A 72,089-nucleotide genomic window follows, 5' to 3' on the forward strand; every position below is an offset into this window, starting at 1 on the left:
ATATGTCCATATCAGATTATCCAACGATGTGTTCTTGATCATGAGCAACATTCTATTCTCTCTTATTTCCATGATCATGTATGTGGTGGACACTTTGGATCTAAGAAGATTGTCGCAAAGGTTCTCCAATGCGGATTTTATTGGCCCACTCTTTTTAGAGATGTTTTTTATTTTTACAAGGCTTGTCCCGTCAGCAGTCTTTTGGCCTTATCAATAAGAGGAACATGATGTCTCTCAACCCTATTTTGGTAGTTGAGATTTTTTATGTATGGGGCATTGATTTCATGAGACCATTTCCTAATTCCTTTAGGAATTTGTATATACTTTTGGCCATTGATTATGTTTCTAAATGGATAGAGGACATACCTTGTAAATCTAATGACCACAAAGTGGTGGTCCAGTTTCTCAAAGAGAACATTTTTTTCCACTTTAGTGCACCACGTCCAATAATTAGTGATAGGGGTACTCATTTTTGTAATCGGCCTTTTGAGGCCTTAATGAAAAAGTATGGGATCACCCATAAGTTATCTACCCCTTATCACCCCCAAACTAGTGGTCAAGTGGAGGTGTCTAATAGGCATATCAAACAAATCTTAAAGAAAACTGTTAATTCCAACCGTAAGGATTGGTCCCTTAGGCTCATTGATGCCCTGTGGGCCCATCGAACTTCATTCAGACTGACCTTGGTCAGTCTCCATACCGTTTGGTGTATGGGAGAGCTTGTCACTTACCAGTTGAGTTGGAGCATAAGGCCTTTTGGACCATCAAGAAGCTCAACTTTGATTTGTCTAATGCGGGAATTCATCGTAGGCTCCAATTATCTGAGTTGGAGGAACTTAGGAAAGATGCCTATGAAAGTTCTAGGATTTACGAAGAAAAGACCAAAGCTTTCCATGATAAGCATATTCTGCGTAAATCTTTTACAATTGGTGATAAGGTCTTATTGTACAACTCTCGATTGCATCTTTTCCCTGGTAAACTTAGATCCCGATGGGATGACCTGTTTATTATCCATAATGTATATCCCCATGAGGCTGTGGAGATTTTGAATCCAAGAATAGGGGTAATTTCAAAATTAATGTCAGCGTTTGAAACCGTTCCTCGAGTTTCCTACTACTGGTAGTGAAGAGGTCATGGATCTCCATGAACCTCTTTACACTGATGATTAAATTTTAATCAGGTATGACCCCCTTGCATTGTCTTCGTTTTTAATTCTTGTCATGCATTGAGGACATTGAATGACTTAAGTGTTGAGGAGGAAAACCAGTTTTTGCTTTTTCCACTTTGTTTTATTTGTTTTTCATTTTGTTTTTTGAGCTTGCTAAAGAATGAAGTCCTACTTTGGCTTTTGGCTAATGATCATACCATTCGGTTGCTTGATGTATGAAAATAAAATTTTTGATTAAGGTACCCATTTTGAACGTATAAAAACCCTGTTGAGAAGAAAGTAACAAGCCTATGTCTTGAGATGGGACTTTCTTTTGAAAAATAAGAGACCCATGTTTTATGGTGTTGGGTCATATATAAGTCTATGGGTTCCTTGTACTTTTGATTTGGAATTGAGACCTTCTTTTTAATTTAGCATAAGTTAACATATGCACAATTTTAAATGAAATGTGAAATATAGTATAAAAAAGAATAAGAGTTGATTCCCTTGGAACTAGACAGGGCATTGTGCTTCAGGAAGCGTGGTGTCTTGATCAAAATTCCTAGGAAGGAAACTTCTGAAAGAACTCTAGCACCACTATTCTTTGTGGGCATATGCAAAAAGCGAAGCTTCATAGTAACTTGGGTGTCTGGTGTTTGCTCTACCATGTCATTCAGGCCAAAAGTAGTGGAGTAGAATAGAGTTTATTAAGCGAAAAAAAAAAGAGAAAAAAATATGCAAATGTCATTAATTCTAGGTAATATGTTTTAGTCAAAAACACTCCAGCACCTTAATCATTGGTTCCCTATTTCTTCACAAGTGGTTTTGCCTTAAGATAAGGACATTTTGGAAGAGACGAAGTGAGTTTCAAATTAAGAAATATGTTAGTGCTTGGAATTGATAAAGGGCAATAAAAGTTCAGAGTGGGGGTCCCTTGTAAGAAGAATTATCTTTGCTCCGGATCAGTATGGGCCTTACCTTTAGCCAAGGTTGGGATTTGTTTATTCTGAATTTTGAGTATATATTCATTGCAAACACTCACGAGACACAACTCGTCCACTAGGGGTGACCTAAGGGTTTAAAGGCTTGTTGCACATGCTAAGTGCAACCGTGATTCCTACGAAAGTGAGTTTAGTTTTTAGTTTTTATTATTTTTCTTTTTGTTTTGCTCGAGGACTAGCAAAGTCTAAGTGTGTGGGAATTCTGATGAGCACATTTATGTGTGAAATCTAGTGTAGTAAAACATGCATTTTACATATTTAGAATGGAGCTACCTTGGGTTTTACTCTCTTTTTACAGGTTTTATATTTTCAAGGCCTTAAGGACTATCGGGCTCTATATCTCTAATTTTATACATAAAGAGGTCCTATTTCTTTTCATGGTTACGAAGAGGATGAAATTCTGAGCAAGATGGAAGTGTTCAATTGTAAGTACACGTTCGTTTGGTCAACCGTACAAGTGATTATTCTTTTCGGGTCAGAAAAAGAATAATGGATCAGAACTTAACCGAGATGCAGAACCAGCCCATCTGCAGTTGTCCCAAGCGTATAAGGAATATTTCAAATGCCAACAAGGATCGATGGACCACATCCTTAAGTGATTGAAGATTCGTTTTTGATAACAACAACTGCCTAGCGTAGTTGGTGAGTTGTGGTATGCAAAATCCCTTCCTTATTAGGTCTCAAGTTTGAACCTCTTAGCCTCATTTTGTTGAGGTTTTTATTTAAGAAGATTTTCTCCTTCTTACTCATCACTCAAAGGAGGTTGGCCAAAGGGTTTCTTATGCAAGAGGAGATGGAAATAAGGAAACAAAGAGAAAAATAGAAAAAAAAAAGGGAGAAAAAATAGGAAAGGAAAAAAAAAGGAAAAAAATAATTTAAAAAAATCGTCCAAGATGCTTCCCATGTTTGAAGAAGAGAGAAAAAAAAAAAGGAAGGAAAAAGGAAGCAAAATCGTTTGAGATTCCCTACTTCCTACAATTCTCTATCTTCTCTCTCCGCCACCTCATCAACAAGATAAAAAAAACCTTTTTTCTAGAAGTTAAAATCTTTAGCTTCCCTCCCCCATTCTCTATATAATAGAATTAACACAAGGGGAGGAGGCACTTCATTCTTCTTCTAGGGTTTTTTCTTAGTTATTCTATCTCTTTCTCTAGCTCTAGTTCGAGGTTTATGCTTTAAACACTTTTGTAAGTTCTTCTTATTCAATTAATGCAAGCACTTTTGTTTTTTATTCAGTCTTTTATTTTTATTGTTTAAACAATTGAAGTTGTAATTTTCAAGTTCTAGTTCTAGGCTTAGTTCTAGGTGATAAGAACAAGCTATGAAGCATGTCTTTCAAGTTTAATTTTTTTCTTCAGATTTGTTTTCTCTAGTACTAAAAATTTCAGATTTTGTTTATTCCAAATCTGGTTTATAGTACTGGTAGTATCTCAAATCGATCAAGTTTTCAGTTCAAGGGTTGAAGTTCAAGTAAGTAGGCTCCCTCAGTAGTCTTCTCTCCCCCCTCTCATTCCCTCTTCTGACTACCCTTTCTTTCTTAATTTAGGATTTTAATTTCAGTCATTATATTATTGCTATCCCTTTCCCCTAAGGTTCATTGCTAGTGTATGTGTTGGCTTTGCCCTCCTAGCCATAGAATCATCATTTTATTATTTTTATTTTAATTGTCTCTCTTTCCCTAAAGCCAAGTAGAGTAACCCTTATAAGAGTGACTCTCTGGTCAAGTAGGGAAGCTCATATTATGATGCATCCCTCGGGCTAAGTAGAAAAACCTACTTGTGAGTCTCTCTCTAGTTTTATCCCCTTTATTTTATTTTATTTTTATTTTATCATTTTTTCCTTCATTGCTTTTTAATTACGTGGGGTGTTTATTTTTAATTATTTATTTATTTAATTTTAATTGCGTGGCTTGCATCTTTAAATTCTTAGATGACGAATGGTTAGGGTGTTATTTTAGATACATATATTTAGGACGATAATTAGAATTAGATCACAATCATTAATCGGTTCACTTTGCATTATTAAAAGAAGCAAAAAAATAAAGTGGTTGCTCTCTCTGTGTTCGACCCGTAGCTACACTGATCCGTTCACTTGTGATTACATTTAAAATCTCAAACAAAAATCAAAAGGGGGAGGAGAGGACAAAGGGCAGAGCTTCACTATTATGGAGTGAGATGGGGTTGTTTGGTGTGTCCAATTCAAGAGAGGGGGTATTTATAAATTTTTTCGACCAATGGGAAAGAGGGAACATCTTTATCCAATGGACAAAAGAAGGGTTCTTGCCTAAGGTGGGGGGATTGGGCTTCTATAAACTGCATAAAAGATGTCCTCGGACCAAAATGGGTGAGGAGGGCTATTGTCCAAAAGGTAAAAGAGGGGTTTTTGGGAGAGAGAAACCTTCGTAAAAAAAATGGGATTTTTTGGGCTCAAGTTGGTGAAAAGGGAACTTCTTGACCCACCAGGTCAAGGGAACACCAATCCCGGCCATTGACGATGGCACGTTGGACTAGGCCAAAGTGCCCGAGGCATGGTCAGTGTAGGAGAGTAGGCAATGTGGGTGATGTCATATGTGTGCGACGCATGGCGCACGGGTAATGGCATGTGGGTGTGCAACGCACGATGCGGCACCATGGCATGGGCAGCAAGCACAGGCATGCATGGGCAGTAAATGGGAAGGTTGGCCAGCAAACAGTGCACGCGTATGTGCAGGCTGGCCTGCTGGCTAGAGCGATCATGCGTGGGCTAGCCTGCTGGTTAGCACACAGGCAACAAGGCAGGGACGCAAGACAACTGGTGGGGGCACGGGCAGTGGGGTGCAGGGGGGCGGGCTTGTGCTCATGGGGGTGCGGGCCTATACAAACGGGGGCACAGGCCTATGCCCACAGAGGCGCAAGCCTGTAGGCAGGGGGTGGGCAAGGGTGCAGGCCTATGCCTGCGGGGCCGCAAGCCTGCAGGCAGGGCAGTGCATTGCTGGTGGGCAAGGTAGTGCATGGCTGTGGGGTGCGGGCTGGCTGGCTGGCATGGTGCATGGTGCATGGTGCATGGTGCAGGCAGCATGTGCTGTAGCCCATGGGCAGCAGTCATGCTCCACTACCATGGGCAGCAGCCATGCTCCGCAGCGAAGGGTTATGGCCATGGGCAGCAGGCATGGGCTACAACCATGGTCAGCGAGCACGTGCTGCAACCATGGGCAGCACGCACTAGTGCGGGCTGGCCAGCTGGCCAGTGCGCGCGATTATGGATTTTTTAGGTGACGATCACGAGAGATTCGTAGGTCTGATTTTGATGTACCATATATTGTTGGAATCGTATTCTCGAGCACTATCCATCCATATGGTCATCTTGACTAGATTCCTTCATATATAGAAAGTCAAAATTGAACCCTCTTTCCTCTCGCACGAGGGTTTCTAGGGTTTTAGGTAGGGGAATGTTTTTGGGTTATTTGGGTAGGTAAGGGATGATCTTTAGGGTATTTGGGGTAGGTGGGGGATTTTTTTCAGGTTTCTAGTGGGACCGTCCACGTGCACGGCATACATGTGGGAAAGTAAAATTTTTGGGAATGATCGTGGGAGATCTGTTGGTCTGATTTTGATGTGACATATATTGTCGGAATCATATTTCCGAGCATTAATCATATGTATGGTCATCTTGACGAGATTCTTTCATATATAAATAGTCAAAACTGGACCCTCTTCTCTCCCTCCTGGGGGTTTCCAGGGTTTCGGGTAGGGGAATGTTTCCATCAGCATCTCCATTGATCAGAAGCCAGAAGTCACATCCAAGATCCATATTTCATCATAGCCAGAGGAGGGTGACAACATTGGGTGTCTACACATACATGTTGATTAACCATGTATTATCAATGTAGAATAGTTAAGATGCACAGAATGCTAGATGGAATCCCAATGGGATCCTATCCCTTTCCTATAAGTTCAATCCATGTGTACAACATATTAATGGTTATGAATTCTTATTGTGGCCTAAGATTTTGGATCCTCATAAGAGATGAGATCTCATATTAGGATAGAGGAGATTGTTAGGGAAAAAAAATTATAATATTTATTTTCCTATTGTTAGGAAAAGAAATTTATATTATTTATTTTCCTAATAAATTTGATCTTATCTATTATGATAAGATTGGTTTTGGTTTAGTTGTTGGCTTTGAATAGGAAATCCATTACTTAGTTGGATGTTTCAAAAAATCTAACTAATAGGGGATTCTGATTTACCAAGAATACATGAGATTGGCTACCAAAAAATAACATGGAGAGAGATACTAGAGAATAGTTCTCATAGTTCTCTCCCATCTCCTTCTCTTTCTCTTCCTCTTTGAGTGATCGAGTATGATGATCAGGGTTTTCATAAAACCTTGACCATTGTGGAGGAGCTTGGATCTAAGTGAATGTAAAGTTGTACGTGTGAGAAGGACTCACTATGAAAGGGCTAAGATAATGTGGAGATTCTACACTTGTGGAGTTTCAGGTAATGATTGAAACCCTCATATTGATTATTTCTTGAATGGCCGACCCTACTGATCGGTTGATTTGAATCACTTCCGCGGATATCGTCCTTTATATCTTTGATCAGGAAAAGGTAACATAGTTTCCTTGTCTTTATCCCAGGTAATTTGGATAATGAATTCCTTGTGTTTGTGATAGTATGTGGATGCATACCATATATTGAGGAGTTTATTCTACTATTGCTCAACATGAGGGGCAAGTTGTTTTAATCAAAGTTTAAAATGGGGGTATTTAGCTACAAGTACAACCAGAATTCAATGATGGAAAGGTATAATATTAGTGTTGGCAAAGTGGGAAAATGTTGGATTTTCTGGGCTATACTAATGTAGGTGACCCCATTGGGCCCATAGTGGTTAAACCCACTTGAGGGGGATAGGCCCAGCCCACCTATTGTGGGAGTACGTTAGGGTTGGGGAGACAACTATTAATAATCTCTATGATTCTTGCAGTCGTCATAATGCGAGAACAAAACTTACTCCTAGAGCTATGGGAGAAATCCTTATGAGAATTAACAGAAGATCCTAGAGGAGTTTGTTCATGATTTTGTTCGTGGGACCAATCAAGCGCAAGGAACTTGAAATCTTGTGGAGGCTTCCCAAATCAAAGTATAGGTATGATTTCAGTCCCAAAATGGTTCCCTATTTCATATTCTTTGTCTATGACAACTCTATAATGATTATGTGTTTTCTGAGGGCTAAAAAGGAAAGATCATTAGGTCTATTTCCCCAAAATCAACAATATACCACATTGAACCGCCAAAAGTATGTGACACTTTAGCTGTCCAAAACATATGCGGTAAGGTTAAACCTAAATGGCACTCCATCTGGAATCACATTTTGATGAAAATCTTTAAGGAAGTTATTCTTTGTTAAAACAATAACATTATCTACATTCACAGGTATAACGTGTAAAGAATGGCCATACATAATTACATTGCGTCTCACATAAGTACATCTTAGTGAAAAGGACTTTCCATATAGGAACCTATTCTCATTTAACTGAACATCTGGTGAGAGACCATTCTTTCCTCTTTTCCCAAACGAAAGAATAATGAAAGAAACATGAATAGAAACAAAGGTAGACAATTAATAAATGCATTCCATAAGTGGGATCACCCTTGAACCCATGGTTCGAAGCCAATAGATGCTTAATCTAATAATGTTTAAAACAATCAAACCTTCATTTGTTTATGATAATTTATGCTTAAACATTGATTTGAAACGATACAAGCTTTCCAACTGGTAAGGAAGCTAATAATTTTATGATAACATTATAAAAAGCTTTCGCAGTGATTCACGCGCCTTCGTATATTTTTCTCATTTCAAATATAAGCTTTATGATCTGAAACGACTTCTGTACTTAGGAGATTGTTAGATTTTTTCAATAAATCAAACGAAGTGAAAGATTTTGGAGCTAGAACAACCTCCATCATTTCTCCAGAAGTTTGAAATACACTTTGTACCGGAACCACCTGCAAATAACAAACAAATGAAGGAGGAAACAATTAATTGGAATCATTTAATCAACACCAATTCATTTAAGGTTTTCATCTCAATGGCAATTGAGATGGGACAAATCATATATTTAAAATAGGTGGTCATCAAATAGCTGAATTTAGCAAAACTATAATGAAAATATTAAAAAGCTGCATGAAAAATAAAATCCCTCAATTAACCTGTGAAATGGTTCTATGTTGCAGCTCTCTTTTATTGGCATTTCGCTATAAAATCCATTCTCAAAAAAAGAATAAGAGTTACTTTACTTAAAGGGTAAAAGAACGCTCCAGACACCCGGGGGGATGAAAATGGTGGCCCCACCCCTGTTGTGCTGTTGCAGGGGCCATGCGACCAGGGAACGTTCTTCCTCCCTTAAAATAGATGACGTGTTTTTATTTCAGCTAAATAGTGTTCTTTAAGTAAAAAGACATTTTCTTCAGAGTAGTTTGAGAGGTTCTCTAGAGGTACAATTCATATGACTGAAAAGCATAGTCGCTCTTCCTGTGTAAAGATGGAACTATAAAGTAAAAAAAGTACTGTTTTGAGCTCCAAACAGATGGCCATGAAAGCAATAGAAGGATTATTACATCCATAGTCCATAGCATTTGGTGAAATTACAGCAAGGGCTCTCCCACTATAGAGAACTATGGTTGGGACATCTAATCTTTGTAAAAACTACTATCAGGATCTTTTTGTTAGATTAGCATTAGTCCAAATCATTGACATATGCTCCTGACTTCTCAATTCCTTGAATATGACCATTCTACCCAGATAAAAGAATCCTTCTCAATAATTATGTCCATTGGTTAGAGATAATAACCTATGGTGTTCATATGAACAAAGAGATTTACCAAGAATAAAATTAGTTAGGAAATTGCTTTGGGTGGACAAAATAGTCACACTCAAGAAATATAGAAGTCACGAGAACATGTCTCATCACTTGGACTAACTTCATTCTAACCAGGAACCCAATCATTGCATCACCAAACTTGAGAGACACTAGTAGTTGTTTTTGAAACACGAGGGATCTCAATTGTAGTTTTTCCAAACATTAGGGACTATAGGAGTAATTTACCCTTAATAAAGAAAAATAGCTCTTGTATCAAAAAATGCAAATGCTTAGCAATGAGAACTATGATTCCAGTTCCATATAGCTGGCCTAAAGAAATCAACAGGCAGGTGTAGTCCATAATGAAAATAGAATGAAAACTAGATTTTCCGAGCTGCCCACCTAAACCAGAACTTCATAAGAAGGTATCTTGAAAAATCAATAAAGATAGAATTGGGCCTCAAAAGAACAATTGATGTTTTACTACCAATCCAAAGTTTCATCTTGGACGTAGTACTCACACTGAAAATAATGATCAAGGGTTACTCTTATCAATCTCCATCTATTTCAGAAATAACTCTGAAACAAAACATTTTCCAAATACAAAAGTTCAGTGTCTTCCCTCAGCTTTCTAATAATTGGGCTTATCCGTTTCTTGTTTAAGTAAGACCATTGCTTCTTTTCTTCGCTTAGTAAGGCCTTCTCTTCGCTTCATTAGATTAGGGATTTTCTATGCTGCTCGCTTTGGACTGATCTGTGCCTCCCCAGCCATGAACTTCCATTGCTTCATGACGAGCAGGGCCGTGGATCTAATGTAGCATTGATTATTGGTGGAAGTGGTAGTAAAAGGCGATTATGACATCATAAAAATTTAACGGATGCTAAATCCTTAAATGTTTAAGAAGATAAGATCAAGTTTATGTTCTTAATTTATCCAGTTCAATCCTTCACTGGTAGATGAAAAAGCCCAAAAAGTTTCCGTCTGAAAACCTGAATGCACACTTCAAAGGATTCACCTTCATCTTATTTTTTCTCATCCATTTGAAGGTGCAAAATTTAGGATTGGGTTAAGGTACTACTGTATGCCTAATGTTGACTAATCCTAAACCAGAAAATCGAGCAAGAGACTAGTACTTAATAGGATAACAGAACAGAGAATATAGGAAATAGAACTAACAGAACAGAATATGAAACACCATCTGTAATCAAGAAAGTTCATATTTGACAAAGAATATGAGAACTTGAATAGAACAAAAGGGACTGAACTGATTAACCTCAAAATCAGATTGACAGCTCCCTAAGATGAGGGGTATCTTCCGGTGAGAGATCAGGGTATCTACCAGTGAGAGATCAGAAGAGTGGTGAACACAGACAATCCTAGTAAGAGAACAAAGAGACAGGTACCGGAAGAAATCTGAAAACTAAGTAAAGAATGGGTAGGCCAAGTTAATACATTTGTTCCCAATGTAAAAAAGCAAGAGTAGTGAAAAGTAAAGAATTAACAGATAATAGAAAACGAAATTTTATAGAAGAGCTTCTAGTTACTAGTTATTAATACTAGCACTCCTTGAAGAACATCAAGGACCCATGGAACACACTTCCATCAATAGAAAATGCACTTTCTCATTCCAAATAAAAACCATCCCTTGTAAATGACTTAGAAAGCATTTCATAGACATGAACTCCACAAGTCTTTGCTATGGACAATGGGCTAATCCTCTAAAAGGAACTAAGTGAGTCCCACTTAGCAAACATTTCTCTACTTGTCATATTCTGCATCGCACAATTGGGTTATGCATTTGAACACAAACAAAAATTGGATTGTTCACCCTCTAAAGCTACTACATAGAATTAAGGTATTTGTTTTTCTATCCCCCATATCTCAAAATATATATCTTTTAGTTATTATTCAAGAGTGATTATGCAACTATTGGATCTACTAATTTTTCTTTCCTTGATAAATCACCTATCACCAGTACAGCCACTTGCTGATGTTAGCTCATCTTCTATATGTCAGTGCAAATGTCTGCTTGCTGCTGCTCTCCCCCACCCCCTTCCAAATCAGTAGCTTAGTACTTACCAACATTTTCAATCTACTTGTTGTCTCTAGAAAATTAACCTTGTATATTTTCAGTGTTCATTGACACTTTCATAATTCTTCTGTATTCCAAGGTCTAAACAGTATGGAAAAGGAACATCTTGGTACACATGGATCTGGACCATACTCATTAAAGTACACATGGATTTTTAGATATTGCAGCTTTATATACCTTAAAAAGTTACTTTTAGCCCGGGTCTAGTCCATGGGCAATTTCATGCTCAAAATTCGATGAACAATGAAAAAGAATGCAGGTGGGTGGGGCGGTCTAGGGAGGAGTAGGGAAAAAAGACTGGTTAGCAGTAAGGGCTTGGTTCATTGATCCATAATCATACATGTCTGCCTTTTAAAGTAATTTTTTTTGTAGGTACTGAAGCGGAAATATAAAAGAATCACTCACCTTTAATGGCTCTTTGAAAGAATTCTCATCCATTAAATTATTGGATGTGAGCTCAGTTTTTGTTGACCCAAATAAATCTACGGAGTTCAGATCCAGTCCATCAACAGATATCTTAAGGTTCACTGTGTCTCCTCCAAAGTTGACAATCTGCAAAAACATTTCAACATGCCAGTAAGAATAGCTTATGTAACTCGGGTACAGGAAAAAAAATTGGTTTTCTTAACAGGGTGATGCAAATGAGGGAACAAGGTGATAAGATAACAAATTACAAAATGCAAATTCCAGAAAACCACTAAACAAGGAATTTTCTAACTGGAATTAAAGGAAAAGAGACTTGGATAACCTAATACCAGAAAAGGAAGAGAAGCTATAGAGAAATTGGAGAAAATCCCATCACAATCTTTATGATGAATCAGAAAACAATGCAATCAGTTTGAACCAATTGTCCCCAAAAAATGTTTATAAACACAGAAATATCAACTGTTTGGGGCATGTATATAAGTCTCATTTCATTCATTAGAAAAAGAAGCATGCCTCATTTTCAACAAAAACCAACAAGAAATACAGCTGTACGTCTTAAACTTGTATAATTATATATACGCTTTCGATATCCATCATATAAGGGTAACCCGTAGACCATATTCATATAAAAAACAAAGTCCATTGTGCTGGGAGAAAAGTATACGACACAAAATAAGTGGCATTAGAGAATGCAAGAAAAACGGTGCATTTGCAAAAATGCATTAATCACCAAATATGCTGGGAATAACAGGGAAAAATACAACAACAATTTATGTTGGAAAATTAAAAAATAATGTGGGGTAAAATGCAATCGCAATAAGAATACTAAAAGATATTTTCACATTGGTCCAAGTTTTAATACCTTTATCCTTATGTAATTGTTGTTATCATTCATGTTTTTCCAAGTAATCGCAGAGGCAATTAGTGAATTTGGGGAACTTGCTTCGAGGGTGGTGTTGAGAACGGTTGCACCACTTGATTCCGCGAAAAATTGTTGCATCCAGTAGCTAGGAGTTCCATATTGTCGTGATGAATCAAAGACAATTGCATCTGGGTTCCACCTTAATGATAAAAAATCATCAAATTATATCAGTGAAAAAAAGTAACTTTAAGTGTCACAGCAGATAATTGTCAGCAGAGGCCACTATAATGAATAAAAACTTGGATGAAAAACAGAGAATGCTTACCGTCGATCATTAGTGTTTACAAAAAGTGGTGCATAGCTTGCCATCTCAATGACATCACTGTATTAGAAAGGAAAATTGGAACTCTTAGCAATGTACAGAACACCCCAAAAAAACTAGGGAGTTTAAACCCCAAAAAAACTAGGGAGTTTAAAATAACACCCTTGATTTGCTTCTTATCAAAATATGAATCCAATAATCGATTTATCTGCCGATAGATGAGAGTAAACAAAACATGACCCCTAACCCTTTATCCATGTGTATTTTTCCATCATTCAAAGCACACCAAAAGCAATTACAGAAAATGGAAGGAAACCCAGCATACTGAATTGATTCCAAAGGAAACAGGGCACTGCAGTGATTCAAAACACTGAGACACATTATTAATATTACAGATTCCACATTTAATGGATGATCTGAACACCCAGTTAGCATGCTTCCCGGAAGTGTTTCATACGTCATTCTCCTGAAATTTTTCATTGTTGGTTGTGATCAAGCAATCCATATATTTTTCTCCCCTTTAAGATAGTTACGCAACTGGTGCAATATAATAAACGTTGAAATCAAAGAGGCCCAACTACTGAACATATGCACAAGAGCAGAAAAATTGTTGGCATAGTCGCATATATCACCTTATGATGCATTTGAAGAGGTTATTATTTGGTAGCATGCATAAATACTTACAAGCTAGAGCATTTACTCCATTCTTTATGGCGATGTATTCCAATGTCAAAATAAGGTAGTAACCAAGTGAAGCATTTACAAGAGTAGAGAACACAGGGGGAAAATGAGACGCCAAAACAATTTTCAGTTGGACATCTGTTTATGGCAGAATAAGCATTAGGTGTAAGATATTTTCCGCAACAGAATTCTTATGATGAAGCTGAAAATTGGCCCAGTTGAGAAATCTATCTACAAACTATATCAATATTTTTCTGGATAAGAAATTAATATATAAAAAAAAGACTAGCATCAAATGAAACCAATGAAAAAAATGAAGCAAATACTCATGCTTAACATATTGAGATGTGCACATAATTAATATTCATAAGAATGCTTCCAAAAGAGAGCTTCAGGGCCAAAAGTTTTATCTTTTCTTTCCCCATGGAAAATAAAGAACAAATTAGTCATAAATATTCATGATTCAAGCATTTACATGTATTCCCAGAATTATCTGTGGAAAGTTATAAAGATACCTGTTCCTTTCCAGCCCAATAAGGAATCCAGCTTCAGCGAGTGCCGCTATGAGGCTTCCAGTGCCAGCATCTTTTCCAGTAACAGCATATTCACTAACAAAAGCCTGAAATGTTTTCACTGGAAACATTAATCACAACCAACAGTGCAAGAATTCAACTTAAAATAGAGAGCAGTATAACACCTTCGGACCACTACGCGATGTATTATCAAATTGATGAGCCATAGAGAACATGTTGTTCGCAGATGTGTAAATCTAGGAAGAAAAAGAAGAGAGTTAGACAATGCTTCCTGCCAAATGGCCTAACGATAGTTATGATGCCAAGAAATGGCTGATTGACAAAATTTACAGCTATACTGTAAGTTTTATTTGTAATCTTACATGAAAATCATATAGATCAGCTGGATGATCCAATGGGCGAGAGGATCCATCACAGTTTGTAATCATCTTGATGTCTGGGTAGGCATTTCTTATGGCATGATAGAATTTGAGGTAATTTCCTGATGAGAAAACAGTTCACAAAATTCTTCAGGTTATTAAGGGGTTTTATATCAAACTCACTTGAAAAATAAAAGGAAAATATCATGATAAGGGGTGCCTTTATCATGCAAAAACTTCATGGGTGAATCATATCTATCAATAATGGGGATTAATGAATGATATACATGACCAAATATCAAGCATCTTTCTTTATCAAAATCAGAATGTATAAACCACTGCCAATGATAATATAGAGTATAAACATATTACCATTCAGTCACATCAAAGAAAATTTCTTCAAGCTATGGGTCACGTACAGGTTATTAAAATAGTTTCTAGACAGTGCCCTGTCCCCACCAAAAAAACAAAAGTTTTTGAACAGCTAACAAGTACATGTTTCGTGAGGAAGGAAGATTACTTGGAGAGAGAGAAAGAACCAAAAGTAACACAGAACAGAGGAGAGAAATGTTGAATGAAATTATACAATATCCATCATTGTTTCAACAAATGATAACTCTAAAATTCCATTAGGAACAATATATTAGTATGTGATAGCACAGTGAGTACCTTCCAAATAAAAATTCTTTGTATAAGTATCAATATCAACCAACAGAAACTAACTTTCAGGATTTATGATGAAGGAGCACAATGTAGACAAACCCCAAATCAGAAAATTCCAGCTAGAGATTAATACTAACAGGATCAGTTAACAGGGACAAACCAGAAAATTGGGTGAAAAGTGGTGCCACACGGTGAAGAATTTGACAGAAATCTGACCCCCAAACTTAAATCGAAAGATATCAGGGAAAATAGAAAAAATTCCACCCATTTCATTTCTCCTCCTTGTTTTTTCTTAGATCCACGTAGCTGACCCCATTTAGTTGGGATTGTCGTTGTTGTTTTATAATATTATGCAGGATTTGTCTAAGTTTACTGTCATACGATATCTGTTCTGTCCATTCTGTGCAACAGAACTTCAGACATGCATTCCTCTCTGACCAGTGGTCAGATGATCTTCAACCTTTTGTAAGTTGTCTCAGACCCTGCAGTAGTGGGAGCCTCATGCACTGGGTTGCTCTTCTTTTTTTTTTTTTTCTTACTCTTTCCCCTCTACATTCAATCCAATTTTGGTGTTCATCCATCAAGACACTTGTGAGTTCTATTTGTTTTTCTTTGAGTTTCTAATTCTGGATTTTTAGTTTCTATTTTCTGTCCTTGTGTGTTTCTCCCAATCAAACCATCACCGTGCTTTTTTTTAACCACATTGTCACCCCATTAAGGCCTCCTTTGTATATTAGTTTCATCTCCATTGGATGTAGGTTTTGTTAGTTCTAACTCCATTTAGTTTCTGCCCCTATTTCTCAGTTTTCTGGTTCACTGCTATTCTCGTTTCCCATAAGTTTTCTAGTGTTTGTTACTTCAGCCTAGCTTACCTCATCATGGTCTCTTCTTCTTTTCAGATTCCAATCTGTACTTAGGTTTCTACAAAGCTAAGCTCAATCCTTAAGCTGGTTTTCAACTGAATTTCCAGATCTGGATCTGGACACTAGTATGGATCTTGGATCTGGGCATAAGTGTGGATCTTGGACATGGTTTGGACCCAGATATGGATCTATATTTAAGATATGCTGCATCTCTTTAATCAAGGTAGGTCATAGATTGAATGGTTATTTCATCGTCAACAGGAATCAATGCTACAGGGGGCTCAGGCGCAGGTAAAGGTCCACATCCAGGACTGTACATTTGTGACTGAAATCTTAGGATAATGGTAACTGAGCTAATATTCATCCACTGACTTGGTAGGTTACATTGATGTTATAAAGAATTAGACAGAACCCAATGGTTGAAAAAAAAAAAAAAAGCGAATCAATAGTCTCAATTCTAAACGCACTTATTATGTATATCATAATTTTTTTCTTTCTTTTATAAAAGAAAAGTACTTAGCACCAAATGTATGAATGATAAGTTTGCAATATGACATTAAGATGCAGCTAATCAATGATCAACAATGTGTATTAGTGCAGTATGAGTCCATAGTTAACCTTGGAAATAATGAACAGATCCTAAACAAATGTCCCCCTTTACCCATACAAAAAAAAAAAAAAAAAAAAAAAAAAAAGAAGGTGTTTGCTACCATGTCACCCAGAAGCTCAAACTTGTAGGGAAGGGCAGCATAAATATATACATCAACACTCCCCTACACATGCAGGCCATCTTGGCACTGTGCATGTGACACATACATGTGCCCACACATGACACCGAGGGAAAAGAAGTGGGGGGGAAATTCTCTTTAGCACTTCCCAAGAATCGAATACTCGACCTCCCTGTTTTGATACCATGTTCAATACTGTTTCACCTAAAAGCTCAAACTTGTAGGGAAGGGCAGCGTAAATGTATACATCAACAAAAAGAAAACAAAAAAAGCAGTGCATGTATACCCATTCATGTCTACTACAAGTAAAATGGAGGGAGGTATCATAGTTGAGCACATCATAAATGATAAGAAAATAACAATGATTATCGATCCGAGTGGGGCGAGCTTGTGGCACAACGGTTGAGTTGCACTACTGCAACATGTTGGTCATAGGTTCAAACTTTGGAAGCAACCTCTCCTGCAAAGCAGGGGGTAAGGTTCGCAGGGGGGTAAGGCTGCATACATTTTCCCCCACATTGCAGTAGCAGGAGCCTCGTGCACTGGGTTGCTCTATGGATCATTAAAAAATAAAGATCATGCAGAAAAACCTCAAACACCAATTAAAACAACGGAAAAATATTTCCATCTAAATTGTCTTGAATAAATCCCTACCAAAACCGAGAAGTTTTACTCCTCACCTTTGTGTACTAAAATCAATGCTTTCTTTCAGGTAGAAAATTCTATGATAATTTAGTTTGTATTGAAGGCACTAGCCATGTTCTATCTTTGAATACTGCCTCAAACCTTCCAATCCAAAAACGAAACAAGAAATACAGTAGAAAAAAAAAATGCATACCTTTGTAATTCTTTTTCCAACAATCCTCATTCCCTATTGCAACATATCTCAAGTCAAATGGTTCTGGGTGTCCCATTGCTGCTCGAACAGATCCCCATTTCGAATCAGGATCACCTCTTGCGAACTCAATGCTATCAAGAACATCCTGCATCATTATTACATACTTAACTTTGTATATAGAAGCTTCAAGAATGAAAATATTTGATTTGTCATTATAAACTCTCTGGGAAGATGAATGAGCCTAACTATGTTATGACTGTTATCAATAAGTTATAGTAAACACTGTTTTTATAATGTTATCCTTTTTTTTTTTTTTTTTGACAATTATAAGTGCATTTGCTAGGTAAACTAGATTTACAATTGCTCCAAATCAATAAAAATTTTTTGCAATGTCCCTGCAGTAGGAAGACGCAATTGTCATTTGAAAGAATATGGGCCCACCCCAGAGGGGTGCTATCAAATTAAAAAATTTTGATATAATCCTCTTGTTGTACTTCTGTAGAAAGTTTAGGATTTTCTTCATGTACAGTAATTTCTTTAGTACAACCCCCGAAGGCCAATTCGACATGACATGACATGACATGTAAGGAAACGTGAGAAAGCACAAGTTCTTTTCACGATCAAATCTACCTTCATGTTCTTCCAACCATCGTCTACCCACTTTGATGATGTGCTTTGAAGATGGACATACATGACAGAAAACACTAACATATTAACAATAAGGACAGAAAAAAGTAATGAAGAAAACATCATAGCCTCCATCAGCAAACTCATCAGTTTCAGCACTCATATGCACCACAGCTTATGACACTATACTTTCCTAGCATTCATCATCCATATATAGCACAGCCAGACTCCCATCACGTAGTTGAAGACAAATATGAAAGACACGAGAAGACATGAATGACTAAAGTTTAAGACCTTTAGCTCTGGTTTGGCTCTGATACAAATATTGCAGTTCGGGGTTACAGAAAAAATCTAGAGCCAAAAAACTGCTACTGCCAAGGATCCATGTGGAATCGATAGAACTAATATAGGACGGTAGGACCATAATAGAAGAATGGAAAAGAAATTATATAACTCAAGAACAGAGAAGAGAAGTAGAAGAAGATATTAGAGAACATGAAGAACAGAGAAAAAAAAAAGAGTAGACGGAGCACCTAATCTCAGAGACAAACAGAACTAGGAGGAGGGAGATCAGATCTGGAATACCAATCCCATATGCACAGCTCAACAGCTCCATAACTCTAAAGAAAATCAAAATATCTTTATTCAAATCATGCTTAACTAATGGGGTGTATACACGTATAAGATTTAGAAATTCCCATCTAGACTCGAAAAAGGACTCTTGAACACTCTCTTATACTGACCTGAATTTTTTTCAGATCAAAATTCTTACAAAGCTATTATCCTAATCAAACTGAAACACCTAATTTTACTTCTAATATCGTGTAGTAACTGCAACCCCACTTTATGTGCTTATAAATTAGGAGTGTTACAATGAAACTCAGGAATATCAAAGGCCCAACCTATAATATGATCACCCAAAGCTTATTTTCAGCCCATGGAACTGCCAACTGCCCCTTGTAGGCCTTCTAGTCTTCCACCTAAGACTCCATACAGGATCATAGTCTAGTGCAAAATGCATCACCAAATCCTTGTTAAAGGCATTGTAATCAAGGGAAGTAATGCAGATTTTAAAAAGAGGAGAAAAGGTTAACATACTTCTCTCCATAGTTATCTTACAAACTATGTCAGTCTAGGTAATGGGGTCAATTTCAGCCTTTTCATTTGATTTGATTTGTTTTCCATTGTTCAGTCTTCATTAGTGGTACAGAGTCATCAGGAATTGAGTTTTTATGTTGTCCAGTTTGTTTTATATTCAAGGAGTCCTAGAGTGACTAGGAAAGCCACCATAGTTGGAGGCAGGATTGCTTGGTCCGATTTCAGTTTAGTATTTGGAATTCTTTAATGTCAATTTGATTAGGTTTGGGTCCTAGCTCATCTTAACATACAAGTGAGGTCAAGATGTTAATTATCAGTATTGGGCAGCGTATCGGATAGCTGGTTTCAAGAGACGTATTAGAGATGAATTTGAGAGATGGTAGATATTATGTGGTGCACATGGGCAGGGTTGGGCTGGGTTTTTTGAGAACCCAAACCCAACCCTGCATGGGCCCAGGCCCGGCCAGCCCTGCTAGGGCCTAAAAAAATCAACCAAACCTACTTTAATCCAATTTATAATATGGCGGGTAGCATATTATATATATATATATATATTATAATAATATGTACAGCAGAAGTCAGAATATATTTATTAAACATATTATATACATTATAAATCATGTTATTTAACCAGGGTTAGAGTCTGGGTTGGGTTGGGTTGGGTTGGGCTGGGCCAGGCCTAGGCCTCAACCCAAGCCCCGTTCGAGCTCAGGGCGGGTTTGGGCCGTCAGGGTCAAATGTGCACCGCTAGTACATATGCTTTGATACACATGGATATGCTTATGTTATATGCAAAACTAGAGTTTCAAGAATTGCACACCATAAATAGGCAATAAATAATGATATCCAACCAATGTTAGGGTGTCCATGCATGCTTCGCATCGTGTGAAGCACTATGCTGGCCCACTGACTGAAGGATAATTTCCTCCCTAGCTGCGTGGAACATGTAGTTGATTAGGAGGACTACCATGTCATATTTCTATCCTAAAGACATCTATGCAATTCAAATCTTCAATAAGCAAGCAAGAAGATTTGAAAAGGAAAAATCTATCATTGGCAAGTGCAATGCTTGTTTACACTCCTAGGTATTTTTTGAGTGTAGATGGGATCCACTTAGGTTTTGGCTAAAAATCAGAGTAGGAAGAAGTTTGTTTTCAAGAACTAGGATTTTTGGGTTTTTCCAGCCTGTGTATCGGTGTATCAGTCTGCATCGCTATTGTATCGGTACTGATTGATCTGTATCAGTACCATATTGGCCCGCAACAGTTTGATACGGTTCTCTGTATTGGTCTTGTATCGTAACAACCTAGCCAATCTCGATATGTATCAAACCATATCAACCAATCGTATTGACACTTGACACTATGTGTAAGGCCAGTAGGACTTTATCAAAAAACAAAAAAAGGTGTAAGGCCAGTAGGCCATCCATAAGATTTCATGAATAAGGAGGGAAGTTCAGTTCTCAACTCTATTCTGTGAGAGATTTGCAGTCAGACTAGAGTGGATTCTCAGGTTGCTTGGTGGATTCCAAGGGACTTCTTTGTCGGTGGGTTTCCTGTTCCCTCTCTCATTCTTCACTCTTCTATCGTCCAATTTATTTGTTGATTTCACCAGGTCAGTTCCTTGATTCTCAACAACCTGCAACACCCCTGTTGTTGACTCTATTTTCAGTGAAGTAATCCCAGGTTTTGGAATTGACCTGCCAAATAAGGAACTTCTTTCTATAAGATGTTGAAAGAGCATCTGAGAACATTTTTAATACTAGTCAGAAATTTAGAATTGCTTCAAATATAATATCTGGGTTTCCGTAGCCCATTCTCTTGAATTCTATTCTGAAATCATAATTTTGAGTGGCTAGAAATCAAGTTCTAAGAGCCTCCCTTGTTTTCTATTTCCATTAGGAATACACCTATACACCACTATTATGCTCTCAAATCTCTGAGATCTATTGTCTAAGAAGAGAGACTCATATATCGGTGAACCAATTTGGTTTTATGTCAGGCAAATCCATGACCGAAGCTATCTATTTATTGAGGAGGCTCATGGAAAGATATAGAGATACCAAGAAGGATTTCCACATAATCTTTATTGATCTGGAAAAAGCCTATAGCAGAGTTCCTAGAGATTTAATCCTATATGTCCTAGTGAATAGAGGGGTGTTGAATAAATATGCGGGTGTAATTAAAGATATGTATGAGGGTGTGGTGATTAGTATGAGATTTGTGGGAGGTCAAGGCAAAGAATTCCCAATTACAATTAGGTTACATCAGGGATCAGCCTTAAACCCTTATCTACTTGCACTTATTATGGATAAGCTAACCAAGAGCATTCAAGATGAGGTCCAATGGCGTATGCTCTTTGTCGATGATATCATCTTGGTGGACAAGACAAAAACAGGGATTAATGCTAAGTTAGAGCTTTGGAGATCAACCTTGGAAACAAGAAGCTCTAAGATTAGTAGAATGAAGACAAAGTATATGTTTTAGTCACTCTATGATGGATAATGACACAGAAGGAATTGAGAAAGAGAGATACCACAAAGCGACTCTTTTAAATATCTGGGATCAATTATAAATAAATAATAAAGAAGGTGAAATATAGGATGATGTTTCATAAAGAATTAAAGTAGGATAGATGAATTGGAGAGGTATGACTGGAGTACTGTGTGACCGATGTATCCCATTAAAACTTAAAAAGAAAGTTCCATTGGACTATTGTTTGACCAGATCTGATGTATGGGGCGAAATGCTGAGCTGTGAAGAAATGCATGGTTCAAGGTTTCGACTGATACCGACGAAATTTCTCATGTTTCCACGCTATCCTAGAACTCCGATATCAAATACCATGTGACTTTTAAAAGTCACTGATTTCGACCAGTATCGACCAAAATTCCCACATTTTGACCGAAATATGAGAATTTTTCTCAAAATATGGGAATTTTCCTCGAAATGTGGGAATTTTCGATTGAACCAAATGGGTCAACCTTTATATAACCTTCTTAAATGGGAAACGAAACCTTTTTATTTCAAAATTTTGACCCTTTCCCGGTATTTCTTCTCTATGAAGTGGGAAACTTGGGAAAACACTTAAGATTTTGCTATTGTGCTATCAAATCTTCATTCTCAGCTTGGATCTTGCACATTCATAGCAAATATACCTAAGGAAGGGAGCCTGGACCAAAAAGGTAAATCCCATCTCCCCAAACTTTGTGCGCCATCCTTCGAGAGCACCGGTTCATTTGGATATGGTGGTGGGTATGGACAGTAGGGTTCTTTAACTTCATTTGGACAGGAGGGTAGTTCAGGGGGTGGGTCATCTTTTGTTGACAATATCTTTGAATATCCATCTCATCCTTATATGCCACATTCACATCCTATCACTATGATCTATGACTGAGCCACTCCCTAGGCTAGGATACCTAGCTAATATTGATGATGCATCTTATAGATGGGCAATGACGAACTACCAAAATAATTAGGCCCAAAACATATCATGGGACTCGTATGTGGTGCATTTAGAGGAGCAGCTATGACATCTGCAGTGGTACGCAACTCGTGGACTGGAACCACTCAGACACTTTACTTGGAATTGAGTCACTACTTTTGAGTGTTGAGTAATTGAGTCACTACTATTGAGTGTTGATAGATAACTGTTGATGACGTAATTTTTTTATTTATTTTGGTTAATTTGGATTATGTCTTATGTTTTGATGTAGATTGTAGACTATATATAGTCATTATGTAGTATAATTTCATAATTTAAGTCAACAAGTCAGCGTAATGATTATCGAACCTTTGGTTCACCACACAAGTAAGACTTCGTGTTTCTTTTTTTTTCTTTTTTTCTTATTTTAGTGAAACTAATTATGTGAATGTGTTAGAAATATTTAAAATAGGATGTACACAAAAAATAAGACCAAAAAAACACTGTTTGGGGGTCAAAGCATAAGTTTCCACCATATAGGGAAAATTTCCCCGGTATCCTCGAAACCGTGAACCTTAGCTGGATGTGCAGAAAAACTACAAAGGATAAAGTAAGGAATGAAAGTATTTGAGCTAATTTGGGACTCTCCCCGATCAATGACAAGCTCCGAGAAATTTGCTTCAAGTGGCTTGGTCATGTTCAACAGAGGCCTAAGAACACCCCATTAAGGAAAAGTGAAATGATTCGGATTGAATGAGCTAAAAGAGCTAGTGGTAGGCCTAAAATGACCATAGGAGAAGTTGTGAGAAATGACATGCACAATTTGGGTCTTGTACTAAGTATGACCTCGGATAGAGCATATTGGAGAGCAAGGATCCATGTAGCCAATCCCATTTAGCTGAGATTCTCCTGACTTGTTAAGTTGTGCCTCATTCTTTTTTACTTTCATCCTTCATTTCTCACTGTTCATTTTTCATTTCTCATCTCATTGCTTATCCCTCTTTTCTCATTTTTCATCCTCCTTTTCTGTCTAAACCTCACTTTTCCTAATTTGTTTGTTAGGATCCATGTAGCTGACCCCATTAAGCTGGGATAAGGCTAAGTTTGTTATCTCTGAGATCAGTTACAGCAAGTAGCACCCATCTAAACAAGTAATTGACCTGAATCAGTAGGTAGCACCCATCTAAACAAGTAATTGACCTGAGATTCAGGTCAATCAGATCATCTCCATCGAGTTTTCAATTTTCTCCCCAAGTTCCTCAATTCTGAACTTCTCTGGCTTCTATTCTAGTTATTTTGTTCTGTTTAGTTTCATTGCATTGTACCTCTGTGTTAGAGATCCACCAGCAGGTTCCTTTCTTTGTAGTTCTAATTAGGCTTAAAGATATTATTTGCTATCAAGAAACCTACGACATATCCTTCAATATTTGAGTTTTTCCAACTTTGTCCCTCATACCCTAACCATCTTATGTGTTATTTTATAACAAAACAATATAAGGTAGGACAGCTGATATATGTCGATTTCTTGGTGCCTATGTCAAAACATAAATTTTAAATACACCATTGTCAAAAGTAACAAACAAGGAAAAATGACAATATATGAAGTGCAGTCCAGTATACATGATTTCCTTATAGAACTTGGTCGTTGGAAAGCATATTTTGTGGAGTTGATTAAGTACAAGCATATGAGGTGTCTGAAGATCCCAATCAACTGGAACATATATCTTTGATACTGTACTCTGTTCTATTGTCTCACATCACTTATAGAGAATACCAATTATTCTTGATATTATTAACGCATGAATGAATCATCTCTTTAACAATATCAGCATATTGATAGAAACCTATCACAGGAAAATCATTTTAATGAATGGCTATAAGTCAAAGTAAAAGACTTACCTGCACGAACGGTAAGATTGAGGGAGTATTGACCTGGTCATTATGACTAATTCCTGTAAATGACAAAAAGGAAATGCTGAATTTTCAAACAAGGCAGATAAGGGCAACATTAATTGTCTTAAAGCCTGTTGTCAAGTGATAGTACCATTATTAAAGACCCATATCGGCAATGCACCAAGGTCCTCTGTTAGCTGCAGAGAAGAAATAGTAATAATTACTCGAGCCGCTTATCAATTTATAAAAAACTCATTTGATGATAAATTCACCCAGAAGGAATTATGAGGGGAAAATCCCTTAAAGAAACCTACTTGAAGAAATTCATAGTATCCAAGTCCATCATCGGTCCAGTACATCCAAACATCACCAAAGTGTCCAGGCCTCTCCTCCCAGGGACCAATGGTTTCTCTCCACCTAAATGCATTTCTTAACCATTCACCTTCAACAAAACATCCACCTAATACAATATATAGGATCACAAAATTCTCTGCATTAATCCTTTTGAAACCCAGAAAACAAAACACTGCCAAATATTGGCTGTAAAACAAAAGATAAAGACTTCTGCAGAAGATTGCAAAATCCTTTTGCCTAGAAATCTATTTCCAATAGCCAGAAAAAGTTTCCTACAATCATAGTACAAAAATTGGGCCATTTTAAGATTAGTATGTTCTTGGACAATGACATTATAAATGGGAGAATTTCATAGATATTACAGGTTTTGTGAAGAAGCTGAAGAACCTATCAAGTTTCAGTCACCAATGTGAAGGAAAGGGAAATCCGCAATCCACATAAGGACTACCAACATTCAACAACAATGAATCTTCTGTAAGGAATGTTGCAAATGGGTTTTTTTGTGGGATGATGTCTAGAGATTTTAGCAGTGGCCAGTCGAAATGCAAAATGCTGCCAGACACAAGGTGTTCAGCTCAAGATATTTGAGCGTGATTATCACACTTGCGTTTCTAAAAATGGTCTCAAAAAGTAATAGGAGATCTAGGAAACTATAAATTTCAAATGGACAAATTTCAAGGAGATCACACTTTTGCAGCCACTTGTTCAGCTACACTCTTGCCCGCGTCTTTGAAGTTTAAATGAGAAAGACAGCTGGTTCCATGGTAATTCAGCCTTGGAATGCAGAACCAAAGAATTTAAATTCCTACATGGAATGGCAGAGATTCTGCAATAGGACATATTGTGGGCATGATAATAGGCAGCAAACCACTCTTGGACACTTGTTTCTGCACTTAGACCTATATTGTGGGCAAAAGCTCTTGGACCTGTGCTCCACGACAATACGCTCTGAGAAGCAAGGTCAAAATTTTGAATTTTTAAGACCATTTCGCCCCCTGCCAAAACCAAAATGTTTTGGCGAAATTTTTTGTCAAAATTTTGAACATTAAGAAGTCCTCTAAAAGTGAACCAATGGTATTCAGACTAAATCCCACAACCATTTCAAATGAAGAATCTTGAAAAGGGGGGGGGGGGGAACCATCATCTTGTTGACTTTTAGCACTTAAAATATTCTGTCATTATGCTCAGCAAGACATCCATTTGAGAGCATTGCTCTTCCCCAGTTCTGAGATGACTCAAAACAAAAGAACAAGGAACCATGGGTTACTATGTATGAGTTTTCCAGTTGTACTAGAAGGATGCAATGAAGCAACCTGAAACTCAGATCCATATGAATATTCACAAATAACATCTCTACTTGCATTTAGTCTTGGTATTTAGTCTCCTTAAAATCAATAAAGCAAGGTGTATCAATCATTCCCACAGAATCCAAGTTAGAAGTCCTCTCAACTGCTAGGAAGGATGTGGATTGTATTGAAAATGAATTAACAGCCATACCACTATAGAGTACAAAATTTCTGGCACTACTTACAACATCATCCAAGATTCAATGCTTGAAATATACACCAAGATAATGGCTACCTAGTTTGAAGATCCAACTATTTCACCAGTTCAGTTCCCCAAATTAAAAACTAACCCTCAGCCCTTCCCCACAATCACTAAAGAGTTCTACTGCCCTAGGTCTCCAACATCTTAGGCTGCTAACATCCAGCAGAGCTTAGGTTAAATGAAGGGTGTTGAGACATTATGAATGTTTTCGGTGGTTACTAACTTGTGTTTGTGTGATGGGAAAAGCCTTGGCCTAAGAGTCAGGCGGTATCCTCAAGTACAAGGATTTCCAAGAAGGCAAGCCCAAGAAAGTGGAAAGGATAAAGGTTGAAGCAATACAATTGCATATCAAGCTTTAAGAACCACTTCATGGAGATCAAGCACCTCAAAGTAAATAGGCCAAGGACATCTTAGAGAGCGTTCAACATTGGTGTTAAGACTTAAGAATAGTTTCAACTTGTAACTCATTTTACTTCCTAAGTTGTAATTGATTCTCACGTAGCTCTTAGATCTCAAGGACTTGGTCTTCCTTGCAAAAAATTAAAGAGGTCAAAAAGTAAGACAGATGAAGCTCCGGTCGACCGCCTTGAAGCAGGACAAAGTTTCCTGAGAAGGGAGTTCTTGGCATTTTAGCTTCTCTGATTGACTGGCCTTGAAAGGAGCTCTACCGGTTATTTTTCACTTCTCTCTCAACGATCATATTTATAACAATTATTTCTTTAAGGGGGTCGACGAATCCTTCAGTCAGTCATCCGGCTCTGCTTAAAAAAGACTCATTGGAACCTCCAACTGACCATTCCTTCTCTATTTAAGAGAGGTTTAGGGGAGTTTCATTATGTTTTTTGAACTTTACTTTTGAAGTTTGTGTTGTAAACAACACTCTTCATTGGAAGTGTTGCTGTGAGTTTGGGTTGTAAATAGTTTGCACATTTCTTCATTACATAATGCGAAGTAGATTGCACCACTGGGAAGAAATGTGGCATAGATGAAGGATTTAAACATATGGCCAAATGGCAATGGGTTGTAAATGTGAGAAATGAGAAAACTACTTGTGACTAGAATATAACAATTTGAGAGTGGGATCATAGAAAAGGAATCACAACAAAACCCAAATAGTTGTGACAAAGCTTTTGTAGAGTTAATTAATGCGAGAGACTGTCTATAAATGAATGGTCCACCTGAAGGAGGGTCTCTTCTATTGTATAATGACTTTCAATGACCTACAAGCATCATTTCTGTAGCGGAAGTGAAAGAATTTTAGGGTGCATGAATATAATGGGATGACATGTAGGAGATATTAAAAGGTAGAAGAACTAATAACTTAATTATCAAACAGTTCTCATTCATTTGGATTGAAGCTATGACGGTATTTTAGAATAAGACGAGATAATTATTGCATGGATAGCTATGAGTGCTAGCAGAACTCCAATTAAGTACACATCATAAAAAAAATGTTCTAATACAAGAAACCCAAATCATGAAATTACCAAGAAAGTACCTTTTGCTTAGACGATATAAACAGGTACCATTATTCATATATTTTTGTCGTCATTGTAACAACTAACGAAGAATTTTGTTGCCAATGCACATTAATTAGAAAATGACCTCATTTCAAACTGACAAAATAACAGATTTCAATGTAGTACCAGGAAATCTGATGAATCGAGGTTTTAGACTTGCAAGCATCTCAATAAGCTCTTTCCGGAAACCATGTCCCTGCAGCCAAAGAAAGGTTGAATGAAAAACAACATACAATAAATAGATTTCAGAAAAAGTGAAACATTAGGTCTTCCTGATTGAGAGATCATGAAAAAACTGAAAATTCTGTAAAGGACAGATATATTGAGAACTGAAACTGATAGCCATGTTACAGGAGGAACAATTCAGCATATACTTCATCTGCAAATATGTAGAAAAATGGGGAGCAGGGGGGGGCTTAAATCCAGTCATGCAACTGGAAGAAACATGAAATGGAAAATTTAGTTAGAACTCTGAGGAAAAAAATTGTGCAGCAAAGTCGCATTATCTATCTAAAATCCAATCAAGTAGTCGTATGTTTAGTCAGAATCCCATCTTGAATATTAAGGTATGCTAAAATAGAAGAATTGACTATCCCCTTGACCTAAAATTATCCAATCAACCATCTATGCCCCAAATCTTTTATATTTCCTGTTGAGTTCACTTCTTCCTTTCCAAATCATTTATATTTCAATACCTGGAAGAGTCAGATGAGTCTGAAATTTTAACCTTGGATAGATGATGATATGTATAACACATTCATCAAATATGGGCCCCAACCAAATGCCACATGCCGGTTAATAAGGGCATACAGAAGGTCAATGGTGCTGGCATTTTGGAACCCCAACTCCCATATAAAAATATTCCAACATAAGATTTAACACAGAATACCTATAATAAGGACATTTGTGACAACAACAGAAACAACAGGGATAACAAGTGAAAGTGTTTCCTTGTCAACATGTGGAGAGCTGATTGTGTCGTTAACCACTGGAGGGATGGAGCATCCTTTGGATTGTCGACAAGTCAAATTTAGTAGCTCATTACAACAGACAGCCCACCATGTATTGGAATCACTCCCCTGTATTTTCAGCTGTATAATTCCTAGCCAATTTCCAATCCCTTATTTTGACACATGGAAAAGACCATTATGGCTAAAATGTGATATATGAAGGGTGTAAAATCTATTTACAAAGTTTTGAGAAACCAAGTTGCCATCTGGTGAAAACATCTGTGGATAAGCAATTCCCAATTCACCAAACAAAGAAAATCAATTCAAGTAATAGAAATAGCAAAAATCATAGTAATAACATTAATAATAAGACTGATTGTTACAAGGCGGAGAAGGTAGACAACAATAGGATGCAAGGCGCGTATTAAATTTTTTTTATAGGCTCAAGGAGATATTTTCCCAACATTCTGGAATTTGAGGCAGGGTGACATTTTCTTCTTTCTTTTCATCCTGGTGAGTAATGTTTTGAGTAGGCTTCTCAATAGAGCTAGCAGAATATGTCTAGTGAGATGATGTAAGGTGTGGGTAAGAATTTAGTTGAGATATCACATATTCATTTAGTAGATGATATTTTCTTGCTTGCAGAAGAAGGTTTTCAAATCATAGGGATAATCTTGGGTGCTTCCAAGAAACCACAGGAATAAGTGTAATCCTATGTAAATTGCTGGTACAGGGATTAAAATTCTGATCAATAGGTGAACCTACAGGAAGCTATTCGTGGTTATAAGGATTCAACTTGTCCAAATAGTTATATAGGGCTTCTAAGTTCTACCTGGGGATCTCTATGATCATTATCATTTTGGTTGCCATTTAAGAGAAGTATTGCAAAACCTTGATAGAATATAAGAAGAATGACATCCCCCACCTTTTCTTCTCCTGTCCCTTCTCCTCTTGTTTAGAAATCTGTCCTTGCCAAGTGCTGGCCGGCTAGGAGATCCATCCTCCCTTTCCATAGGGAATGGAACTCGATAGATATGACCTTCTCTGGTACTACAATATGTGACCCCGTTGGTAAACTGGCTTTTTGCGCTACCATTAACCACCTCTGGATGGAACGTAACATTCGTAGATGGACCTCCAAATCTAAGTCCCTGGATAAGATTTGGAAAGCCATCTACTTTGATGTTACTTCCAAATCCTATAGCCTCTATGTTCATCCTGTCCCTAATTCCCTTAAGAACAGCCATATTGTAGCTTCTTGGAATCTACAGGTTGATATCAACCCCCCTACCATTTGATGGCCCTTTAATCCCCCCTCGGTTTTGTTCCCCCTTGGGCTTTGATGTATTTATTTGTTTCTATTTTTGCTTTCCCCTGGGTTTGCTTCCCCTTGTGTAGTTAAGCCTCCCCTCCCCCCCATGCCCCCTTCCTTTCCCTTGTATTTTCTTCTTCTCTTGGTGATGAATTATTTATTCATCCAAAAAAAATCCCCCAAATTGGCTTTTTGCAGCATCTATTGGCCTAATCTTACCCAAAGAAGCTTGGAGCAAGTGGATTTGTTGCTAAACAACAATATTTTCATAAACATTAACATTCCCCACCACTCCCCCTCAAGTTTGCATATAGATGAAACATATGTCCAATATGCAAATATAAACCCCAGATGCTAGTGTCATAGCACATCCGACATCCTCCTGGTCTCCTCGGGGCTCACTGATTCCTTTCCGTCAAGAACTTCATTTTGAGGTGAGGCATTGTAACAAATGCTCCGAGGCTGTTCAGCCTGACTTGATCAAGGATACCATTGTATACAGATGGAATATCAACTACCATCAACAATACTTGAAGGTAACACATTTTTCTCAAAAACCTTTTACAGAATAATTGATGTCTTGTATTGTACTAAGGTGAGTCATCCACTTGTATTGCACTATCCTACTATTGTTTACTCTAGTATATGTGACTCTTTCTAACAAACCATGTATAATGCCTAATTTATTAAAAAAAATCATAATTTGATGTCTTTTAATTCCTAATACTTATTTAAGTTGTTTTACTTAAATTACATGTGTTCGGAAGGACAATGTCATGGTTGCTCCCCGCTATCAGTAGGTTCATACTTTTAGAGTTTTTCATTCAGCTCAATCGACTGCAACTTCACACGAATGACCATGGACAACAAGATCTAAAAGTACTTCAAGCTAACCACTTAGCGTCTTAGGTTTTCACTTAAGTCTCACTGCTCAGATCCTTACATCAAGATTACAATACATTTTACATTTAAGCACAGTTAATCTTGATCTTCATGAGAGAATCCATCTTCAATGCTGATGTAAACTTTGAAGCTCTTCATGGAAGTTGCGGATGACTGTAGCTCTTAGACTTCAGTAACTCTTCATCTTCTTTAACATGTTTTGTTTCTCAATTCCAAGGAATGTCCTCACTGAATTGGTTGCTATTGCTCTTCACATGTCTCACACACATGTTTGAACACCCAAAACTAAGTATTGGTTGCTATTGTTCTTCACATGTCTCACACATATGTCAGAGCACCCAATCACATCAACAATGGTTTTCATATCCAAAACATATCTATCCAACTAATAAATCTCTTATGATTTAACATTGCCTCCATGAGTTGGAGTTCTCAATTCCTAAACCAATGAAGATGTGTCATGAAATCAAGCTGTCATTTATATTTCAAGTAATCCAAGCTTTCATGAGAGGACCAAGCATATTGAGATTGATTGTCCTTTTCGTAGTTATGGACAATCTTATTTCAACTCAACTCATTAACTTTGACAATCGATTTGGTGACATGTTTATAAAGACGCTGTTTCGACCTACATTTATTGGTGGTTGTTCCAAGCTGGGTATAGGAGATATAAATACTCCAGCTTGAGGGGGAATGTTAGAGGTGTATCTTAGTTGGAGTTCTATGAGTGTTCATGGACCTCCATACTGTGAGTTCCCTTCTAACAACTTAGTAGTTAGTTGTTTCTTGGCTTTTACTTTCCTATTGTAACTAGATTTACGGTAGATAGGTTTCATTTCCTGTTGCTATTGTAATCTCTAGTTTAAGAGGTTTATACCTATTATGTAACAACTTTAGAATTCTATAATTATGGCTTGCAGTAGATCTATTCAATCTATCGCACAGCTTTATCTTCTTCCTTACATCGTCTCTCAGTCTCTCCCATCCTCTTTTCTTTCTGGTCTGCAGTCTCTCAGGTTTTAATTTAGCTACAGACCCTACATACAAATTTATTCATAACAGATCTTACACATGAATTTATGAATAACATCTCTTGGTTTTCTTAAGTTTCTAATGTGGATTCAGGGCTTTGCTTGAGTGGATTCCAAGTGGATGCTCAGATGGACTGGCCTGTGTTATCACTTTTATATTTCTATCTCCTTTATCTGAGTATCACAAATTGTGGCACCCTTCTTTTCACTCTATTTTCTGGTTTTGTTATTCACATATCTCTCTAGTTGCTGCACTGTTTTGGCTTAAATCTGAAACATAAGTTTTTGCTATTCTGTTCTCTGAAGTCCTGTTACTGTGTTTGAAGAATTCTGGTCCTTGACTTTTCTAGTTCTGCTACCTATACTCCTAACATGGTTCAAAATTTCGACTGAAATGTTTTGGTTTTAACAGAAACCAAAACAAGATGATATGCGATTTAAAAATACTTCCAGATTTCAGTCGAATATAAAGTGTGTACCCAGTGCATGAGGCTCCTGCTACTGCGGGGTTTGGGGAACGCCAAAATGTACACAGCCTTACCCCAGCTTCCTGGAGAGGCTGTTTCCTGACTCGAACCCGCGACCACTAGGTCACAATGGAGCAACCTTACCGTTGTGCATATGGACCCTAATACTTTCTTAGTTCATAAAACTATGTATAGATTAAAAACCTAAAACAAGGGAAGAGAAATGGATGGCAGTCTAAAGATGGAATATTTGGAGGTGGCATCAAATTCTGCCACATGGTAGGATGGATGGTGCTGGAATATTGTGGACGGGTGACCCAAATCTCCTGCTCACATGTTAGATTTCAACCAAAATGGGGTTATCCAAATGGCCAAATAAAGTGTTGACAAATCCAAGACTACTGGAGTGTGCATGCCAATAGATGGACTGCTGAAAAATAAAAGGGAAGATAACTCTACATGGGAGGATATGCAATTGAATTCGGATCCCATATTTGAGAAGTGGCCAATCTAGACCGTTCAGAAGAACTTTTGTCAACAGACAGAGAGAAAAGAAAATTTGAAGTCAATATGACAAACAATCATAAAACTATTACAAAATCTCAGCAAGAATTTCATGATAAATTAAAATAAAATATAAACATCCTTCTACAAGAAAAGTCTACCAAGAAATCAAATTTGTCATATTTTTCTCAAGATAGCAGGCTGGCATTGCTATTCTTGAAACTATTAGAAGATACTTAAAAGGATTAGTGGCACTTTCATTCCGTACAAAAAAAAAAAAAAAAAAAAAACAAAAAAAAAAAAAAAAAAAAATCTTTCTGCAAAATTATCTAAACATTCGCTAACATAATGGCTTTTGAACTTAATAATGTAAATTATGGTGATACCTTGTAAGTGTCCAAAGGCATTGCTGACACTTGATCAAACCAGATCACTCCACTTTTTGATGTTGTCAACTGAAGTCTTGAATTAGGGTTTGTTCCTTCAGCTTCCAAAAGAACTTCCATCTTCGTCCAGTTTGAAACATCAGAAGCATCAGCTCTGCAAGAATCAGAGGATAAAAAAATCAGAATGACATCTGAAGCAAGCCTAGAAGATATTGTCGTTAATAGCCATCAGTTAGAGAATATAAGTGGAAAGGATGACACGCACAAATTGGGAAATGGTCCAAATTTTTACCCCGAAGGCCGAAGGGGGGTTGGTCCATTGGTGATTCATAGTGGGTAAAATGCCTCAAGAAGCGTCTTACCTGGGTTCGAATCCCCTTGGCACCACCTTGTTTCTTCCTTGGGGCTCCCACCCTCTTTGCAGTGGAAACAGCTTGTGGGGGCCCGAAGGGACTATTCCCACTCCAAATATGTGAGGACACCCTTCGTTATATATATATATATATATACATAAATGGAACTATCCAAAGCTGCAAAAGCTACTCACATAATGTTGGCAGTAGCCAGGATCTGTGATCCATTGGAGCTGGCCAATGAAACTGACATGTTAACTGAACCTGGTGATGTAATATAAAAAACTACCTTGTAGGTCTTCCCTTGTTCGATATTCTGCAAAACAAAAGGATGATGATCTAAAGACAGGAAAAGCAAGTATGATATTCGAAATTTACGGGCAAAGTTCTTAAAGCAATAATTGAACAGATGGGCAAGGAGGCCACACTGGTCACAACTGAACTGAACTCAACTAAACCTCTTCTTCCTACTAAATGGGGTCAGCTACATGAATTCCACTTTGACATACAACTAAAGTTTTAAACTGAACGCCACACTTGACACAAATTTCATCATCCATCTCATGTGATTCGCATTAGGATTCAAAAAGAATTGGAACAGATCAAATTCCATAATCAGATAGGTGAAACTCCTAAGATCACAATGAAGAAGGTGAAGAGAGAAAAATACTTTCTGAAATATTATGGTCATAATTACTGCCTTACCATGCCCCAGTATCCAGGGTTGTAAATTCCTACTCCGCTTGCTGGACAGGTTTTGGAGCCATTAATGTCACACAGTACCTCCATTCGAAGTGCCACCTCATTACGACTGAAACATGATGACCGGTCAGTTGACACAATTAGAGATGACTCATCGCCAATTACAGACCAAGGATCAATATTCGAGGGAGTGTTAGGGCCCCCAGCTTCAAAACCTGGAACCAAAATTGCAGCAATACCACAATGCTAAAGACTACGTTTACCATCAGATGAAGCTGACAAGAGATTATTCATTCTTGCTACATAACTGGCATAGAAACGCGACATGGATATGAAATAAGAAAGATGCCTCGATGTTTCTGTATAGCATTATTATAAGAACCATGGTTTAAAGTATCTCCGATACCGATACGATACCTTCCGATACGTATCTTAAATTTAGCCAACCACTATGGTGACCGATACCAATACCGATACTTTAATACTTGATCTTTAGCATATCTTAGCTTATCAGATACAATACCCTCCGATACGTATCTTAAATTTAGCCAACCGATACAGCGACCAATACCGATACTTTAATCCTTGATAAGAACTCCTAATATAATAGAAAAACATAAGGACCACCTCCAAGATCTTGCTAAAGAGAACATTATCCTTGTCCTTCTTAACCTTCTTTCCAGAAAAGGAATCAGCACATAGAAAAGAGAGAAATAAAATGCAGTTTTCCTATTGCTGTTTCCATGAGAATAAAATGGGAGGATATCTAGAATCCATTAGGGGTAATACTACATTCTACAAGACACTTAAAAATTTACATGTCCTTAATCTGCAGCTCACATGATACATGCAACCAGGTGCACACAATATTTGGTCCATAGAGAGATCTAATGCTGAGAATAGAACCAATATGATATCCAATGAATCTAAGGAATGGTGTTTTAGCATATTTATTTTGAGTGCTTAATGAAAAACAAATTTGGTTGGGTTTTTTTTTAATGGTGATAGTCACTATTATTAATCAGGTCAGACATCCGTTTATCATCTCAAATGCGACCTGATGATAGGTGGATTCGAAATCATACCTATAAATTCCACCATTGAAGCCATAATTGAAGGCTGAAATATCATATTGTACAGTAGAAAATTATTGTAGTCATCAATCATGCTAATTTTTTATTTAATTAACCAGCTAAAGTGCTGCTATTGACTAGCTTTAAATCATCAAATTGTTTCTCTTCTATGGTAATAGTTCAACAGTATTTAAAAATTACCTCTGTTGCTTACGAGCTCTGCCCATATCCCACCAGCCCCTGCATGATTGATCTCCTACAACAAAAATTAATAAATAAATAAAAATTTATATATATATATATATATATATTCATTCAGAATGTTCCCACTCATAAGCACCACAGGAAAACATATTTAGACCAAAACAGATGAGATAGATATGCCTTATATGTTTTTAGTTCTAGAATCACCAATACCGAATGAATGCCTGATTAGTTTACACCATGCAAATGAAAAATAAAAAAATCGAGACTCCCCTCCAACCACATTGAAGTGGCTTCATGAAAATCCAAAACCGTCCAACAACTTTGAGTCAATTGGAAGCAAGTGCACAAGCAGCGTTACAAGACAGTCTAATATGCAACTAGGAATAAAACTCAGACTAAAGATCAGCGACCAAAACACCTGGCCGGTGTAACTATGCTTAGAAGTAAGCAATGCCACATTCACCAATATTGACATCTTTTCTGATTCATCATGCAAGAAGCAAATTGTTGTGTGAAGGAATAAATTTCTTGGCATCGGCATATCGTGCAACACTATATGTAATTTAGTACTAGAAAACACAACACCAATAAAAACGATTGAAATATGTATTAAAAATGATTAAAAACCGGCGCCTTTTCGCCTTGGAGTCTCTCGTCCTGCTAGGCCTAGGCCATCCGTAAGACCAGCGCTCCTCCATCGTGGCTGCCTCTACACCAGCGGTGCTCCTTCGTGTTGGTGGCTGAGAAATGTTGTGCTGAGATGTTAGGTTAGGATTGTGGTTCTCTTTCTGGTTCGGACCGATTTTCTCTCCTCCTCAGGTTGGGCATCCAGGGCAGCCTGTTGAAGTTTGTTGAGGCCATGTGTGGCCTTGTTTGATGCCCTTTTGGGTTTGTAAATTCCCTTTGGGGGCTATATTTCCCCTCCCTCTTCCTTTAATGCATTTTTCGATTCACCCAAAAAAAAAATGAATAAAAACCATTTAATAGGGATTTTTATATTAAGCATGTTTAGATATGTTTGAAGAATTAGATTGGAAAAAAAGAAGACCCAAAGGTTTGGTTCTTACCAAAATGAGTTGAAATGACCAAAATCAGAGTCGAAATCTGGTATGCCTAAAGAGCCGACCCATATTTCATTTCAAGGCTTCTTGCAACCGAAATATTTCGTGGAATTTTGGTAATGGTCTTGATTGTAGAGCTACATTTTATGAATAATGTAGCAGCATGTGCAACGCATGTTTAATGTAAAACATTAAACAAGAATATTTCCACAAAAAATAAGAATTTTGGAAAGCAACAATGTCTGTCTTGATTGGAGAGCTACATTTTATGAATAATGTAGCAGCATGTGCAACGCATGTTTAATGTAAAACATTAAACAAGAATATTTCCCCTATTTCCACAAAAAATAAGAATTTTGGAAAGCAACAATGTCTGAATAGAAGAACATTAGGAGAGCAGTAGCAGCAGGTGCAATGCATAATATGTAAAACATTAAACTAGAAGATTTCCCCTATTTCCACCAAAAATAAGATCTTTGGAATGCAACAATGCCTGAATAGAAGAATATTATGAGAAATGGCGTTTAGCACTTTCCTGTTAAACTATCATAAAGTTGGGCGAGGGGGGGGGGATAATGGAGAAGTGCACAAACCACATAAAAATAGCAACAGGAAAATAAAAATCAGAGTTAAGGCTCTGTTTGCATTAATGAGAATCCAACCTACCAGGAAGAATACATGGTTTATGTTGAATCAGATTTGTGCAAACAGACAGCTGTGTTAACCACTTGATGTAATTCCCATTACAAAATATAAAAACAAACTCCTCCTAAAACAATAGGATCTGAGGTCTAATCAATACAGGGAATTGATTAGGACAGCAACCATTTCATTTGACAGAGCAATTCAAACACTATCTGGAATTGCCATAAATCAGCTATTTATTCAGACTCCCAAATCCAATTACATGGTAATAGAATTTTCTTATCTCAAGTACTCACCTCAAAGAATATGCCAAACAGCGTATCAGGAATTTTCCAACCCGAGGCCTCAGAAGCATTTACTATAAAGTGTGCTGTCTGATTAGTGCCTGTTCTGACATGAAAACTTTGGCACAAAGCAAATAGACCAAAGAGCATGAACAGAGCACTCAGACAAGCCTGGAATGAACCCATAGTTCCTCACTACATTCGATCTTCACACGCACAGGAGAATCTGAAATATAGAACCAAATTTGATTCATACCCAATCAATATAACAGAATAAAGGAAAATCTACTCACACAGAAATTTAAAAATCCAACAAAATCTCCTTAAACACCTACTATCACATTTTTAGAAACCTTATATGCATAACCTCATGACAAAATTACCTAAGCTGATTAAACAAAATTGCAAAACCAAGCTGCCATAATTTTAAGATTATACAGAATAGCAAAAAAGTAAGCAATAGAGAGTTTCAAGAAAGCTTTGATCAAACAATATCTTCAAAGACATTACCAATTCTCAATTCTGTTGACTGAGAACATAACTCAGAAAAGAATCTCAAATGACAGAAAAAAAAAACACTTAGAATTTCCACTCAATTAGACTGAAAATATATCGGGAAAAAAAAATTTTGAAGTCAATGAAATGTTTGAGAGACAAATTCCGTGAAGAAAATATAATCAGATAGCTCAATGCGTAGAAAAAATCCAAGTTAATGAAATGATTGTGAGACAAATTTCGTGAAGAAAACGTAGAGAGCTGAAGAAACATTTATTTACCTGAATTGAAGCACAAACGGCTATTTTTGTTCCCAGAACCCAAAGGGTTAAGACTTGAGAGTAGAGTACAGAAGTGCTGGAAGGAGAGTATGAGTATTGAAAGATATATATAATTGGTGGAAGGCTGAATCCGAAGTCGTATCTTTCTTACTTGCTTGAGTCGAAAAGTCTAATCTACGCAGACGACGACTGTACGCATGCCTTTGCTTCGCGTGGCAGTTCGGAAATAAACTATTTTTCTGTTGCGGTTGTGACTTTGTGTCAAGTGTGCGTACTGCACACTGGTTTCTCTTTTTTTTTTATTTTTTCTTTCCCTGTTTGTGATAGCAGTGGATAATGACAAATCAACAATGCAGTTTTCCGGAACCGGAGCGAGAACCGGAGGTAGCAGTTGGACTTCAATCGGTCCTGGTTGAACAAATTAATAATCTGAAGTGTTAGGATTATAATAAACCAATCCGGAATATATATATATATATATAGAGAGAGAGAGAGAGAGAGAGAGATGTAAAGGGGATCGATTATGATCGGGTCTAAATATTTCCTGATTTAAATTTTCGACTATCTATTTACATTCCTAGTACTCCAAAGAGTCACTATTACCATACAAGAATACAAACCCCACTAATTAGACAGACAAAGAGTCTGGATCAAGTCCTCGTACAAGAATGATTCTCATACGGTGTTTGATCCACACTTGGATTTTACTCAAATAAAAACCAATTAAAAGAAGAGAGAGATTAAGTGGAGTCCAAGTTTGAATCAAACACCGTACGAGAATGACTCTTATACGAGGACCTGATCCGAACTCCCAGACAGACCCACACAATGGGTCCAATAGACCCATTTATTTAAACTACAACTTTTACATATTATTATTACTAAGGGTGTCAATCGGTCCGGAACCAAGTTTTTTGTCCAATTTGGGTTTTGGTTCCAAGGAGTGTTAGTGTGATCCAAAACCGGATCAGGTCCCGCCTCAATTCTGAAAATCGTTTCTCGTACTGAACCTATCCAATTCTAGTACAGTTCCAGTTCCTATTCGGATTTTGTATTCGATTCTTATCTGGTTCCAGTAGCCAGTTTTAAATTAATTTTCACTATGCAAAAGACAAAATACAAATGCTCATTCAGTAAGTTGTTGGTCTTCCCCAACAAAAGTGGGTTTTAAACTTAGACCATAACTATAACTCTATTAATTATGGTAGGTTTCTATTTAAGTTACATCAAGTGTTTAGTTTTAAAAAAGAGGAAAAATTACATTAAGTTATTCAGTTCGGTTTTGGTTAGAACTACTGGTTCTTGACATTGATCTAGATCTGGACCAAACCAAATTAGAAACACTCATTTCAATTCCAAGATGTAACCATATTATAAGTGAACCATTAACTTTTGCAGATATTTACAAATTCTACCATTTGCTAGGGTTTGTTCTGCTATAGATACAAAGAGAGATACATGTTTAGATTGTGGTAGCAATCTTCATGCTACCCCACTCATCAATTTATATACATTCAAAAAGATGGGTGCTAAGTGGCCAAAAATAGTTTCCCAAGTCAAAAGAGAGTTCACATACGAACTCTGAGTTGGTCCATATTTCCTTTAGATGTGCTCCTTTCATTTATGCAATCCGCACTCCAAACAAAAGAGCTCTGGCACTTCCTTCAAATGGGTTTTCTGTCATTAAATAGTCGGTTATTAGTAGATAGTTATTATCGCCCTCTACTATTCCTATTGTCCAGCTTGTTAAGCCATCATATGTATTGCTTATAAATGAACAAATTAGTATATAATGAGAGGATGATGTGAGAAGGGAACTAGGGTATATTCGATGGGACTGAGTTGGGGAATTTATTCGTGATGTTTGGATTTGGTTAAGCCCTTGATCTTCATAATCTCTGAATTGGGAGATCCATTTCAAAGTTGGTCCCAAAACATTGCGCAGATTTGGTTTAACCTTCCGAAAGATTACCTTATTTTTGTCGTCCCATATGAAATAGCATAATATTATGAAACGGGAGAAAAAATACTCCCTATCAACATGCGATATATTGTTACAATTAAAAAAATATATAATCAGGTGCTGAAAGGAAGAAGCATGGAGGGCCTCAGTGCATAGTCCAAGTGGGCTAGTAGCCCAAATGCATTTCGAAAACTTGCATGTTATAAAAAGACGCCAAATAGATTCATGTCTGAAGTTGCACACGATGCACTGGTTCTCCAAAGGGATCCATTTTCCCAATATGTCCCTTGTTGGTAGACCGCCCTGGGCGATTCTCTAGAAGAAGGTCTTAAATTTCGGATGGATCTGAATTTTCCAAAAGAAGCGCCACTAATATGAGCAGAGATATAAACAAGAACACCTGTTGGATGATCCAATAGTGTTAGTAGGTGTTTCATCACTTAGAAAATTGGCAGCCAATTTGGTGTTAAGGGATCCTGATTTGGATCTACTACACTGCCATTGATCCTGTTGAGACAAAATGGGGATAGTTGTAATAGATGATACAAAATGTGAATTTAAAAAGGAAGGTAGTAAATTAGTATTCCAAACATTTTGGCTTAGGAGGTCACTTACAATTTTCCCTTTTAAATGAGTGGGAATAGGAACCTTGGAAGCACCTAAAGAGCAATGTAGTGATGGTATCCATGGGTCCCACTCAATATTGGTTTGTTGTCCATTCCCAATGGTGCGAGTGCGCTAACGGCCCAGGGCAGGAATAATGGAAGCAATGTTGTTCCGAGTCCAAGAACCCTTTTTTTTTTTTTTTTTTTTTAATTTATTATGGAGGGGTGAAAGATGTTTCTTGAGGGAAAATACATACCTTTAAGGATTCTAGCCCATAGGCTATCAGGTTCGATCAAAAGTCTCCATTAGAGTTTACAGATTAAAGCTTTATTCTGTAACTCCGAAGATTTGATTCTTAGGCCTCCCATCTCTTTTGGTTTGGAAATAGTGCTCCAGCCAATGAGGTGAGCCCTTTTCTTGCTTTGTGTGTCACCTTTCCAGAATTTTAAGTAAACGGAATCAAGAGTATTCCAGATTTTCTTGGGTAGAAGGAATGATGACATTAGATAAGCAAGAGTGGAAGCTAGTGTAGATTGTATAAGCACCATTCTTCCCGCATAGGTGAGCAAATTTTCCTTCCATATAGAAAGTTTATTTTTGACTCTATGAACAAGAGGATAAAAATTCCTACATTTATTCCTCTTATGAGCTAGGTGAGTGCCAAGATAAATAGAATTGTTGCCCATTTCATTAATCCCCATAAAACTATAGATAGCCCTTTTAGTGTCCAAAGGGGGTCAAAGAACTAAAAGCAATCCCGCTTTTGGCGGGTTTGATAGCAAGACCAGAGATACTGGAGAAAGAGGTCAGGATACCCTTAATATGAGAAAGGTCTTCCATGGTCACACGACAGGAAAAAAATGTACCATCTGCTAAAAAGAGGTGGGTGATCTCAGGAGCAGCTCTAGCAATGTTAATCCCTCTAAAGGCATTCAAGTCTTGGTAAGCCGAGAGGAGTCTGGAGAGACCCTCCATGGCAAGAATAAATAAGGACGGACTAAGAGGGCAGCCCTGTCAAAGGCCCTTAGAAGGTTCAAAGTAAGAGAAAGCCGCACCACCCAATTTAATTAATAGAGAAAGAGGGGGAACTAATGACAAGACTAATAAGGTCACCCCACCAATCACCAAATCCTAGAAAGTCCAGTAAACCCATCATAAAGCCCCATTCAACATGGTCATAAGATTTTTCCATGTCAAGCTTTAGAGTAACCCAACCTTTCTTGCATTTGGATCTTTTCAAGAAATGAAAGATTTCCTGGGCAATGATGACATTGTCAGTGATCTGTCTTCCGAGAATAAACTCCGATTGGAAAGGGGAAATAATTCTGTGAAGGACAGTTTTGATTCTAGAAGATAGGATTTTGAGATAAATTTATAGGTCACATTACAAAAGCTTATGGGTCTAAAATCAAAGACCTTCATAGGGCTAGTTTTCTTCTATATTAAGCAGACCAAGGTGTGGTTGAGACCTGTGGGGATGGAGAGATCCTTGAAGAAAGAGGTGATCAGATTGACAATGTCCCCTTAGACGAGGTTCCAGAATCGGTGAAAGAAGATAGCTTAAAAACCATCGGGGCCAGGAGCTTTGTATGCCCTGACAGAAAACAAAACCTTCCTAATTTCCTATAGAGATAGGATCCTATAAAGGAACTGACAATCTTCATCAGAAAGGATAGGTGGGAAAATGTTACACTTGTGCCCTGACTCGGTCTAATTTGAACTGTTGTGATAGGTCTCGGATCGGAGATCAGAAGCACAGCCAGATTTTGGCTATCGTTCACCCATTGCCAAAGGGGGAGAGATGACCCCACATGTTCGTGCATCGCGTGACAATCTAACTGGAGGGGATTTGTACCTTCCGATCCCAGATGGTAAGCAACCTGACTCCTCACACATAAATCCTACCAAGTATCGAAGTTGCCAAAAGGCCTTGAACATGGCCGAGGGAAACCACCCATGCAAGACCAGCTATTGGATAGCAAGTAGTCAAGACAGTAAGCTATCTTGACCGCCGGAAATATGCCACCGGATCCACTGGGCCTGAATCCGGTGGGCTGTTTCTGGTGAACATAACAGGCTGCTGTCATGGTGTTAATGCCTATGGGTCCCGCCACTCGTGTTGTTAACAGTCTCGGATGATCCCAAATCATCCCCCACATTTTTCTCATGACTTGGATAAAGTTCCAAATTATTGTGTAATTTTAGAATATGAGTTGATTATTGGTTATCTATTTATTGAAATTTTTAACATAATTCAAGATTTTTTAGGTTTAAGGAAAGTTTTCCTCGTCCATAAATCATTATCCTAGTCATAGCATTCTCCAAATTAGGGATTCAATTTGCTTTGCATAATAGGGATGTATGTTGATAAATTTGTGCATACTTTTTAACTGAATTTCAATTTGCAAGCATGTTTTGTATATTGTGCACAGTATACTAATTTTACATCTTTTATGCATGAATTTTCAAATATTATTTCTATTTTTTTCTACCACAAAAAATTTTAATTCAAGAAATTTTTTAATTAAATGGATCTTCATGTATATAGAATAGAGTGATTTACATCCCCCTCCCCTGTAGTTTGCGTTTATTCCACCCCCCTCCCCTATGTTTTAAAAAATTCCATATACCTCCCCTGTTAGATAACTCGATTAGTAAACCGTTAGTTGTGGATGTTAAAGTATGATTCTACCCTTCTGCCTTTATCAAAAATTTTAGAGTGATTTACATCCCCTTCCCCTGTAGTTTGTGTTTATTCCACCCCCTCCCTTATGTTTTAAAAAATCCCACATACCTCCCCTGTCAGATAACTCGGTTAGTAAACCGTTAGTTGTGGATGTTAATGAGTGTGATGAGGATGTTGGTGGTATGGCACAAAGAGTACATGATCGTGTGGGCATTCGTAGGAAAAAAAAAACAATTAGAAGGGCTTCTAGTGCATGCAAAGCTATCACTGGAGCAACAAGTGGTGGTAGTAGTGGTTCTGTTGGGTCAGCAAATGCTGTTGCAATTGCAATTGACAAAGGGAAAGCATCTGCTAATGCTATTGCTATTGTTGTGAAAGGAAGAGCAACTGGTACAAGTGTTGCAAATAGTATTGACCCGAACAAGGAATCTGGTACAGGTATTAAAGTAGAATCGTACTTTAACATCCACAACTAACGGTTTACTAACCGAGTTATCTGACAAGAGAGGTATGTGGGATTTTTTAAAACATAGGGGAGGGGGTGGAATAAACGCAAACTACAGGGGAGGGGGATGTAAATCACTCTAAAAAAATTGATAAAGGTAGAAGGGTAGAATCGTACTTTAACATCTACAACTAACGGTTTACTAGCCGAGTTATCCGACAGGGGAGGTATGTGGGATTTTTTAAAACATAAGGGAGGGGGGTGGAATAAACGCAAACTATAAGGGAGGGGGATGTAAATCACTCTATAGAATAATATTATGAGCATTTGTTCAACATTTATGATTACATAGGAATATAGGTGTAATTTGATAAGTTTTTTATCGTTCTTAAATTCAATTCCTCTAAGGGTTTATATTTTGATCAGAGAGTTAATTACCATTTTTGGGATAATTATGTTGTTTTCATGTTAATTTGGCTCATTTTATTTCTCCTTTTGCATTTTATAAATTGGTTTATACGCATTTGTGAAACTATTGTATTTTATTCAAAATTTCATGATTAGGTTCGTTGATTTCCAAAATCTTGAGCAGACACAAGAAGAGTGAAATAACCACCCCACTTCTATGAAATGAAAATAACCACATTTGTTGGATGCCCTTGCATGTACTCTCATTGGCCCTATGCTGATGCATGGACTGCATAACTTGGTAACGATCCTCCTCCCTTAAATAAAATATGGGAAAAAGAATGCTACCTGATTGCATTCTTAGGCACGGAGGAGACAAAAATGACAACCCCACCCCTGAAAATATAAAATACCCACCCCTTATTTATTTATTTTCGTAGAAAATTCATCCTCTATTGATGCTATGCCACCAATTAGAATTCTTCTTCCTCCACTATTTTTTTTTTTTTTAATGACTGGTATCCAGGCCTTCAGCTTGACTAGTCCCACGGGTCCATACTGACCCCACAATCACATTGACCTGGTCATACCGGGGTTGAATGAGAATCATTCAACTTTCACTGAAGCAGTGAAGATCACTAAGCATCCCCGTGTGAGTGGGCCAAGGTGTACCTAATGGGAGTCAAACTTAGAATGTTCTAGTTTATAACTCGTGCCAAATTTGTTGCTCACCAATGCGTTACCCATAAAATACCAAACAAATAATGAAAGACCGGTTTAAGCTGATCCCTTCCCATGTCCACTTTCTAACCGAAGCCAATCCCTTAGCTTAACCATTTCAGAATGAGTCGACTAGATTTTAGCCTTAAATGGTAGAATAAGAAGTAAACGGTTAACTGGTTCTTCTGGTTTTCCTTTTGATAACGAGTCATAATTAAGAATCCTATAAGAAAAATAAATTCTCATTTAATATTTCCATCTGTTTCCTGAAAACCTGTGATGGACATCTCTCCAAAGATATCATGTAACACACATATCTAGGTTAGTTCTGACGCCCTGGCGAAGAAAATGCACGATAGTGACGTTGTTTTCATCCACACCACACCACTTGTGTAAAGTTATCACTTTAGCTTTTCAGGGCCATATTGGTCACTTCTCAATAATTATCAACAAACATATCCAATGCTTTGAAGACAAATATAAAGGTTTTTTTTTTTTTTTTTTTTTGTTTAATCCAATATTTTGTTTAAAGGGCTAACAACAACTTAGTCTTTTTGATTAAAAAAATATTAACTACGAGGCAATAACTGAGAAATGCCTGCTTGATGATGATATTAATGTGCTGTATAAATCCTATTATACTGTGTAGTTCTTATTTTCTATTTTATTTTTATTATTATTAAAAAAAAAAAAAAAAAGAGGTATATCCCATGCTATGGTCATTCAATTTGAGATCGAAATGAATAGCACTATCTTACATTGTAATTTTTAGTAATCAGTTTTGGACTAACTCCTTTAGAGGGTGGACTTCGGTGCAATGATATATATGATTGCTCTATTGCAATTTCAAGTGATTGAAGATTCGAGTAAAGAAATAACTTCTCCATGAAGCGGGGCCAAGACTATGGTCATTATGATCCTATTGGACCATGCAGTGATAAGCGTCTTCTACATTAGATACACCTTTTTTTCTTTTTAGTTTTGGACTTCATCCTTTCTCCTCAGGTTTGGACTATAATGATTAATAGTTTTGATTTGGGTTTTCATCTACCAGTCCTAACAATATCCTTGATTTCATTAAGAAATTAAATCTACACCTAACAAGGACTTCTTTGCATTGGGAAGAAGTCCTAACCCAATCATCAAAAGAGAACTCAGAGCCGTCGTATAGATAAGGAAGTGTCTAGGGATTATGTTATGGTTAAGAGAGAGTTATGCACTCAATCCCTCTGGGTCAACTAATCTCCCCTATATGCTCAATATGTTTAAGAATAATAAATATTTTCACTGAAATATGACAAAGCAAACAGATAAATTAACCCAAAAAAACAAAGCAAAAGATAAGTAAGAAGAATTTTTAATTGATAAGGAACCCTACAAAGCATGAAAATATTGATAAAACCTTAATGGAACAATAAATAAATTACTATAAATTTCATGTAGAATACAAACTATAAAATTACCAAAATTTCACCATAAAAAATAAGCATGAAATAATTAAAATTAAAATACCTACAATTATGCTTGCAAGGAATAGAAAACTCAAAATAAATGAATTTATACATATCCATATAATTCTAAGAATTCTCAGCAATTCCGAATCCCATTAACTACCCATAATTAGAGAATTCCCACCTTGTAATGAAATCTAAATGCTTAAATTCAATCCTAACTTATATGAATGCATACAACAATGAAAATACGTTTATCTTTTTTGGTGTAGATGAAAAAATATATATATATATATATATCATAGAATAACGGTATCTAGTAATCTCAATACAAAAATAAAAGAGGAGGAATTAGTCATGGCCCAAATTACAAGAATTCCTTAACATTCCCTCTAATCCAAGCAATTGAATTAAATACATATGGATGTAACTATGATGATAGAACATACCAAAAACCATGGACAAAACCCTAGAAATAGAAAAAAATAAAATCACTACATATGATAAATACAAAGAAGCAAAAGTTTGGATCTAGATCTGACATGACCAAAATCTGCTCAATATATATATATATATATATATACATTGGAAACATTGAGGATCGAGGATGAAACCTTGCTTCAAAGCATGGACCCAACATTATGTAGAAAACAAGGGCGGTTTAATGCATTCCATGACCAAAATCTACATGACATGCACACAAAAACGCTTAAATTGAAGACGGAAGATAAAACTTAACTTGTAGAATAGGAGGAGTTTTTGGTGGTGTTCACACCTTTTATTGGTTTTGTTAACTAACCGTCTCAAGTTTCAAAGTGTTCAAGAATATTATTAAAGCAAGTGGAAGATGTGTTATGTGTAGACACCACATTTTGTCATCCTAGAGGATGCCTTGACGATGATGAGTATCTCTAGAGGAATAATGAAATTTTATATCTATGGATGCAATTGAGAGATCAAAGAGTATACAGGTACTGAGGTGATCAAGGCATCAGAATGATTGAGATGATCGATAGATTAAACTGATCAAGAGACCAAATTGATTATGATCGAGAGATCAAGGGTGATCAAGGGATCAAAGTGATTGAAATATCGAAGTATGGCGGTGATTGAGAGATTAGAGATGATCGGGATCAAAGTGCATTAGTGATCGAGAGATCGGGGTCATCGAGGGATAAAAGTGATTGAAAGACTAAAGCGATCAAGAGATCAAAGTGATGGTGATCAAGGGATCAAAGTGATCCAAAGATTGAAGCAATCAAAAGATCAAAGTGAATAGGATAAGGAGATTAAAAGATGATCAGGAGATTAGGGTGTACATGAATACATAAGTGATCGAAGAATTGGATTATACATGAGCGCAATACTGATCGGAAGGTGCAAGGTCAAATGCTTAGGAGGAATCAAAAATGAAAATTTTAAAATTCTTACCAGAGACTTTCTACTGTACTGTTCTTGTAATTGTGCAACAAACATTCTTTATAAATGGTTAGTACATAATTTCATGTTCATCATGACATTTTCAGTCATGATATCTGAGAGTATCATATATATATATTTTTTAATGTTTTGAAACTCTAGTTTAATTTTACAAAACTTTTATTTGTGAATTTTTTCCCTTTTTTTGAAAACTTCTTGTCATTTATATTTTGACTTGGTAATGCACAATTTCACACAATCACATTCATATTTCTGCTATACGCATAGGCTCAAAAAAAAATTGCTGGTGCACCAAAACTGATTTGGTACAGGGTTGAATAAACGAAGTGGGTGATTAAATGTGGTTGGCTGTGGACAAAGCGGATGAATGAAGCCCCATTTACGGGTAATTTTCTTCGAGGTCGGTGATGATTTGCCCCCAACCGTGTTACCCTTCACTTTTTGCAGCATTGCCCTACTTCTTAGATTGGAACCTTTTTCGTTGATTAAAAATCAATTGTCATGGGTCTTGTGCCCCTTAAACTCTTCATGCTCTTGTGGGAGTAGATAGGCTTTCCCAATAACAGAAACGTTCCTTCCTCATTCTCCATTTTGGAAGGGAAATTGCCCCTTGTCCAAACTTATTCCCTTCTCTCCTTTTATTCTTTTTTTTCTTCTTTTTTCATGTGTTGCCTTAGGGACAGATTTATTCACTCTTCTCATTTGCCAATGACTATAAATGAGCATAATGTTACTGGCACATGGTGGAGTCATGAAATGTCCTTAATCATGTGGTAAGAAAATGGGCTTTTTCCTAATCTCACATCATTGGTTTTCACGATAGACCAATGAAGAGAGAGAGAGAGATCTGACAAGGGAACTAAAAGCATAAATATAAGTTGAATGAACGTTGTGGAGGGGGTGGACCAAGATTGACTATTACTTTTTATCAAGCTGCCTTTGTACCCTAATTAGATATCAGGTCAAACGTAGTTCAGGGCAGATGATTTGATGTCAAAGCCTAATAATTAAATTCCTTCATAACTGGATGACCTCAGAGCTATAACGAGAATCTCATCGCCATTCAACCCAGGAGGACTTTACTAGGTTGTAATGGGGCTTAGTACCATGTTTCACAGGATGTTTATGGCTCAAATATGCCCCAGGGGTTTTACTCTGAATTAAGCAACTTTTGCTCCGAAGTTCAAGCAAGATTTGGCAATTCTGCCCCCAGTTACTTTGAGTATTGACCTTTCTTTATTTTTGGGTTTTCACTTCTCTTTGGCAATTCTACCCCCCAGTTACTTTGAGTATTGACCTTTCTTTATTTTTGGGTTTTCACTTCTCCATTTTTTTTAATTCCCTCTTTTAGGGACCGCCAATTTGGGTCTCTTAACGTTCCCTTTGGAAATAGAATCTCTCACTTTTTTTCTCTCTCTCTCTCTCTCTCTCTCTCTCTCTCTCTCTCTCTCTCTCTCGCTTTGCTCAAAACTCTCACCCTTGAGATTGCCCCAGTTTTGGTTACTGAATTCATCTTCGGAAATTATTTTGAATTTTTTTTTTTAAATGGAATTGCATCTTTATCATTGATCTTTCCTGATCAAACTCTGAAAGCTAAGGGTGCATACGAAGCAGAAGGATATTGGGACAATGGGTTGTAGGTAGGTTGAGATAGGATTTTCCAAGAAAAAGACAAAGGTTCAATAGGGGAACTAACAAATTAGCTATCTTTTATTTTTTCTTAATGATTAATAGCCAATGTGGCCTCCCTTAATAGGCTTAAGGAGATAAGGGTTCCCTCTAAGCTCCATTGCTTGTTGGAAGGGGATTATATGTGTGGAATGCTTAAGATCTTTCATCATGAAGACTTTAACATTTTAATCAATATGAAAAAGTGAACAAAGAAAGGGATGAGTTAGAAATTCAATTCATTGTAGTCACCATGAAAGTGGAATAAAAAAGAAATTTCATTAATATGGAAAGATGGAAAGTAGTTCCCACATTTGAAATGGAAAGAAAGAAAGAACTCTCTCTCTCTCTCTCTCTCTCTCTCTCTCTCTTTCTCTCTCTCTCAACAGTCTCTCATTAAACCTAGCATTTTCTTCATCCCTCAATGTCCTTTTATTTATTTGTTTATTTATTTTTGCACTCTTATACTTCCCTTGCTATGATCCTCTTTCCATGTATTGTAATTACATATGGTTTAGTTCTCAGCTCAATCCTCCCACAGTCCAAAAGATCTTGTATGGCATGTTTGAGAGTGATGCACCAATCAATGAGATGACCTTTTTGGTTATGATAATGACATAACTCATGGTCTTTAAACCATTTTGGTGGGGGATTTATGATGACTCGGGGTGGACTGTGCCTAAAAGTCCTTTATTTTTTCAGTTTAGCATACATCTGAGACATAGGCATGCCCAAGTTAGTGAATTTTTGTTGTCGCTTCCACGACCTAGGTAGGACCACAATTGAATGGGGTGCTAGTGCTTCAGTAGCTATCTTCATCATGATTGATGGTTCACTATTTGTTCTTGATCTTCATCAGTATTTTGGTTTGCCCCATTATTATCTTTTAGAAAGGGGGTTTGCAACTTCGTTTGGTTGTTCCTTAGTGCTCAATTTAAACTTCCCATTATCGATCTAGCTTGTCCCAACGTGGTGGAAGATCACTGACTAGTCGTGAAGGCAATGTTCCCAAGAGCTTTTTCATTAGTAATTCAACATATATTGCAAACATACTTGTCCCTAGATCGGTGAACTGTCTTCTCATCTTCTGGCCTTGTTATGGACTTTGCCAAACTACATGGGGAGCTAAAACTAGAAGTTGCATTGGTACTTGCTCTTCATGAGCTGGAGATGTGATGCATGGGTCGATAAGCCTGATTTGGTCACGATGCCATAGCGTAATGTTGATCTGAACTTGATCTTGAGCAAACTAAAGGTTTTGGGCCACAACCTATCTCATCTCTACCATATCTATTTACAATTGGTTGATGTACTGTGTCACACCCTACTCCGATAGGCCAAGGTAAGCGGCATTGGACACCCATATCCAGTCAGTCTAACACTCTAAGATCACAGATGCAGTACCTTAATTTCTCAAATGCCACCAAGATCACAACTAAAATTAGAGTATGCTAATAAATCATACAATTACTACTAGTAATGTACTAAAATGATAATTTACCAATATACAAATTCCATGTTTGAAAACAACCACATGTTACTTACTATACATTTCATAAATATTTGCAACAAAAGATATAGCTGAAATAACAGAATCGATGGTGTCTCACGGACCCAAGCCTCACAACTGCCACTGAAATCCAATCCTGCCTCAGCATCGGTTCCACCATCTAAAAATATAAATCTATAAGGGGTGAGCTTCACAAGCCCAATGAGGGGTGTGCATGCAAACACATGCAAACAAATGATGCAATGTATACTCAAGCAAGTCACATGATGCTCATGATCCAGTTTTAACATATAATACCTAGCAAACAATTACTAAGTCAAAGATAAGGTCTCAGTGCTACTGTAACATAGGTGGTATCCTTGGTCCCAACAAATCCATCAATCACCCAATGATACAAACTAGTTGCCAGTCAGGAGCCTACAGGTCCTGAAAAACCCATCGATCGCATATGCTGTGGGATAACCATAATCCTAGAAAACCCTCAATCACCCATGCGGCATCCGTCTCTGAGTATAGTATGTTGTACTATGGATATGATATTCTCGATAACCTCCAACCCCTTTGGGGTTATCCAATACCTAACCCCTACTAACAAGTGGTGTAGCACTAGGATTTGTGAATCCTAACCTTATGCATTCTACATGCATCAATTACAATCCATTTCATCCAATCATACATCTGTTGTCACACCCCGTTCACACAGAACCGGGCCAGTGACCGGGTTAACACCGGTTAATCCAAACCTACCAGGATCATTTGATACAGTATCCCACCACAGCACACATACAACTAAGAAGTGTTCAACAGTTCAACGGAAGACTTAGTTTACCTGTAAATATTCCCATTATACTTGATACCCAAATTGTAATTACATAGTTAAGTACATGTGGGCCCGTAGGCATGATATTTACACAAAAAGAATACAATTTACATATCAAGTACACAAAAAGGAATCATAAAAAATCAGAGAGTCAGCTCAGCTCGGTATTAGAAGTAGGGCTCAGCTCGGTATCAAAAGGTAGAGCTCAACTCGGTATCAAAGCAAGGCTCAACTCGGTATCAGGAGGTAGAGCTCAGCTTGATATCAGAAGGTAGAGCTCAGCTCGGTATCAGAACTGCAGTCCCGCAGCACAGCTCTAGCACGAGCAATCTGTGCCGTGCTCTAATTCCTCGGGGACCCACTAATCCTCCTCAGGGAATTCAACTGTGGGGCCCGACCTGTGCTCTACAGGTTGATGACCTGCAAAATCATCTAAAAGAGGTGCACACATGGGATGAGCTCACTAGCTCAGTAAGTGAAAAGAAGGACCACACAGCAGTCCACACAACAAATCACAATCATATGCACTATATGCTATGCACTTCATTTTAATCACTTCCACCTAATCAACATTACTAAGTCTTTGGTTTAGTGATACTACAACCACAGTACGCGTATACTCCAGGTACGAGCCGCGAACTCCATCCTGCGATATGCCCATAGGGCTGTCGGAGAAGGCCCATTGTGAGTACTCGGAAAAGTAAAACATGCCGACCACCAGCTCTCAACATAAAGTAATGACAGAAATTAAAGGTGCTGACTCCAGTAATTTAAAAACAGTACGATTGGCCCTCTTGAATATACCACCGGGGTTGCCGACTGTCCTAATGACCAGCCAGGCGTATGTATAACCACCACAGTGACCCAACAACTGCGACCATTGCTTCCCCCCAAATGGTAACCCAACACCTCAACCCCTGTTGGGAAGGGTCATAGTACGGGAAGGTGATAATCCTACACCACATGCTCCTATATGACATAGTACGATTTCATAGTGCCTCCACGTCCCATTCCACGGGCCACCAATGCTCTCGTTTCCAAGCCGACTACGGCATCTAGTCTATTAATGTATTATGCACAATGATGTCAACATTCATCTCATAAGCACATCATCATTTAACATTGAGAAAATAATCACAACACGTATGGCATAATATAATGTGAGGATGGCTAAGCTACATATAATTTGCATGATGACATGACTAATCTAGATACAATGAGATGATGCACAACAAGCCTTAAAATAAGGCCAAACGTCCTCTCCCCACTTACCTGTAGTGTACAAGGACTCATGCTCGGTAAGGGTGAGATCCGGTGCGAGAAGCGTATGCTTTGGTGAACCTAACATAAGTGAATGGTATTAGTATTTCACCATTTTGGGATCAAAATTAACACGATCTAATGATAAAATTATGTTTAGAATCCTAGAAGAAAGTCGCACGTCCGTTTTGGGTTCGTTTGGACATAAAAATCACGTTGGGAGCCTCTCGGGTGGGTCGGACAGCCCACCTGTCATGACCCACCAGTCAGACCCACCGGACATGATCGGCGGGCAGGTCGGCCCATCGGTCGGCCCGTCGGTTGGGCCCACCGGTTGGGTCCGAGGGTCCTGCTCAGACCGGTGGGCAAGTTAGCCCGTCGATCAGCCCGTCGGTTTGGCCCGTCAGTCGGCCCGCCAATTTGGCCTGTCGGTTGGTCCCGAGGGTCTGCCCTCTCAAGCGGGTGCCCTCAGGTGGGCCATTTGGCCCACTGGTTTGGCCCACCGGTCTTGGCGGAAAAATGCCATTTTTTCCCAAACTTTCCCCAACCTTTGGGGAATCAAATGGGACTTTTTCAAACCCATTCTCCACACATTCAAGGTCTCATAAGATGGTTCTAACCTAGATCTAGGTTAGATTTAAGGAATGGAAAGCCATCTTACCTTCTTTGCTTAAGAACTCCTTCAAAACCCCAAAATCACTTCAAATCACCAATACTTCTTCAACCTTGTAAACACTTCTTCAAATCCTTCAAAATCAACACATAAACCATCTATTATGCCTTAGATTCATCATCTTAAGGGGGATTTATAAGACTTCAAGAAACTCTACCCAAATCAAAGGTTTAACTTGGGTATGGTGAAAGTTTAAGGAACCCAGCCTTTGCTCACCTCTAAACGTAGATCTCTTATTGGAGATCACTTTTTCGGCATCGGAATGAGAAGATCAATCCTCGGCGCCGCTTAAATCCTTCCCCTACTTCTTCTTCCTCCCCTTTCTTCTTCTTCGTTCTCTTTTCTCCTTCCTTTTCTCTCTCCTCTTTACTCTTTTCACGAACCACCTGAATGATATAAATGAGAAAATGAAAACTCATAAATGCTATTTATACTTTTTAAAATAACTAAGTAATCACATGGGTGGGTCGCTCAAGTGGGTAGATGCGCCCACCTGAGGGCCAAAACTTGGCCAACAAGTGGGATTTTGATAGAATTTGGCCCTCGGCACGAATCTCACTCTTGGAATAAGATGTAATATACGTATGTGCCTTAAGATACGGCTACATACCTGCTTTATCCGTACATGGCCTTATAATATGTGCATGTACACAGCTTGGGTACACCCGTCTCCTCTGGCATTGGCTCGGACTTGTCTGGCCAGCCGGTGTTTAAGGTCACCCTTGCCATAATGGTCCATAAGGAACCCGCCTTAACTCTCTTTGATTTGGGTCTTGCATGGTTAAACCAGGTCAACCGTGTAATCAAACCGGGTTTAAGAAGCAGGGTATTACATTTACCCCCTCTTTCTGAAAATTTCATCCTCGAAATTGGCGTACTTGGTTGTTCAAAAAGATGAGGGTACTTGGCTTGGATTTCATCCTCTTTCTCCCATGATGCTTCTTCAAGTGAATGATTTGCCCATCGCACCTTTACATAGGAAATGGAGCGGTTGCGAAGGGTTTTCACCTTTCGGTCCAAAATTTTAGCGGGCTGCTCTGTATAGGTCATATCAGCTTCTAGATATTCTGGTTTCATAGGTAATACATGAGATGGATCATAAACATATCGCTTCAGCATGGATACATGAAATATGTTATGAACATCCCCGAGTGAAGGTGGCAGAGCAAGCATGTAGGCTACTGAGCCAACCTGGGCTAAGATATCAAATGGTCCAATGTATCTTGGGCTCAACTTCCCCTTTTTGTGAAACCTTTGCAACCCTTTAGTAGGAGAGATCTTGAGAAATACCTTTTCTCCTGGATGAAATTCAATGTCTTTCCTGCGGTTATCTGCATAGCTCTTTTGACGAGACTGAGCTGCTTTAATCCGTTCTCGAATAACATCGACCTTGTCACAAGTCATCTGTATCATTTCAGGTCCTAACATTCGACGTTCACCTACCTCATCCCAATACAGAGGAGTTCTGCACTTCTTGCCATATAATGCCTCATACGGAGCCATCCCAATTATAGCTTGGTAACTGTTGTTATAGGCAAACCTAAGGGGTATATATTCTTCCCAACTACCACACATTTCCATTGCACATGCCCTAAGCATATCTTCTAATATCTGTATGGTTTGCTCCGACTGACCATCAGTCTGTGGGTGAAAAGCAGTACTCAAATTCAATTATGATCCTAAGGCACGCTGGAAGCTTTTCCAAAATCTGGAAGTGAACCTTAGGTCCCTATCAGATACAATGCTCACTGGCACTCCATGTAAGCACACTATGTTATCAATATAAAGTTGTGCTAGTTTGGCCATAGAGAACTTGGTCTTGATGGGAATGAAATGAGCAGTCTTAGTAAGCCGATCAACGATCACCCATATCACGTCCATCCCCTTAGGTGTACATGGTAGTCCGGTGACGAAGTCCATTATAATCCTATCCCACTTCCATTCTGGTACTGGGATGGCTGAAGAGTACCATAAGGTCGATGCCTCTCAACTTTTACTTTTTGGCATGTAAGACAAGTCGCCACGTATAGAGCTATTGTGACTTTCATGCTTGGCCACCAGTAATTTTTTTTGAGGTCTTTGTACATCGTTGTACTTCCTGGGTGGAGTGAGTACTCGGAGCTATGTGCTTCTCACACTATCTTATCTTGTATATCCAAATCATCGGGTACACACAATCTGCCTCAAAACATCAATGCCCCATCACTGGCTAAAACAAAATCTGGGTCGTTCATTGTTTGATCTTGAACCTTAACTTTGATCCGCTGCAATTCAGGATCCAAAGGTTGTTTCATTATTACCTCTTGCCTGATAGTCGGATGCACCTATAGAGCCGCCAAGGATACTGTCAACCATTTAAGGTTTTTTAGTTGACGTTCAAACTCTAAGGTTGCTCCTTCATATAAGAGAGCTTCATCCATTAGTGTCACCTCTTGTACCAGTGGTGGGCTGACTGCTAAGTATGAGAGTGACACAGTCTGTGCCTTCCGACTCAACGCATCTGCCACTACATTAGCCTTGCCAGGATGATACTGAATGTCACAGTCATAATCCTTCATGAGCTCAAGCCATCTCCTCTGCCTCATGTTCAAATCCTTCTGGGTGAAAAAGTACTTAAGGCTTTTGTGATCACTGTATATCTCGCACTTCTCCCCATACAAGCAATGTCGCCAAATCTTAAGGGAAAAAATGACTGCGGCTAGTTCCAAGTCATGAGTGGGGTAGTTCTTCTCATACTCCTTTAGTTGTCGGGAAGCATATGCTATCACCTTTCCGCGTTGCATGAGAACACAACCCAACCCAACTTTGGAAGCATCAGTGTAGACTGTCATTCCACCTGTGCCTTCAGGGATGGTCAACATAGGGGCCGACACCAACCTCTTCTTCAACTCCTGAAAACTCATCTCGCATTCCTCTACCCAGTCAAACTTCACACCCTTTTTTGTCAACTTAGTCATTGGTGCTGAGATCCGAGCAAAATTCTCAATGAAGCGCCGGTAGTATCCAGCCAAACCCAAGAAGCTTCTAATTTCAGTGACATTTTTAGGGCTTTCCCACTCTACTACTACTTTTACCTTATCGGGATCCACCTCAATTCCGGCCTTAGACACTATGTGCCCCAGGAATCCAACTTGCTCAAGCCAGAATTCACATTTACTGTATTTGGTAAACAATTGTTGTTCTCCCAACCTCTATAACACCATTCTCAAATGTTGAGTGTGCTCCTCTTCTGTCTTGGAGTAGATCAAGATGTCATCAATAAAAATAATTACCCATTTATCGAGGACATCGTGAAATACTCTATTCATTAAATCCACGAATGCTGCCGGTGCATTGGTTAACCCAAAAGATAACACTAGGAACTTATAGTGACCATACCGAGTCCTGAATGCTGTTTTGGGTATGTCGTCGCTCTTTATCTTGAGCTGATAATAGCCTGATCGAAGGTCTATCTTTGAAAATACCTTGGCACCTTGCAGTTGGTCAAATAATTCATCAATGCGTGGCAACGGGTACCAGTTCTTAATGGTTAGCTTATTCAATTCTCGGTAATCAATGCACATACGCAAGCTGCCATCCTTCTTCTTAACAAACAATACTGGGGCACCCCAAGGTGAAACACTTGGGCGAATAAACCCCTTCTCCAACAATTCTTGCAACACTACATCTGCAACTCCTTTAGTTCGGCGGGTGCCATCCAGTATGGGGCTTTAGACACTGGAGCTGCTGCTCCAGGAACCAAGTCTATAGCAAACTCCAACTCTCTATCAGGCGGTAAATGCATCAGATCATCTGGAAAGATGTCGGGAAACTCTTTAACCACCTTTACCTCTTCTAGAGGTGTAATCCTTGCATCAACATCAAGTACCAATGCTAAGTAGCCCTGACATCCACTCTCCAACAATTTTACTGCTTGAAGGGCGGAGACGAGGACCTTTCTCACCCGTTTCATTTTATCTGCTCAGTATACCAATTCTCTTCCTTTGTCATATGTCACCCTAATCAGCTTTTTAGCACACATCACATTAGCTCGATGAGCCGACAACCAATCCATGCCCAGTATAACATCGAAATTCTGCATATTGAACTTAATGAGTTGTGCATCTAATTTCTTCCCACTGATTTCTACTGGGCACGACCCATATACCTCCTTCAACTGTGTAACTTTACCAGTAGGCATACTAACAATCATCCCATGATCTAGGGTCCTGGACCCATACCAAGTTTCTCAACAAATCTCTTAGATACGAATGAATGTGTAGCTCCTGAATCGAATAAAACATAGGCTGGTATGCCCTATATAGATAGGACACCTAGTGTAACAATGCATATAATTTCAGCAGGTCATCAATATTTAATATAAGGAAATTCTTAAATTTAAAATGTACCTGCTACCACTTCCGTGCTGGCCACAGCTTCCTCAGCTGATAGGGCATACATCCTTCCCTGCGGTTGATTCCCCTGAGTTAAGGGAGGTCGGTACGCAGAGGGCTGACTGGAGGGCAAGGCTGGTCTGACCCGACAGTCTTTAGTATAATGCCCATAGGAATGGCAGTTAAAGCAACGGATCTGAGATGCAGAAACTGGGGTGGGGCCCCTCTGCACTTGACCCGTTGAAGATGGAGGTCGGGGCGGCCTCGGAACTGTAGGTACTGCACTAGTGTTCGGGCGAAAAGATGTAGAGTTCAAACCACCAGCTGGCCGAGGAGGGTAGCCAGATGGCCTATAGGACTGCCTGTATGTAGGCCCAGAACTGTACGACCCATGGTATGCCTTGGAGGAGTTGCCCATATCTAGAAATGGATTTGTTCTCTTCCATAGTCCAGGTGTGAGGGATTGTTCTCCCTTCTGCTTATCTTCCAGAGTCTTGGCCTTCTGCACAATCTGGCCATAGTCTGTCAAGTCTAAGACCTCAAGTACAGACCCAATGGATGCCTTTAGGCCCTTCAGAAATCTTGCAGCGTTTTCTTCAGCTGTCCTCATATGCCTAGGGGCAAAATGGAACAAGCTCTCAAACTGCTACTGATACTCAAGAATAGTCTTACCTCCTTGAGTTAAGGCCATAAATTCTATCTCCTTGCGGTCTCTGAAGCTACGTGGGTAATGATTGTCCAAGAACAACTCCTTGAACTGTTCCCAGGTGGGTTCCAGATGTGCGGCCAACAATATGGGCTTAGAGGCTTGCCACCAAGAGTTGGCCTCCTTCTTGAGTTGCAACCCCGCACAAATGAGTTTCTGTGCATCAGTGCACTCAATCACCTCAAATATTTTCTCTAGCTCTTGGATCCATTGGTCCGGCTCCAGAGGATCACTCCCCACCTTAGAGAATATAGGTGGCAAGTTTCTCTTGAATGACTCCACTACCTTTGATGTATTATTCGTCAGTGGGTAATTGGGAGCATAAGCTGGATAGTAAGAGTATGAAGGGGGCACCACATATGGAGGAACACTGAATGGCGGAATTGGAGGGGTACCTCCCACTTATGGCCCCGTACCAGACGCTACAAGCGGATCCTGTGGAGTAAGTATCCGGGGAGGTTGACCTATTTGAGAAAGGTCCAATTGTTGTTGTATAGCAGCCATAAATGCTTACTGTTGCTGAAGCATTTGTTGCTGGAAAGCCTGTTGTGACTGCTGGATTATGGTAGCAACATCCCTGGAGTAATAACCGATGGAGGGTCCGGAAGTGCAGTCATAGGTGGGTCCCCTTGTGCCCCACCCTGGCCAAAGGTCTCTGGAGGTTGTGGAAGTGAGGTTTGCCCCACAGAGCGGGACCTTCTGGGATTCGGTGGTCGACCGATCGGACGAGGACCACACGAGGTACCTCGTGCATTGCTACCATATCTAGTACGTACCATCGTATCCCTGTACCTGAAACATATCATACACCATATTGGTTAAACACCTTAGAATTGATATCAGCACATAATCATATGCCAACGCACAAGGTATTATAGTGTATGAAGGTTTTGCAACTAGCCATAGAATAATCCCGAAATTACGGTGCTAGTGCTTCAACAAGTCGGATGATGGTCCCACTCGACCATATGGTGCTATCCACACACCCCTTTTCTTTTTTTTAGGTATATTATAATAATAATAATAATAATACCCCCACCTTTCTCTTTTTATTATTATATATATATATATATTTTTAAGTTTTCTCTCAATCGACGGGCTACCACCGACGGGCAGGTTGGGCCGTCAGTCGGCCCGCCGGTCCAAATCTTCAACCAGTGGGCTAGCACCGGTGGGCAGGTTGGCCCGCCGGTTGGCCTGTCGGTACTACTTGAGCGGCAATTTCGAATAGGGCTTTTAAGCCCCTGTTCTTCCTTTGTTCGCACATTTCTTCCTCACTCTCTCTCTCTCTCTCTCAGGCGATTTTTGAGAGCTTCTTGACGCTTCCACTCACGATCTCACTCAACAATCCGGCAGTTTTGGGAAGATTCAACTCCTCTACTCACAAGTAAGTTTCTTCCTCATTTTCTTCTTAGAACATGTACTTTGGTGGTAGAACTCATGAGTAGTCTTAAATCTCAATTCTTTTCCGTGTTTCCTTCCATAGAACAGTGATTTCATGTAAATGTGATGTCTCCTTCGTGATTTATTTCTAGTTTTAGGATTTACTTCTCAATTTTTGAGAGAAAACCCCAACCGTGCCCTAGTTTTCTCAAATTTGGGGATTTCTTCAATCTCTGCTCTTTTCTTCCCAATTAATAACTCAAATGCAATGCCTTATGTTTGATTTGTACTTGACATGTTGTAGAGATCATAGAAGTCACGTATGCTTGAAATCCCATTTCTTCCCATGAAAATCCATCTCTGTGTTGGGTTTCTTTGATTCTCTTTCAATCCCTTCATACTTGTGGATTCCTTTCACCTCAATATCACAATAGTAGATGTTTTTTGCATATTCTAAATTGTAGGATGATGGCATTTCATCCATGAACATGTAAGCTTCATGCTTCACTCTATTGTGAGTCATTACAATTTTTTTTTTCCTTAGATTGAACTTGCATAATGAGAATTGGGATTTTTTTCTATCATTCTTTACTTGCAATGCTTTATATGCCCTTTCTGTCACATTACTGTTTTGCCATAATCTCTGTCTTGACACTGGCCAGGAATTTCATTGATAGACTTTTTATCATTCCTCACTTGTCACATTTTGTCACATTCTATTTTTCCATGATTTCTGTTTTGTCACTTACCATACATTTCATCCATAGACTCTCTATCATTCCTCACTTGTCACATTTTCTGTTTTGCGAGAATTGGGTTTTGGGGCTTCCTCTTATTGCACACCCATCTATTTATTCCCTTTGTTATTCCTTTTTTTTTTTTCCTTTCTCACCCTTCTTTCCTCTTTTCTTGCCAGGATGTCTTCTCGCAAGGGCAAGGAACCTGCATCCTCTTCTACTCGGTGTAAGACCACCGCTTCCAAACGGAAGAGTGCGGGGACTAGTTCTCCAGCCCCTCGCACAGGGCGACCCGGACCTGCCCCTATTGATCCTTCCGACTATGACGAGGAACTCTTTCGCTGTTCAGAGGTAGCAACCAACTGGCAGGCCTTCCTGAAGAGGTTTGTAATGATGGAGAAGACTGTGGAAGTTGACGACTTCCACAAGGTTCAACTTCAGGAGAGGTTCACCGCATTAGGTTGGCAGTCTATCCTCCACATAGACCGTCCATGCTACAAGCAGCTGGTTAGTAGATTCTACTGTAACCTGGAGGTTTCCTACCAGTACGGAGAGTATGCGATAACTAGTATGGTGAAGGGGGTGGACATTCAGCTGACCGTGGACACCCTGGCTAGTATTTTGGGTATTTCTTCAGCTAGGCATTGTTTCTACAATCCTCCCAGGAGTAATCCCATGGGCTCGTTCATGAGTTCAGAGACACCGGACCACATCTATGAGACCATCTATAGCAGTAGGGAGCATCCAGATTCTGAGACATCATTTTTCCCAGAGGTTCGTGTGTTTGCCCGTTTGGTCCAGTTCAACTTGCTCCCCAGAAGAGGTCACCGGAACCAGGTGGGCTTCATGGCGGCCTTCTTAGCCTTCTGCATTTATAAGGCTTTAGAGGGGGGTGACGAGCACTTGTGCTTGCCTTATGTCATCCTCAAGACCATGGAGCACCATACTTCTCACCCCGAGGATGGAGGATTTCCATATGGTAGGATCCTCACTAGGATTTTTGAGTTCTTTGGGGTGGACCTGAGTGGAGAGGAGGGGAAGATGCTAGGAGATAAGTTTGATAGGGGGAATCTATTGAGGATGGGTCTCCACACTCTTATGGATGTACCTCAGAGAGCAGGAGCTCAGAGAGGTAGGGATAGGAGGGCTGCCCCTAGGGAGGATGTTCCCATGGAGGAGGAGTCTATAGGAGGATGAGGACTATGTTCCTCAGGGTGGGGAGGATGATTTTGTGGATGAGGACGTCCTTGAGGAGGTGCCTCATGAGTCGAGAGGTGCTGATCCTGGTTTCACTAGAGCTGCAGGCCCACAGCATAGAGCCCCACCACCTGAGAGTGGTGCATATGATTTTGAGGGCATGATGTCTACTATGAGGGCTTTGAAGGATGGGAAAGATCAGCTGTTAAGAAGACTGGATGAGAGTGCTTCTAGGGAGGAACGTATTCTGGAGAGGCAGGCTACTTTGGAGAATTCCTTTCTCAGACTGGGCAAGGACTTGGATACAACGGCCAATGCCATTTCAGCAGATTTTGACTGACTTCAGAGGGATGTACAGCTGGTGAACTCGAGGTTTGACTACTACGACCGTCGACTCAACGTTAACTCTAGACCTCAGGTGAACGGAGTAATAGTATTGGACGATGACGATGACGATGATCAGTGAGGACTTAGCTCGTCCACACCAGCTTCTCACCTGTTTCATGTTGTTGATCTTATTGTATTTTTTTCTTTCTTTTCCCATTCTTTGTACTTTCTCTGTAACTAGACTTATTTGTGGGGTGATGTGTTTTGATGGTGGTTTGTGGTGAATTTGTATGTTTGAATACTTATGTAGTTTAGTTGTGGTGTCTTTTGTTAATTTTAATCATTGATATTTATATATATATATATGTTGTTTATCAGGTGTTTGTGTGGAAAATTTTTGGAAATCTCGTTTTGCACCGTTATGCTGCCGAAATTTCATTAAACTCGTACTCGATGGGTTATGACATCAGTTAATTAATCTTTTATTTTCTCTCATGCATGCCATGAATGCAATAACTAAATGCAACCATTTTTATTACTTTCTTTCTTTGGCTTTTAACACTTTAAAGTTTTATTTTTTTTTTTACATTAACCCAATCCTATTTCCTATTATAGATTCTATGGGGTCTAATGGTATGCTGTGAGTGGAATAGAGCATCATGCTCTGATACCACCATTGTCACACCCCATTCACACAGAATCGGGTTAACACGGGTTAACCCAAACCTACCAGGATCATCTGATACAGTATCCAACCACAGCATACACACAACTAAGAAAGTGTTCATTAGTTCAGCGGAAGACTTAATTTACGTATAAATATTCCCATTATACTTGATACCCAATTTGTAACACATAGTTAAGTACATGTGGGCCCGCAGGCATGATATTTGCACAAAAGAATATAATTTACATATCAAGTACACAAAAGGGATCATCAAAAACACAAAGGGTACAGCTCAGCTCGGTATCAAAAGTAGATCTCAGCTCGGTATCAAAAAGTAAAGCTCAGCTCGGTATCAAAAGGTAAAGCTCAGCTCGGTATCAAAAGTAAAGCTCAGCTCAGTATCGACAGTAAAGCTCAGCTCAGTATCAAAACTGTAATCCCGCAGCACAGCCCTCGTATGAGCAATCCGTGCCGTGCTCTAATTCCTCGGGGACCCACCAATCCTCTTCAGGGAATTCAACTGTGGGGCTCGATCCGTGCTCTTCTGGTTGATGACCTACAAAATCATCTAAAAGAGGTGCACACGTGGGATGAGCTCACTAGCTCAGTAAGTGAAAAGAAGGACCACACAGCAGTCCACACAACAAATCATAACCATATGCACTATATGCTATGCAATTCATTTTTAATCACATCCACCTAAACAACATTACTAAGTATTTGGTTTAGTGCTACTACAACCACAGTGCGCATATACTCCGACCACCGGCTCTCAACATAAAGTAAATGACAGAAATTAAAGGTGCTAACTGCAGCAATTTAAAAGCAGTACGATTGGCCCTCTTGAATATACCACCGAGGTTGTCGACTGTCCTAATGACTAGCTGGGCGTATGTCTAACCGCCATAGTGACCCGACAACCGCGACCATTGCTTCCCCCCAAATGGTAACCCAACACCTCAACCCCTGTTGGGAAGGGTCGTAGCATGGGAAGATGATAATCCTAAATCGTATGCTCCTATATGACATCGTACTATTGTATAGTGCCACCGTGTCGCATTCCACGGGCCACCAATGCACTCGTGTCCAAGCCGACTACGGCATTTAGTCTATTAATGCATCATGCATAATGATGTCAACATTCATCACATAAGCATATCATCATTTGGCATTGAGAAATGAACACAACACACATGGCATAAAATATGAAGATGGCTAAGGTACATAGCATTTGCATGATGACATGGCTAGTCTAGATACAATTAGATGAATGCCAAACAAGCCTTGAAACAAGGCCAAATGTCCTCTCCCCACTTACCTGTAGTGTACAAAGACTCACGCCTAGTACGGGTGAGATCCGGTGCGAGAAGCGTAAGATTTGGTGAACCAATCATGAGTGAGCGGGGTTAGCATTTCGCCACTTTGGGGTCCAAAATAACAAGATTTGATAACAAAATCATGTTTAGAATCCTAAAAGAAAGTCACATGTCTGTTTTGGGTCCATTTGGACGTAAAAACCACGTTGGGAGCCTCTCGGGTGGGTCGGACAACCCACCTGTCATGACCCACTAGTCAGACCCACCGGTCCTAACCGGTGGGCAGGTCGGCCCACTGATTGGGCTCCGATTGGCCTCGAGGGCTCTGCTAGGACCGACGGGCCAACCTGCCCCACCGATCAGCCAACCGGTTGGCCCCGAGGGCCTGCCTTCTTAGGCAGGTGCCCTCAGGGGGGCCATTTGGCCCACCGGTCTTGGCGGGAAAATGCCATTTTTCCCCAAACTTTTCTCAACCTTTGGAGAATCAAATGGGGCTTTTCCAAATCCATTCTCCACACATTCATGGTCTCATAAGATGGTTCTAACCTAAATCTAGGTTAGATTTAAGGAATGGAAGCCATCTTACCTTCTTTGCCCAAGAACTCGTTTAAAGACCCCAAAATCACTTCAAATCACCAATGCTCCGCCAACCATGGAAACACTCCTTCAAATCCTTCAAAATCAACACATAAACCATCTATTAAATCTTAGATTCATCATCTCAAGGGGGATTTACGAGACCTCAAGAAACTCTACCCAAATCAAGGGTTTCATTTGGGTATGGTGAAAGTTTAAGGAACCTAGCCTTTGCTCACCTCTAAACGTAGATCTCGTATTGGAGATCACTCTTTTGGCGTCAGAATGAGAAGATCAAACCTCAACACCTCTGAAATCCATCTCTTCTTCCTCTTCCTTCCCTTTTCCTCTTCTTTCCCTTCTTTTCTCTCTCCTCTTTACTCTTCTCACCAAACGCCCGAGTGTCATAAATGAGAAAAAAGGAAAAACATAATGATAGCTATTTATACCTTTTAAGACATCTTGTAACCTCATGGGTGCGTCACTCAGGTGGGCGGATGTGCCCACCTGTGACTGCCCACCTGAGGGCCAAAAATTGGCCAACAAGTGGGATTTTGATGGAATTCGACTCTCGACATAAGGTATATTATACGTATGCGCTTTAAGATACGGCTACGTACCTGCTTTATCCGTACATGGCCTTATGGTATGTGCATGTACACGGCTTGGGTACACCCGTCTCCTCTGGCACTAACTCAGACTTGTCTGGCCAACCAGTGTTCAAAGTCACCCTTGCCATTATAGTCCACAAGGAACCCGCCTTAACCCTCTCCGGTTCAGATCCTGCATGGTTAAACCGGGTCAACCATGTAATCAGACCGGGTTTAAGAAGTAGGGTATTACAATTGACGTCAAGGTGAAGTAGCCTCCTAATGTTAATACCAATCCACTCCCTAATCATATGAACAATCTGGATGAAGAAACCACAGAGAGTGACCCTAATCAACTCATTGTACCTAGAGCTCAGAAAAATCATATGAATGCCTGCGCTTATAGGAAACTCATGAGTCAAAGGGCGGGAGTCATGGGGACTCCCAGAAGAAGAGAATCGTCAGAGGAAGAATTAAAAGATCAGACTCCCACCGTTCATCCTTTCTCATCAGCAGAAGAATCCACCGTACCATATTAGCAACCCCCACCATACCTTCCACCTTCACCCTATTATCAGCCTCTGCCATATCATCAAACTTCCCCTCACCATCAAAGTGAAGGAATCTCCTCATCCTATCACCCCCAATCTTCATATCCTACCTCTCACATTACATTATCTTCATACCATCTCACCTCATATCCCTCATCACCCTCATACCAATTCTATTGTCAAGGTTTGGTATATAACCCAAAAGAAGGATGGACGGATGGGTACGATTGGAAGGATATGCTTGCACTGCCGGATTTCCCAAAGATAACTTCATCAATAGGGTTAGTAAATAACTTCATCAATAGGGTTACAGATGATATCCTCAGGGCTGTAATAGCATTTTCAGTAGGAGAATAAATCAAAGAGCATGTCTCCCTAATCCCCAAAGGGAGTGATACAAAGGATGATGAGAGTGAGGATGAGAATGACGGAGATGACTCCGAATCTTAGGAAGATGATGGGTATCCAGACTGGGATGACTACCAAGGGCTTTGGTACAATGATTATGATGATGAGTTGAAATATTACACTTACCAGAACATCCGACATGTTTCTCAGTTTATGCTATTGGTGGTGATAACCTAATAGCTGATCTAATAGGTGGCATTCACCCTTCCCTATGCATGGGGGAGATGATTCTACGTCAGATTTAGAAGATAGTGAAGGGTATGAGATCAAATTTAAGGGTGAAGGGAACCCTATAGTAGAGCACATGGCTTACGTCTATAATCATTTGATTGACATCAAGCTTAAGGCTGACAAAATTGATCAAATGTTAAGTGAAATAGCCACCTGTGAGCAATGCTTTATCAAGCAGTTGAAGGTCCTTGAAAGAATCGGGGGACATGCCACACTGGCAGAGATGTTAGACACAGCAGTTGCAAGGCTTTCCAATGTAGTCAAGAAAGTGTGAGCTAGGACTGTGGATATTTGTGAAGGGCCTCAACCTCCCAGCCCAAGCGAAGAAGAAGAATCAGAAGAAGAGGATGACTCTATGGTAGGGATAATCACCCTAACAAATAGTGATTATGAAGACTGCTATCCCATATATATTATTTTAAAGAAACCTATCAATATGATGGAGACTCAGAGTGGAAAAGACTATAAAGGCAAGGCCTTAGCAGTAGAACAGTCAAGGGCTAGTGAGGCGGGAACTAGCAATATAAAGAAAGAGCCAGAGAACCCAATCTTAGCTTAGCTCAAGAAGTCCGAAGCAAATATCTCTATTTGGGGATTGTTGATGGCATCCCCTACACACCGTGAAGCAATCTTGAAGTCTCTCACCAATGTGCAGGTGCCGATAGAGGTAAGTCTTGCACATCTTACACATATAGTAAGGGCAACATATGCGGTACAATCCTTAATGTTCTCAAAATCAGAGCTTCCCAAAGGAGTCCTACACAATCGAGCTCTCCACATCATGGTAGAATGTCTTGACAAAGTGGTTCCCCAAGTTCTAGTTGACAACGGGTCCACTTTGAATGTGCTACCATTGAGATCGGCAAAGAGTATAGGCATCAACTTGGAAGAAATGAGGTCGACCACCCAAACCATATGAGCATATGACAATACCAAGAGGAAGATCCTTAGCATCATTACCCTTGCCATAAAAATTGGCCTGGTAAAGTTTGATATTGATTTCCAAGTCATTGATATACCGATGGCCTTTAACATGCTCTTGGGAAGGCCTTGGTTGCATCCTGCGAAGGCAATGTCCGCTAGTCTCCATCAAAAAAATGAAGTTCATTCATGAAGGGAAGGTGATCACAGTAACCGGAGATCCTGAAGTGGTTAATACCTTAGCCAATATTGAAAATGGGGAAGAACAAGACCAGGAAGCCCAACTAAGTGGATTTGAATTGGACACAACTTGGGCAGCCATTGCCAAAGAAGCACCAAAGGAGGAAATCCTAGCTAACTATGAAGCCATCTGGAGTCCACCGGTTAATCAGATGATGAAGAATATGCAATATTTCTCTTGTATGGGGCTAGGGAAATATCATCAAGGAGTTCCAAAGTAGCCCAGTTTGGCAATGAACAAAGGAAAGAATAGTCTAGGATACACTCCTCTAACCACCAATGGCCAAAAAGTACTGAGGATGACTAGGAAGATCTCTGTCACTTACTACCCTACTCTCAATGGGTACTTTGTAAAGGAAGGAGAGGATTTCCCTTTTTGGGGAAATGTGGAGCCATGGTTTGATGAAACCACCGCCAAGATGCAACCAGGATTTGAAGTGTTCTTCTAACACAAGTTCGATTGGGTGACTCATGAAGTAGAACAACAGAAAATGCTAGTCAATGAGAGTAATGAAGACAGTTGCATTACTGGGATAGCAAAAATTGCAATGATTGAAGATGGTTTCTCCTCTAGTAACCCCATGACACTAATCCGATCTAAGGAATTGCCAAATCCTCGGGTCCTACTGAAAAGAGAGTGGGAAAAGAGGATAAAGCTCACTTGGAGTTTGTAGCTTCCGACGGACCTGAAATTCTGCATTTGCTCCCTCTTACAAAAGCCAAGAGCCCGAGTGCTGCATGATCTCAAACCTCGTCCTTTCAGAGGAAGAAGTATGTATGCGAAGTAAAGAAGAGCACAGAGAATGATGGTCTGTATGTACTGTGCCTGAACCAACTGCAATGGTAAGACTTATGAAGGTGGTCAAAGATGTGACCGAGGCAATGGGATGGCATCCCTCAATAGGCTAAAAAAGATAGACTTCATAGAAAAGGGATTGAGTAGTCTCCACCAATCTTCACCCCTCAGAAAGTTTAGCTTCTGGGAGCACGAGATTGACCCACTGGTATTCGTAAAGAAGCGGGCAACTATCCAGAAGAACCATTGTGGCACTAAAGAAGTAGCAGTAACTTTCTCAGAAGGAGAAGAAGGCCCTTTGCCACACCTCCTCATCCATCAAGCCACTGAACCGCTCCTAAACTGGACAAGCATTGGAGAAAAATTTAAGTTTGCTCATGCTATTAAGCCAGTTATCGAGTCTATAGACGAGTCTGTTGTTTATGATTCTGTATCAACCTCCCCTCTTGAGGAGAGTCTAGAGTCCTTATATGTCGAGTCTGTTACTCCTTTCATGAATTAAATTTTTGATTCCGAGTATGACTTGCCTCCTTATTCTGATGATAATCTTAATAAATACCAAGAATCAATAAAACAATGCAAACCAAAGAAAGCCCAACCCATCTGTGAGGATACTCGGGTTATTAATCTAGGAACCGACCAATGCCTTCGAGAGGTAAAAATTGGCACTACCCTTAATGACAAAGAAGTAAAATAGATGATTAGTCTTCTGAAGGAATTCATTGAGGTCTTTGCTTAGTCTTATAAAGATATGCTTGGTATCGACCCCAGCATCATCCAGAAGCTCCAAAGAATGCGGCCAGAATGGAGTGAGAAGATCAGAGAAGAAGTTGTGAAGCAGTGGAATGCGGGATTTCTACAAGTGGTGAAATACCTCTAATGGTTGGCCAACATTATACCAATATCGAAGAAGGATGGCAAGGTACGAATGTGCGTGGACTTCCAAGATCTTAGCAAAGTAAGCCCTAAAGGTGATTTCCCATTACCTCTCATTGATGTATTGGTGGATAATATGGCAGGACATGCTTTGTTATCATTTATGGATGGATTCTCAGGATACAACCAAATAAGCATGCACCTAGAAGATCATAAGAAGACAGCCTTCACCACCCATGGGGAACCTATTGTTATAAGGTGATGCCTTTCGGACTAAAGAATGCCAGGGCAACTTATCAGAGAGTAACTATGGCCATACTGCATGACATGATGAACAAAGATGTGGAAATCTATGTGGATAACATGATAGTGAAGTCAAAAGATTGGCAGGGGCATATTCCCGCCCTAAGGCTTTTCTTTGAAAAAATTAAGAAGTATTAGGTAAAGTTGAATCCTCAGAAGTGTGTATTTAGGGCAACAGTGGGAAAGTTGTTAGGCTTCTTAGTGATCGAAAGAGGCATTGAGGTCGACCCTCTCAAGATCAAGGCAATTTAGGAAATACCCACACCACAGACTGAGAAGAAAATACGAGGATTTTTGGATCACATCTAGTACATTAGCAGATTCATAGCTTAGTTGACTACAATCTGTGAACCAATTTTCAAGCTGTTGAAGAAGGATCAGCCCACTGAATGGAATGACCAATGTCAACAAGCTTTTGATAAAATCAAAGGATACCTTATGAACCCACCAGTATTGACACCACCGGTGGAAGGAGAGTCACTTTTGTTGTATCTGTTTGTGGGAGAATACTTCATGGGTTATTTGCTAGCATAGAAGGAGACAAAAGAAGGGGCAGAGCATGCCATATATTATCTTAGCAAGAAGTTCCTAGAAGATGAGATGTGGTACACATCTTTGGAAAGAACATATGCTGCTTTGATTTGGGCAACGAAAAGATTACGATACTACATGGTTTCTTATCCGGTGCACTTGATTTCAAGGATGGATCCCATCAAATATCTCTTCGAGAAGCCTGCCTCAATAGGAAGGATGGCCCATTGGTTGCCTTTATTATCAAATTTTGACCTCACCTATGTTACTCAGAAATCTATCAAGGGGCAGGCCATAGCCAATCATTTGGCTGCCCACCCCAGAGAAGATGGAAGATCCTTGGATGATGCCTTTCCCGATGAAGGAATCACCGCAATGGAGGAAGAAGACACAGTTAATGAATGGCGGTTATTCTTTGATGAAGTGGCTAATCAAGAGGGGTGTGGAGTGGGACTATTGCTTGTCACTCCTGATGGCCTTTATTTGCCATCATCATTTCACCTCGATTTCCCTGTACCAATAACATTGCAAAGTATGAAGATTGTGCTTTGGGATTAGAAATGGTCCTGACCATTGGGGTTAAAAGGATCAAGGTGTATGGAGACTCATCCATTGTCATTTGTCAGACATAAAGAAAGTGGAAGACTGGAGATGAAAAGCTGAAACCATATCAAGAACATCTAGAAGAGGTGATTGAACACTTTGAGAAGATCTCATTCGAATACTTCCAGAGAGACAACAACAGGTTTGCTGATGCCCTTGTAACCTTGGCTTCCATAGTAGAATGCAACCCTATGGCTAGGGTCTGACCATTCTTGGTAGAACAAAGAAGCAGACCTATTTATCAGAATTCAGTGAACTCTCTCACTATGGATGGTCGGTCTTAGTTTGCTCACATAGTGGATTTCATCAGGGAAAGGAAGTACCCAGTTGAAGCAACTGATAGAGAAAAGAAATTTCTGAGAAGATATGCCACCTAGTTTATTCTTCAAGAGGATTTATTATACAAAAGATCCTATGACAGAATACAGTTGTTGTGTGTGGATGAAAAGCAAGCTACAACCATCATGGAGGGAATTTACATGAATGTCAAGATATTATCCAAGAAGATCCTCAAGCTGGGATACTACTGGAACACAATGGAAGCAGATTGTGTGGACTTTGTCAAGAAATGCCACAAGTGTTAGATATTTACTAACATCATACATATCCTGCCAACAGAGTTGCATTCG

The 72,089-nt window shown here is 39.0% G+C and overlaps 1 protein-coding gene across 2 annotated transcripts; it reads right to left on the reverse strand.

Moving 5' to 3' along the window:
- Positions 1–7,746: 7,746 nt before the first annotated feature.
- Positions 7,747–38,734, reverse strand: LOC122063176 (alpha-L-arabinofuranosidase 1-like). Of its 2 annotated transcripts, none has more exons than XM_042626884.1 (18): positions 38,479–38,730; positions 37,715–37,928; positions 35,707–35,761; positions 34,436–34,647; positions 33,925–34,046; positions 33,378–33,531; positions 27,951–28,020; positions 24,717–24,862; positions 24,554–24,599; positions 24,409–24,461; positions 17,362–17,506; positions 14,273–14,391; positions 14,075–14,146; positions 13,893–13,996; positions 12,700–12,756; positions 12,375–12,573; positions 11,492–11,638; positions 7,747–8,139 (listed from the first exon to the last, which is right to left on the reverse strand). In XM_042626884.1, the coding sequence occupies exons 2-18, from the start codon at positions 37,886–37,888 to the stop codon at positions 7,990–7,992; spliced, it is 2,025 nt and encodes a 674-aa protein (XP_042482818.1). In that variant the 5' UTR covers positions 37,889–37,928; positions 38,479–38,730; the 3' UTR covers positions 7,747–7,989. The 2 variants fall into 2 exon arrangements, with proteins under 2 accessions (XP_042482818.1, XP_042482819.1); XM_042626885.1 differs by lacking the exon at positions 7,747–8,139 and adding an exon at positions 9,560–9,802 and having other exon boundaries at positions 38,479–38,734.
- Between the last annotated feature and the right edge of the window lie 33,355 nt (positions 38,735–72,089).

The sequence above is a fragment of the Macadamia integrifolia genome, unplaced genomic scaffold (assembly GCF_013358625.1).
Source record: "Macadamia integrifolia cultivar HAES 741 unplaced genomic scaffold, SCU_Mint_v3 scaffold1228, whole genome shotgun sequence".
NCBI lineage: Eukaryota > Viridiplantae > Streptophyta > Magnoliopsida > Proteales > Proteaceae > Macadamia > Macadamia integrifolia.

What these genes read in the sequence shown, in the direction of transcription:
- LOC122063176 (XM_042626884.1), bottom strand. Translation starts at nt 37,888, where the DNA reads ATGGGTTCATTCCAGGCTTGTCTGAGTGCTCTGTTCATGCTCTTTGGT. An exon ending in CAATCTTACCGTTCGTGCAG is followed by an intron (nt 17,507 to 24,408) that starts GTAAGTCTTTTA and finishes ATAATGATGCAG; the next exon opens with GATGTTCTTGATAGCATTGA. An exon ending in GTAAACACTAATGATCGACG is followed by an intron (nt 12,574 to 12,699) that starts GTAAGCATTCTC and finishes TTTATCATTAAG; the next exon opens with GTGGAACCCAGATGCAATTG.